We start from the raw sequence: 58,496 nt of genomic DNA, 5'->3' as shown, positions 1-58,496 counted from the left end.
GATGTGCCCACAACCAAGGTACATGCCCTTGACCGGAATTGAACCTGGGACCCTTGAGTCCAAAGGCCGACGCTCTATCCACTGAGCCAAACCGGTTAGGGCTCAAATCATTTTTTTTTTTAATTAAGGGGAGGGGGAAAAAGAGAAAGGAGAGGGGGGGGGGAGAGGGAAGGAGGGAGGGAGAGAGAAAGAGGGGAAGGAAGGAGGGAAGGAAGGAAGGAAGGAAGGAAGGAAGGAAGGAAGGAAGGAAGGAAGGAAGGAAGGAGAGGGTGGGAGGAAGGAAAGAAGATGGTTTGGTGGAAACACTTGCATACACCACTATGATTGCTCTGAAGAAATTAGCTGGTTTCCAGCTATACCTACTGTCTTAGCCCCTCCTTAGGACATCCTTTGGGGGTAAGAACAGGCAATGGCTGGGATAACTCTGCATATTTTGAGTTAAACTTATCTTTATCTCCAGGATAAATTATACTTTGCTTTTATCTGAAACATAATCTAAAAGACAGAGTGTCTCAAGGTATGTAATTGTCACTCAGAAATACTAAAGCTGATGAGGTAGTGAACTAACGAAGGCCAATTACTTCATGAAGAAATGGGACTATCACTGTCCCCAGCAGATGGCGCAAGCTGCCCTCTGCTGTGATGAGACCTCAAATTGTGACCAGTACAGTATCCAAAAGGTTTTCTCTTCATATGGTGACTGGCCAGGTCAGGCGCTAGGTTAGGAAAGAAATTGTTCAGTGGGATTCCAGGAGATGCCAAGTAGGAAAGACAAAATCTGGAGGCTTTTTAATTTATTACTCATGTTAAACTGTTTAAAAACGTACATTGACCTCAACAATAATATTTCATTCACATTATGTGGGGTTTTGAAAAAATTAAGAATTCTTCTAGGACAGAGTTTTAGGTTAAGTCCTAAAGGACAACAAAGTACCAAGAATTCGAATATCTGAAAACATTTTTATTATCTGATAGGATAATTGGTGATGGGCTCATAATGGACAAAGCTTTCCTATAACAAAGAATAAACCAGCTGAAACCGGTTTGGCTCAGTGGCTAGAGCGTCGGCCTGTGGACTGGGGGGTCCCGGGTTCGATTCCGGTCAAGGGCATGTACCTTGGTTGCGGGCACGTCCCCAGTGGGAGGTGTGCAGGAGGCAGCTGATCGATGTTTCTCTCTCATCGATGTTTCTACCTCTCTATCCCTCTCCCTTGCTCTCTGTAAAATATCAATAAAATGTATTTAAAAAAAAAAAAAGAATAAACCAATTCTGGCCCTCGCTGGTTTGGCTCAGTGGATGGAGTGTTGGCCCACAGACTGAAGGGTCCTGAGTTCGATTCTGGTCAAGGGCACATACCTGGGTTGCAGGCTGGATCCCCCGTGCAGTCGAGCACGTGCGGAAGGCAAGCAATCAATGTCTCTCTCACATCCATGTTTCTCTCTGTGTCTCTCCCCCTCCCTTCCACTCTCTCTAAGAATCAATGGAAAATACCCTGGGGTAAGAATTAACAACAACAAAGATACACCAAGTCTGAAAGAAACCACTGAAAAGGGGACATTGATTAGAGATTATTGAGATGTTTCTGCTGATCTCAAATAAATATAGTTACTTACAGATAAATATAGTGCTCCTACTCGCATCTTGAGCTCTAGGCCAGCGGTCGCCAACCTTTCAACCTCACGGACTACCAGTGGTCCATGGACCACCATTTGGTGACGCTGCTCTAAGCTCTGCCTTTTTTATGAGCAAGCAAACAATAGAACTGAAAGTCTTTACATCTCTGGGAAAGAGGTAAGCCTCTTTGGGAAGGGAGGGAACATAACAGGTTATCCTTGGGATCCTCTTCACAATCTGGGACAGAAAATAGAACCTGATTAATTAAGGCTTCTTAAGTTTCCAAAGAAACAAGAGTTTGGAATGTCCAGGTCAGTGACTGATTCCCAGTGACCAGCTGCCTGCTGGCACCTGCTGTCTCCTTCCCTCACACCCATTGATATTTGAACTCTGCAGACCGTTCTCACTGTCCATCTGCCACTAAAACTTATTTTTATTATTTTTTAATATATTTTATTGATTTTTTTTTACAGAGAGGAAGAGAAAGGGACAGAGAGTCAGAAACATCGATGAGAGAGAAACATCAAGCAGCTGCCTCCTGCACACCTCCTACTGGGGATGTGCCCGCAACCAAGGTACATGCCCTTGACCGGAATCGAACCTGGGACCTTTCAGTCCACAGGCTGACGCTCTATCCACTGAGCCAAACCAGTTAGGGCTTAAAGATATTTTAAAATATAAAAGTAATATAAGTAAATTGGAAAACATTGAAAGGTATAAAAGAGACATTACCCATGATTGAGTAGATAATGTCAGCACATAGTTCTGACAAAGAGCTTGTGTCCAGAATATCCTAGGAACTTCTGCAAATTAATTTTTAAAAACAATAAAAAGGCCCAGCCGGCATGGCTCAGTGATTGAGCGTCAACCTATGAACCAGGAGGTCATGGTTCGATTCCCCAACAGGGCACATGCCTGGGGTTGCAGGCTTGATCCCCAGTAGGGGATGTGCAGGAGGCAGCTGATCAATGGTTCTCTCTCATCATTGATATTTCTCTTTCTCTCTCTCTCTCTCTTTATCTCTGAAATCAATAAAAAAAAATTTAAAAACAACAAAAAGAAAAATGGTCAAGAGGTTTGGACATTTCACTGGATTATACTCAAATGGAAGGCCTCAGTTTTGTTAGTAATCAGCTATAAATGAAAACCATAATGCATGCAATGGATTTAAGTTAAGTCCACAAATTCCTTGATACGGTATGCCTTCTGATCTGAAAGTTTGCTTTCTGCAGTTTCTGTTACCCACAATCAACTGTGATCCAAAAGTATTAAATGGAAAAGTCCAGAAATCAACTATTTATAAGTTTTAAATTGTGCACCATTTTGAGTAGTGTGACAAAATCTCAGGCCTTCTAGCTCTGTCTTACCTGGGGCAAGACTCATCCTTTTTTCCCGTGTGTCCAGGCTATACACATGCTCCTCACCCATTAGTCACTGGGTAGCCTATTTGGTTATCAGATCGACTCTCTGTATAGCAGTGCTTGTGTTCATGTAACTCTTATTTTAATTAATTGTGGCCCCAAAGCAGAAGAGTAGTGATATGCCAGGAGAAACCGTCAAGTGCTTCCTTTAAATGAAAAGGTGAGTACAGTATATTATTTTAAGAGAGACCACATTCACATAACTTTTATTACAGTATCCTAGCTAATAAAGAGGGAATATGCTAATTGACCATCACGCCCTCACAAAGATGGCAGCACCCACAGCCTATAAGGAGGGAATATGCTAATTAACTGCCACTCCCTCAAAGATGGCAGCGCCCAGTCCTCTCAGCCCCCCTGGGGTGGCAGGCGCGCGGCACGGCCGGGCCCGCCAATAGGCGGGTGCAACTGCTCCGTGCACCTGCCTCCAGAGTCCCCCAATCCCCTCCATCCCTCAGCCTCCCAGGGCCATCCCGAGGCACAGGCAAGCCTTGGATGGCGGCTGTCCAGCTGCTCAGGGCTGCCCAAGGCCCAGGTAACCAGGGCCAGCCAAGACTCAGGTAACCAGGGCCAGCCAAGGCTTGCGCTGCCAGCAGTGGCAGCAGAGGTGTGATGGGGCATCGGCTTCCCAAATCGCTGGGTGGCCTCCCTCCCCTGAGGGCTCCCAGACTATGAGAGGGGGCAGGTCAGGCTGAGGGACCCCCCCCTCCAGTGTATAAATTTCCATGCACCGGGCCTCTAGCATTGTTAAAATTGTTCTATATTATTATTTATTGTTGTTAATTTCTTACTGTGCCAAATTTATAAATTGAACTTTATCGTAGGTATATAGGTATAGGAAAAAACATAGTACAGTATACACAGGGTTTGGTATGATTCGTGGCTTCAGGCATCCACTGGGGTCTTGGAACATGTCCCCCAGGGATAAGGGGGGAACTACTGTAGACTTCTCCCTTCAAAACATGGGGCCTAATTCCACCCGCCCCCCTTCGCGGGTGGTCTAGGAGTAGACACTGGCTACCAACAGCGAGAATAAAGCAGATGGAAGCCCGAGGCTTCTGTGACTCAGCTGGCCAAGGCCCTATAGCTTTCCCTCACTCCCCCTCTGGGATCACTCAGGTAGCGGCCCAGGAGGCAAGGAACTGAGGCCTCCTGCCAAGAGCTGAGTGAGTGAAAGACCCTGAGCAGAACCGCCCTGCTAAATCACTTCCAAAGAACTGGTGGCTCACAGAAACCCGGAGATAAGGACATTTTTAAGCCTCCAAACTTGGGGCTAATTTGTTACACAGAAATAAATGTTATACAATGAGATACTACCACACATACAGCAAAACAGCCAACATTTGAAAGTTTAAATGTCAAGAACTGTTTACAATGTGGGCAATGGAAACACTCATTCCATGGCTGATGGGTGTGTAATTGATACAACTATTCTGTAAAACCATACGGTACGATCTAATAAAGTTGACTATCTACATACCCTATGTTGCAAGCATTCCCCTTCCAAGATACACAGAAATGCATACACGTATGCATCAGAACTCGTGTGCAAGAATATTCACAGCAAATGTAAATATTTGCTAACAGTGGCTGGGTAAATGAATGGTGGCATGTCCCCACAGTGGAGTGCTGAACAGCAGTGAAAATTCATGAACCATAGCTACGTGTAATACTACAGCAGTCTCACTAATGTGATGAGTGAACGAAGCCAGACACAGAAGAATTAACCCTGAATAATTCTACAGTCAGGGTCCAATAAACAGCGCAAAGCCACGCCAGTTATTCCTGTAGAGAGAATGTAACATAAAGAATTGCTAACTAGGTATAAAGATTTTAACTAGATGACTACAAGCCACAAAGAGGTCTGGGGAGGTAGCTACTACCCCTCGGGTGGGGAACAAAGGAATAATGTTAGAATTCCTGAAATTTAGAAGCTTAGAGGTGGGTGAGGTCTCTTCTTGGAACGCTACCCTCATTCCTGGGCCCAGCTCTCTGCTGTCGGGCCTGGCAGCTTGGGATGCGCTGAGGCTGGCTCCACAAGTCTTAAGAAGTTACAAACTCACTCAAGTACAGCTGCGGAAAGGCATGGCCACTGGTTGAGGGTGGGGGGTAAGGTAGGGGGGGAGATGGGGAAGAAGCATTGCTAGAGAGAAAAGGGAGCCAACAGGAAGCTAGCAGGAAGAAGCAAGTCCCTTCCTTCTCCTTCAAAAGGCAGATTCTCTCTAGATTCTCCTGGCGAGGTTAGGGGAGCAGATGGCCCGAAAACGGGGCTGGTGGACTCACTCCTGCCTTCACCCCGAGGCAGAGACTAGACGAGTGGGTGTGAGCTGAGAAGCTATAGCCTGATGGCTGGCACAAAGAGCAAATATGTAACGTTCAAAAGCCAAGTAAGTGAATATATGGTGTTACTATTGGGATAGTAGTTACCTGAGGGGGAGGGGCACAAGGGGAGCTTCCGGTGTACGTGACATTGTGTGTGTTAACCTGGGTAATGGTTATACTGACGCGTGGACTTAGCCTGCGGTCAACACCCAGCCTTCAGGTTACAGATGGCAACAAAGATTCCTGGAGCTTTGATTCAGCGTAACCCAGCCAGTACTTACTGAAATCTTATCTAAACTTGAAAACAGGCCTCTTCTTGGACCATTTCCCGGATTCCTTTTCCCTCAGTGATCTCTTTCTTTCTCTGAAGTCCTAGACACATTGTCATCTGATTTCACAGTGAACACTGAGCTAGTTAGAATCTTTCCGTGGCATGTCTGACATCACACGTGCTAGTGCTCCTTTTGTGTTTCCAACTAGATGATAAACCTGAGGACCAAAAACCCAATTTTATTATTTTGTACCCCCAAAATGACATAGCTAAGGGTGATCTAGGAGTCCATAGATATATTACCTGATGATCAGCTTCAAAATAAACTGTAAAACTCATGCATTAAAATAGCTCCTCTTTTGACACCAGATAACAGATGAACATATGAAACAGATCATTTGGTTGAATTTCTTTATTAACAAAGGGAAGGCCAAAAGATGACCCAAGTAAAAGTGTACACTCTTCAAGGGAAAAAAAAATAATCCTTTTATTAAAAATTCTGTTTTCTTACCCAAAAAAAAAATCTGTTTTCTCCTTTATCTTTAAAATGAAATGCCTCCGCTGATCTTCAGACTCAGGAACAAACACCAGGCTGGGCAGGGCGCAGGCCCTGGTTTGCACTGACGACCTTTGCCCCACTTCAGACCGCGCCTGGACAGGTCAACAAAGGAGTCCACTGACCCTCTGTATCCACTCCACTCCGTCGCCAGGCTCACACTTGAACAGGCCATCATCGCCTTTTATAAAAAGCAGCATTGTATATGACTCTCCACTCGTCAGCTGGGCTATTTTTATTAATCTACACCCTCGCGAGGATATTTTTTCCATTGATTTTTAGAGACAGTGAAAGGGAGGAAGGGAGGGGGAAAGAGAAACATCCATGTGGTTCTCACATCGATTGGTTGCCTCCTGCAGGTTCCCCAGTCAGGGCAGGGATCAAACCTGCAACCCAAGGCGTGCTCTAGACCAGAATGGAACCTGAGACCCTTGTGGGGAGTGGGAGCTGGGGAGGTTCTAACCACTGAGCAACAGGGGCCAGGTGTCAGCCAGGCTATTTTTAAATCTCCCCTCCTGAAGAACCCCAAATAAAAGTACCAGGCGTGGGCCATAGCCCTGCTCTTGTCTGCCCCTTGCTATTCTGTGGCAGGGAGAGGACCGTCCCCATACACCCCAGGCTGAGGGTGAGGGGGTGCGGGTACCACCCCAGATCTCGGGGAGACAATGCCCCCAGACTTCCTTGGGAGAGGACCGCCCTGGAGAATTGCAGGAGCATTTTCTCAATTCCTGGAGATTTTGCTTCCTGGCAATTATCCTCCACCAGGCCCAGCTCTCTTCCTCCCAGACCTGGCCCATGCTGCCTGCCTAGCAGGCTCTCCCAGGGAAAGGCTGCCCCTCTTCCCTCTTGGGACCCTTGCTGTCCCCTTTCCCAGGACTGACAATGGCCTGGTGCCCTCCTTTGGGCCAAACTGCCTAGAGGCTTACTCCTTAGTGGCCAAGGGCCCAGAAGCCTTCCCCCAATCTGCTACCCATGGGGGTGGGGGTGGGGTGGGGGTGGTGTCAGCTGCTGGCTTGGACTGTGGTGGCCCCGGGCCCTTCTCCTCTGCAGCTGTCTTAAACAGCCCACCCCTGGGACAAGCTCTGGTTCTCAGGAAGAACCTTGCAGCCGTTCCCTCCCTCCATCCCCCGCCACGTCCTCCCTCCCCCCACCCCCTCCCCTCCCCCCCCCCCCCCCACACACACACATACTCCACCATCACCACCAAGCCAAGATCTTACAGATGTCAGAAAGTCTGTTTGGTTTAAAACCATTGGTTAAGAAACAACTAACAATGCTTTTTCCTTAGGAAGGAGAACTGGGTGACTGGAAAAAGGGGTGGGAGGAAGGCATTTCGTGCATCCCCTTTTTGACCTTTTGGATTTCATGCCATGCAAAATTACTCACATTACTGTGGGTGAGAAAGGGGCCACATGCTAAACCTGACGAGCTCAAGGGAGGCCTACATGTCGGGCCCTTACAAACTCAGAGACCAGAAGTAACCACACGGGATGGTCTGAACATTAAAATTCCTAAGTAAAAGCTGGTTGTGGTGGGTAGTCACATCCCAAGCCTGTAGCTTCCTTGACAAAGGTCACTCTTTGCCTTAAGTGAGCCTGTCTGTGGTCTTTTTGCATCTGAGTTAACATACCTTTGAAATGTCAGAGGAGTCCCCTTTTAAACAGACCCTTCAGGGCACAACCCCTGCACCAGAGCAGGAGACCACACAAACCCTCATGGTTGTCTTGTTCCCCACACACATCTCTGTGTGCTGTACACGTTAATTATTAACTGTCCTGTACCTGCCAGTTAACAGAAGTAAGTGTCCTCACATGTTACGTTTTCATCCAGGCCCCGAGATTTCCCCGGTTTGCTTCCTCCCACCCCTTTCATCTACCAGCCATGGGTTTCCTGTGGTGCTCCTTACGCCTTCTCCTTTGAGTCTAGTTTATAAAATAAGCTGCAAAACTGCCATTCTCGGGAGCATTTTCTCAATTCCCGGAGATTTTTGCTTCCTGGGAATTATCAACAGTTTGGCCCAAATAAACTCACAAAAATTCACTACAGGTTTGGACATTTCTTACAATCAAAAAAGCAGAGCCCTAGCCAATTTGGCTCAGTGGATAGAGCGTCAGCCTGTGAACTGAAAGGTCCGGGGTTCGATTCCGTCAAGGGCACATGCCTGAGTTGCAGGCTCGGTCCCCAGTAGGGGGCCTGCAGGAGGCAGCTGACCAATGATTCTCTGTCATCATTGACGTTTCTATCTCTCTCTCCCTCTCCCTCTCTGAAATCAGTAAAAATACATTTTAAAAAAGAAAGAGAGCAGAAAGATACACTTCATCTATCCTGTGCCCTTTACCGCAGTTCCCAAACTTCTCCTTTCCATACCCCGGCATGTCTCACTGGCCATGCCTCCCCCACAGAAGGAGGCCTGGGGATGGAGGAGCCCAGGCCAGGCCTGCAGTTACACCTAAGAGCATAGCTGGGGTGGGGGAGGGGGTGGCGTCTGAGGCCTTGACTGCAGAAAGCTGAGTGCACTGGCTATGTAGCAAGTCTCCCCTGGGGAGAGCAGACCCCACCCCCGGGAAGCCTGCCAGTAAAACTGCCATTGTCCATGGTCAGGTCTGAAAAATTGCACAGGGTTTTGTCCTCAGACTAGGGGTAAAGTAAAACATGATTTCCCCAAGTCAGCATTAGTAACATTTTGGCTGAATACCTCTTTGTTTGGAGGGGGACATCCTGTGCATTGTGGGATGTTTAGCAGCAGTATCCTTGGCTGCCTTCCAATAGATGTGAGGAACACTTCCCGAAAAGATCCGCTGACATTGCCACATGTCCCCTGAGGGGCACAACCACCTGCTTGAGAACGCTGAAATAAAGGAACGGACCAGCCCGCCCGGCAGCTGGAGTGCTGAGTTCCACTTGGGGAATCTATTCCTGCCTACCTGTTCGGCATTGCCCTGGATGTTTCCTCTGCTCTCCTTCCTCTTCTCTTTGTGGACACCTACTCTCCCCTCCTTCTGAAGCCTTCCCTGACCGTGCTCCACCCCTCCCGAGGGGCGATTCTGTCTTTGCTCTGAACTGAAGAAAGACTTCCATTATTATTGTCTCATTCTCTCTCTAGATAGTCATATTCTGGCTTAACGTTAACAATACTGAGTCAAAATGCAGCTCCTTGTTTCTTTCTCCTGAGATTTAGGGAGCAATGGATGGTGGCCCCTTTCTCTTTTTGCACTGTTTCCAGAAGTCTTCACCTTTCATTATGAAAGTATTCGGAACCCAGTGTTACAGAACACAGAGTTAATAAAACTGAATACTGATGTGAACTGTAGACTGTGTTAGGAATGTTAGAAAGCATTGCAGATAGCCAAGCCAAAGGCAAATTAAGTTCTGGAATGCAGATGACACAGAACAGTGCTGATGATATAAACATGAAGTGGGGTTGACTTTGTAGAATATAACTTTATTAACAACCTTGATAGAGCTGGCTCTAGGGAAATAAAAGAGTCATCTCTATATACTTTGTGTTCTGTCTCAGGTCTCAGTGATGCCCTCCTCCCTGCCCACCCCACCGCCATCACCCCAAGAGAAATGTGCTTGGAAGGGAAAGTTGGATGCATCAACGAATTGTTTAGGACATTTTTGTGCAGAGGAAAAATTATTCAAAGCTGACTTTGGTCCTAAAAATTAATATTTGATGATGCAGTTTTCAGTTCATTCAAAACAGCCAATTTTAACGATCACTGTTAAAAGTGAATCGTATTAGGATTATTTGAGAGTTTGTTAATTAAGTGAATTTAATCCTACTGGGGAAGGAACAGCAGCCAAGTAGAAAATGTCCAAGAGGACAGGACCAGGCTGGGAGTCCCCCATGGCGAGCCTCCCAAAGCCACGGGGCTGCTGAAAGGGCTCATCCCTGAACTGAAGTGACCTTGAGGGTTGAGGAAGAAGCTAGCATGCTGCTCAGTGAATATCCCAACGAGGATGGCCCGGGCTACTCAGGTGACTGAAAGAGCTGGCCCCGGCAGGTCTCATCTCAGCATCTGCCAGTGCCGAACAGAGCAGGGTCCCAGGGGCAATGGCCCCTTCTAAGGCCCAGTCCCTTTTGTATGGCCCCACCTGGGGGGAGGGGGACAGCTCAAACCTGAACTGATTGCATTTTAAACTTGAAATGTCTGAAAAATCATTGATATGTCTGAGTTGCCTTGGAAATAAGTTGATTCCGTTTTCTGCTCTCATGCTGGAGGGGAAGCTAGAAAGAGAATTCAGTTATGGGGAAATACCAGTAAAGGGAGTTGCATGTTGTATACCCCTGAGTCTATAGATTATGAAATATCGTCTGCTCTGTATCATTCATTTAATAAACGTCATCATGGAGAATTTCAGATGCATGGAATTGGAAATATTGAAAGTACTCAATATTTTAGGAAGCCTGGGTCCCTTCCTGGTGGTGTTATCGGTGGGGAGATTTCCTCGTCCCTCACCTGTTGCTGGGGGAAGTGGGTTTCTTGGGGTGCTGCTGGGATAAGAATTTCCGGAGGCCCCCACAGGAGGTTGGGGTATTGTGGAAAGCTTTATTTCTGTGGACTTACACCCCTGAGTTTCCAAGGTTCCATTTCCCTCTGTCCTGCCACAGAAGTGTATCTGTGACTTCAACAGGGCAAGAATCAACACTGCTGTCCAGTGTTTTCCCACCATGTGAGGGCACAGTCCAATTCAGCATCAGGCGAGCTTAGGGTGTGTTTCCCACTGCGGTTCGTTGGTCCATTGTGTGTGGGGTCCTCATGGCTGTGGGCCACACGGGCGAAAGCAAGGGAGCCAGAAGAAAGCCAAAAGCCAAGAGCTCCTTTGTTTGGGGGATTATGTATCCCTACATTTTCACAGGCTTGCAGTGGCCCTGTCCCTCCAGGCCAATGTTATCTGTTCCCACGTTTGACTGACAGGCACCTTCCTTATGTCACCCTGACTCACTGTGCATGTCCATCTCCCTAATGTCCAGTCCCTTCCCCCAGGAGTCTGCAAGGAATGGACCAGGGGTTTCCTGGGGAGTGCCCAGCAAATGGCCATGCTTACCATGTCTGGCTCCCCCCTTTTGCTCCTTTTCTATTATTAATAATCAATTCATCACAATGGTATCAGTAGGATCTATTTATTATAATTTTTATAGGACTGAGACCTTGCAGGTTAGAGTTTGACAGAATGAAGGTGGCACCAATTATTGAAGTACAATTTCGTCGTCTCCAGGACCTATCTATGACTGTGGGGTCATGGTTGGAGTGAGTGGAGGGCATAGAAGAGAAGAAATAGGAGTTCCAGAAAAGCTTTGCAATGTTCTGAAAGCCAATACACTATGTGAATTCTCAGGGTGTTTCTGGTACAGTCACACTCAGCAGGCAGTGTGTCCCACGTCCCGCATGGTTCAGGGTTAGGGTTCTGGAAGAGGGGCCGCACGCAAATGAAAGAGATGAAACAAGAAATAATAATTTGGAAATATTGGGGGACCAGGTGGGAGCCCAACTCAAGAGGAAGGACTCCGCTTGGGCTCCGGCCTTGCCATCCTTTTTATTCAATTTGGGATACACCCATAGCCCTTAGGCAGGCAATTTCCAGTAACAGGCAGACTATCTTATCAGTAAGGATTTACATGACTGTCTGGTGGGGAAGTTGCTTCAGCTACCAAAGTCTCAACTAAACAGTGGGTGCATAGCTCTGACCTTTGCCAGCGCTCAAGGGTCACCAGCATTCCAGGATCCTTGTCCACACCTCTCTGCTAGTGAAGACAATAGGCGGTTTCCCACAAGGCAGGGTAACGACCACCACATTAATCCTTTCCTCAATGAGAAATAGTGACGTGGGAGATTTTTCCAGAGTAGGAAAAAGCATGATCCGTTTTACAATGGAAATAAATGAGAAGGAGAAATAACTCTTCAGAGACTGTTTTTTTAAAGACAATTCTGCTGGGACAGAGTCTCTTGCAAGGACTCCTAGAATTGTTCTTTGTTGCAGGGCTGTGCACAGAGTGTTGGGTGACACTGAAATACGGAGCCCTCGCTGGTAATTACCTGTCTGACTTAATTTTGTGAGAAGTTGTGGTGCTGCCTGACTCTGTGGCATAAGTAACCCTGAGTAACTGCCAGGTTGTGGGCAGAAGGTTCCCTCTGCTGTTCTGTCCTGGAGAGCTATAGTCCCTGATGCCCTTGACGCGGCCTCTTGTCTGAGAAGAGCTCCTCATAACCCTAAACACAGTAATGCAGGAGGCAAACGTCCCAACGATATCCGTTTGTTAGAGCCGCCGGGACAAAGTACTACAGACTGGGGGCTTAAGTGACAGAAATGTATTTTCTCACAGTTCTGGAGGCTAGAAGTCCAAGATCAAGGTGTCCTCCCGTTTGGCTTCTCCTGAGGCCTCTCACCTTGTCTTCCAGATGACCCCTCCTTTCTGTGACTGTGTCCAGTTCTGTCTTCTTATAAGGACACCACCATTCATATAGAACTGGGTTCATCCATTATCCCTTTTTAAAAATTTATCTTTATTGTTGAAAGTATTACAGATATCCCCTCCCCCCCCATTCACCCCCTCCACCCTACTCCTGCCTCTCCCCAGGCCTTCACTGAAATACTGTCTGTGTCCATGGGTTATGTATTTACGTATATAAGTTCTTTGGTTAATCTCTCTCCCCACCCCCTTCCCTCGGAGATTCGTCAGCCTGTTGTCTCTTTAAAAGGCCTATCTCCAGATAATGGTCACATAATGAGATACCTGGGGGTTTGGGCTCAACATATGAATTTTGGGGGTGACATAAATCAGCCCATGACACCAACTTTCCACATATGAGGTTAAGAATGGTCCTGGGCTCACTTCTAGGGATTTAGATGAGATGGAGACAAAAAAAAAAAAAAAAAAAGCTCAGCAAATGTCCAAATCAGCACATCTTGGCCCTGGACACTGATTTCAAAGTAACTGGGAAGCCAGAGAAGTAGGTAGAAAAAAGGAAAAACTTTATTTAGACTTTGCTTTGTTCCAGAAAGGACATGAAGAGAGGGACTCCCAGATTAAAAAGGACATAAAGGGCAAGACACAGGAGACAAGGACCTGCGTGCCCACCAAGGCTTCACCCTTGGAGGAGGGTGTGCAGGCACAGTTAGGAAGTCTTTCCAGGCAGAGCACAGTACTCTGGGGCTTCCCAAAGTTAACGTGGTTTCCTGCATTAAAGAGGCAATGTACAGACTGGTGGTGAAGAATATTTTATGTTGCCATGGAGAATCATCACTGGAGCATGAGAAACCTGGATAATCCGTTAGAAAAAGCTGATTTCAATATTCAATGATTCACAGACATTTATTAAGCACCTGTTATGTGCCAGGCTGTATGCTGATCACTGGAGGCAACATTGGTGGTGAGCAAGTTTTTAGTAACATTAGTAAACACACAAGTACAAAGCACATGTGTATTAACCCATATAACACTTACCAAAAACGTTTTGTTACAGTTGAGGAAACTGAGGCAAAGAGGATATTTGTAACTTGCTCGAATCCACACAAGGAAGAAATGAAGCCAATGTTTTAACTTAAGGAAATCTGGATGGCTCCAAACTTCATACTGATAAAAACCACAAGATTCTGCCTTAAGATATTTGGGAGTTAGACCTGACTGGTTTGGCTCAGTGGATAGAGCGTTGGCCTGCGGGCTGAAAGGTCCCAGGTTTGATTCCAGTCAAGGGCATGTATCTTGGTTGCCGCGGGCACATCATCCCCAGTAGGAGGTGTGCAGGAGGCAGCTGATTGATATTTCTCTCTCATCGATGTTTCTAACTCTCCCTCTCCCTTCTTCTCTGTAAAAAAAATCAATAAAATATATATTTTTAAAAAAGATATTTGGGAGTTAGACAAAGAAGTTATGGAGGCTTTCTCTCTAGATTTTTAGTTAGGCTGATATCTGGAACAAGAGTTTATCTAAAGATACAACTGAGCTTTCAGATTGATCCAGATGGAAAGTAGGGGTGAGGGGAGAGCTGACCAGAAAGGGGAGCTGAAAAGAGGCCAAAGAGGAATTTCATGACTTCTAATTTTGCTTGGTAATCTCTAATGAAAAACTGCCATGAAAATCAACAACTGGATGTATTTAATTTTAAAATGCAGCATTCAGAGCACAGTCTTAAATATTTTCAGAAGTCCAGCTTCCAATCTTGAAAATAATAAAAAAGGTGAACAAAAATGATGGTAGACTAGCATGCCCCTAGCTGCCCCAAACTGGCCTATAGGTGAAGCTGAGGCAATTCTGGAGCTGTGGGACTAGAATACTGGGCCAGGCGAAGGTAGAGACTAAAGCCCTACCCAGCTCTGGATTCCTAATTCCTCCTTGTTCTTTTTGCCTCATACCATACACCTAGTTTCTCTACAATAAGTATTGTGAAACTTTATTTAACATACAGTGCTCATGGACAAAAGCTAAAAACATTTAATCCCGTCATTAGGTTAATTGGGTAAAAGATATCTCATCAAGTTTCCTGTACAAACTCCCATTGTTCTCTAGGCTCTCAGACATGGCACTGCAGAATAATTTTATGTGGGTCAGCATCTTTTAGAAAGCAGTAGTAGGCACAGCAGCTTATGAAATTGAACTCCCGGACACCGCGGAGTCCCTCTCTTGGGAAATGCTTTTTGTTTATTTATGTTTAGGTGGTACCGGGGTTCAGCAGCGTTCAAGGATCCAAGGTGGAAAAGGTCATTCCTCATTACCGAGCGGGGCCAGTCACACAGTTAGGGCTCTACATCGGAGTTTTGAGTTCAGACAGTTATAAAATCCAGACACTGTCATCGTGGTGTTTGGTTTTGAGCTGGGGTGAAAGCTTCTCGTTTGCATCCAAGCATTCGGGAACACAGGAGCTTTGTGCTCTCTGCTGCGAGCAAGGAGGACTAGCGCCGCGGCAGACCGAGCAGGCGGAGAACATCATCCGGCACCCAGTGGTCTTCCACTCGGAGCGACCCGCTCGCAGTTGAAGAAAGTTCTTTTAGGATGTGACCGCCCCTCGGCCACGCGTGCGCGGGCCGCGGGGCTGGGCGAGAAGGTCGGAGGCGCCCCGCGTTGGGACGGATAGCACCTCCGTGCTGGGCTGAGTCGTAGCCTCAGCCGCGCATGCCCACCCAGATGGCAGCCTGCCCCGGACCCGGCCGCGGACAGGCTCAAAGGCTCCTACCCCAGGCCCACCGTCCCCAGCACCCTCCCCTCTCCCGCCCTACCAGTGATGACCAGAGTGCCAGTCCAGGATCCATCTAGAGGGGGCGGGGCTTGGCGGAGAGAGGCGGGACCGGGGGGAGGAACGGAAAGCAGGATGCGCGGCGAGGAGAGGCGGGGCTCGGGGTTGAGGGGCGGGGCTAGGCGAAGGTGGGCGGAGCTCTGGTGAAATGTGAAGCGGCACTCAGCCCTGGGTAGGGCGGGGCTCGACGAAGGGAGGCGTGGCTCGGTGCTGAGGGGCGCGGCTAGAAGAGGAGGGGCGGGGCTCTGGTGAAATGTGAAGCGGCACTCAGCCCTGGGCAGGGCGGGGCTCGGCGGAGGTGGGCGGGCTCGAAGCAGGGTCTCGGGGCGGGGCTGGGGAGGGCTAAGCGCGAAGCAAGGCTGAGAGCCGTGAGGGGCTGGGCTCGGCGGGGGGCAGGGCTAGGGGCGGGGCTTGGGACGCGCGGCGCGGCTTCCCCCCGCCCCGGTCCGCTCCTCGCCCTTCCCGCGGCACCGTAGTGGGGCTCGCGAAGGCCGAGGCGCGAGTGGCGGGAGTAAGCAGAGGGAGTGCGGAGCCTGGTTTTGGAGCGGTGGGAGCCGGTGGGGGACCGGCGTGGAGGGCTGGAGGTGGCGGGGCCCCGCGAGGACGCGATGAAGCCAGACCTCGAGGACCAGGCGGCGTCCGCCGAGGGCCCCTGGGAAGAGTGCTTCGAATTGGCCGTGCAGCTGGCGCTGCGGGCGGGACAGGTGAGCGCTGCGGCCCTCCTCCTGCACCCTGGTGGAGTCCGAGTGAGCGCAGCCGGGTGGCACGCTTCCCGCATCACACCCACTCGGCACTTATGAAAGTCCGATCAGAAGTAAAGTCAGACCAACGGGGCTCTTCTGGGGCTTGCGGGAGCTGGGCCTAGGACCACGTGCGGCCGCGGGGCTGGGCTGGGCTGGGGAAGGTCCCGCGCAGCGGGGCCGTGTGCGGTGGGTGTCTGGTGACGGCTGACCGAGGCATGATAAGTGAAAGAAGTCTTTGTGCTCGTTTCCTGCATAGACCTTCCCTTTACCTTCTCCACCCCAGGAGCCGGGAGGTGAGCACCTCTTTTTCCCGTGGTGGTGGCAAGCACCCCTTAAAGCCTGCCCCACAGGGCCCCTCTCCTTTGGCAGTTGATGGCTAACTGTAGGTGACTTGACCTTTGCGTAGGAGACAGCAAGTTACAATATACTGACTATGCAAATCAGCCCAGGGCTTTAAATGTTTCTCCCAGGCCTGAATGTCACAGCTGTTGGTGCTTAAAGACCTTTGAATTGATCCGGAGGCCAGGACATGGGTGTGGTTTCCCCCAGGTTTAAACCCCTGCTACGTGGAGACCTGGGAGGCTTGCTGTTTGTCTTTCCTCAAGTATCCTAAATGCAAACTTACTCTGGCCCACAGCCTCAAAGTGGTTCCACTCAGTGATTGGAGAAACATTAATAACCGACCCGCAGGATGAAAACCAAGCAGCAGAGCGTATACCTGAGACTAGAGTTTGAAAATGCAGCCCCTTTCTTTTTTTTTTTTTTTAAATATATTTTATTGATATTTTTACAGAGAAGAAGGGAGAGGGATAGAGAGCTAGAAACATCGATGAGAGAGAAACATCGATCAGCTGCCTCCTGCACACCTCCCACTGGAGATGTGCCCGCAACCAAGGTACATGCCCCCGACCGGAATCGAACCCGGGACCCTCCAGTCCGCAGGCCGACGCTCTATCCACTGAGCCAAACCGGTTTCGGCATGCAGCCCCTTTCTTTTCTCACTTTCATTTGTGTGTGTTTTGTTCCCCACATTTCCCTCAGTATCTTCGGTGCCTGATAGGGGCCCGGTTCCTATTGCAGGGTGAATCAGTGGGTATTGGTTCTCCCAGGACTGTCAGGCAGGGGTTAGATTGAGTGGGAAGATGGCTTACTGCTATTTTGCGTGTTAAGGTAGGTACTTGTGTTCTGGTGATCTGGAGGATGGAGATGGACAGGAGAGGAGCTGTGAGAGGAGAGGGACTTGGTATCCAGACAGCATTTTCTTTTTCAGGTCTACCAGTCTGAAAAAGTTTTCCCACAGTGTTAAAATGCTCTGAGTTTTCCCACAGGGTTCAAATCAGGCTGTTTTCAGTCCTGAGTCGTCATGTGTACAGTGGATAGTGCTTTACCTTGATCTGAATCCTCTGATCCCCTTTAAAAGTTAATCTTCACATTTGGTCTTGGAGGGCCCTCCCTCTGTGGTTTTAAAGACCCAAGACTCCGTCGGGAAGGAATGCATGACTTAAAGGAGTGTTGTGAGGCTATCCTTTGGCTCCATCACCTTCCCCTCCTGCACAAAAAGGAGATCCCAAACCTTATGAGCTAGAATGATGAAGCTCCTGGGAACATTCTTCCTGGAAAGCACATCCACTGTATTTGGAGGGGAGGGGGAGATTGCTCTCCTGCCCCTCCCCCCTCCCTCCAAGCCCCCTCCCTTCCTTTTCAGAGTACTGTCACCAGGACATTTAGTAACTTTGACATTCCACCATAAAACTTTCCTTCCTTGAGGCTTTGAGGAAAAACCAGCTTAGGAGTCAGGCACTACTGTGTAAATCCTGGTGAGTTGTTATGGGTTTCTGTGGTTTTTCAAACTTAGATCCTTGAAGATACAGAGGGGTTTAAAACAATTTAACAAATGGTTATATAGAACTTGCAATACAGTAGGCACAATTCTAAGAGCCTTACAAATTTTAACTTATTTAGAAGTTATCTATGTGTTTGCAACTGGCCAACAGCAAAAAAAAAAAAAAAAAAAAATTTAAGAGGGGGAAGGGTGAAATAAAGATTCTGCCATTAGGAGTCTTGTCAGGGAGCCCAGGACTCCGGGCTCCCTCTTGAGCATTATGCTGATGCTTCCTGCCTGCCTGGCCGTGAGGAGGATGGCCGAATGGTCTGTGGCTGGGACAAACAAGCCACACAAGGTCGTTGCAACCTGTGCAAAGAGGGACAAATTGTCTAATAGTGTTCTTAGTAATAGGGTGCGGATTGGGAAAATCTGGCCTTTAGCCAGACAGGCCAGAGAGGAATGAAAAGGTAGTTAGTGGTGATCCTTTTGGAGTCCTTAACTAATGAAGTGTTTGGCACATTTTCTGTGGCCTTGTGGCCCACAATGCCCACCCCGTCACCGGTACCCAATGTTCTGCTATTATATTGAGTTTGCTACCCTCAGCTGCTCCTGAGACAGTTATGTGTTCTGAATTCCCGAGTCTGGTTTCTGTTTGCTAAAAGGTAGAACAAGAGGGAGGGGGCCTCCCAAGAGATAAATATCACTGCCCTTGATCTTTCAGACATTGGTTCGGGTCAGGGCAGCACTAGACACTTTGCTCCCCATTTCTGAGAGTCTCCACAAAAGCAGCCTGTGTGGCCTCCCTGGCCCAGAGTGCCACCTCTGCACGAAGGCCTCCCCATTCTCCCCCCTTCCTCCTTGACTCTCCACCACCCAATCCTGCAGTACCTCTAAAACTCATCCCTTCCCTTGCAGGCCCAGCCACCCACACCACTCAGGAGCCCCTCCCTAGCTGTTGGGCTTGGGACACCCCATCACCACCACAAATACATATAGCAGTATGCACGGGAATGGATGTCTGTCATATTTTTTGTGACAGGTGAACAAAAGTATCATAGGAAACTATGCTTTTTTAAAAATATGTTTTTATTGATTTCAGAGAGAAAGGAAGAGGGAGAGATAAACACATCAATGATGAGAGAGAATCACTGATCGGCTGCCTCCAGCAAGCCCCCCACTGGGGATCGAGCCCACAACCCGGGCATGTGCCCTTGACCAGAATCGAACCTGGGACCTTTAAGTTCGCAGGTCAACGCTCTATCCACTGAGCCAAACCAGCTAGGGCAAAACAATGCTTTTTAAATTGTCCTGCAAGGGTAGATGCAGGTTTTATTGGGCATATTGAGCTTAAACAAATTAGGGGCCCTCTTAACAAAAAATACAAAAATTAGATATAAAAATTACTTAGAATAAGAAAAATCAACAGTATACATTTTAAGATGCTAGCAATATAACAAAATACATAAAAATAAATCTTTAACTACTTCTCAATCTTCTTTAATACTTTTTTTCACTTTTTTTTTGGCCTTATTCTCTGCATCTTCGAATGACAATGATTTGGGGATATTTTCTCTGGAGAGAATAGAAAGATAAATTTAGGCTTTCTTAGAGCATGGATGATTGAAATTTATTTAGGCTTCAAACTTGTTACTGGTGAGGTCATATAAATTTTTAGGATTGCCATCAAATTTGAGAATCCTGTCACTGATGTGAGAGAATTTTCCACAGACCAGCATCTGGCTCCACAGAGTTGAAGCCTTGTTTCTTTCCATGATCCCTGGTGCCAGCTGCCACTGTCCATGCTCACACACTCCTCTGGTCCTGCTCTTCATGTCACCATGCCCGGTCAGCTGGTGTGGTAGGCAGTGGAAGCATTTCTGGAAGCCATTTCTACACAGGATGACTAACAATAACTTAGAGACAGATGTGACTACAGATATATCCCATCAAACCCAAAGTGAATCCATCTCTACTCAACTTCCATTTAGCCAAAAAAAGCTAATGCCCAGTGCCACCTGGTAGGAGATATGATGGAGGGGAGGTCATAGTGGAAGAAGCAGTTAGATCTGCAATTAGAGGAGCTGAGTGTTGCAAACTTAAAAGAGGTACATATGTGCGGCCCTGTCAGCACACTTCGCTATGGTCCCTAGCAAAGCCTCGAGCCTGTAAAGGGCCTTGAAGCCTCCCTGCCATTAGCTTCCCAGTGAATTCATCTCTGAGCACTGGTAAGAACAACTCAGGAAAAGGCAGAAAGCGAAAATCCAGCCCTCTACCCTCAGAACTTCAGACCGCACCCCTCTAGTGACCTTACATACCCATGCAGGTTACCCTCCCCAGGGCCCAGGCTTGAGAAGTGAGGCCTATTGTCCCAACAGCCCCTGGGTGGACCAGGCCTTTGTTCGGCCAGATCCAACTAGTCTGCCTTTTCTAAACACATTGCATTTTCCTGCCCTTCTTCATACTGTCCCTCCAGGGCTGGGTTACTGTGCCCCTTCCTTCCTGGACCTTCCGGGGTGACTTCCTTCTCTGTCCTGTGCCTCTCCCCATCCTGCTGACCCTTGGTCCCTGGTCCGGTTGGTGTGCTCTTCCCACCTGGGCTCTGAATGTGCAGCTCCCCAGAGCAGAGAGCGCACGTTGTGGACTCTGACCCAATATCATCTCTTTGTCTGGCTTGCTTTTGACAACAAAGTATTGTCTTGACTGGTGATTTTAATTGTTATCAGTTATTCACACAGGGAGTTTTATAAGTGAAATACTACTAAAAGGATTGTCATGAAAAACAGCAATGTCCTGGCGCATGTCATCCGTTATACTTTTCCCCAGAGATCACTATGTTCAGTTTTCTGAGTTACACCCATTTTGTAAATAATAGGATTCTACCGCTCATTTGACGCTAGATTACGCTGTGTAGCTGAGTTATCTGTGTGGTTCCATTGGTATCCATATCACATTCTTTTTTTTAATCCTCACCCAAGGATATTTTTCCCATTGACTTTTAGAGAAAGTGGGAGGGAGAGGAAGAGACAGAGAGAAACATCGATGTGAGAGTGACACATTGATTGGTTGCCTCCCGCATGCCCCCGACCAGGGCCCATGCCCCTGACCAGGGCCAGGAGCCTGCAACCGAGGTATGTGCCCTTGAACGGAATTGAACCCGGGACCCATCAGTCCGCAGGCCGACGCTCTGTCCACTGAGCCAAACCGCCTGGGGCTCCATATCACATTCTGATGACCATGCAATAGTAATGCAAGGTTGAATCAGGCAGTATAGCTATATTACATATTCTTTTTTTCTTATACAATCTGTATTTGCTTTTTTTTCAGTCCTCACCTGAGGATATGTTTTTATTGGATTTATTTATTTATTTATTTTGAGAGAGAGAGAGAGAGAGAGAGAGAGAAACATTAACGTGAGAGAGAAACCTGAAACCTGGATAGTGCCCTGACTGAGAATTGAACCCAAGACCTTTTGGTGCATGGGACGATGATCCAACCAATTGAGCAACCCAGCCTGGCACAGCCTGCATTTTTCTTAAAGTAAAAAATGAAGTGGGGGTTTTTGTTGTTCTGTTTTGTTTTGTTTTTTGCTTAGTTTTCTGTGTACCCATTGATAGTCATCTTCCGACTTCCTAATTATCTGTGTCAAAGTCATCAGGTCAGTGGCTGCAGAGAAGTGGTCCTCACACTTTCCTTTGTATGTGAAGCGCCTGGAAGGCTTTTCCAGGCAAGCTGAGTCCCACCCCTGGTTTCTGATTCCTAAAGTCTGGAGTAAATTAGCATTTCCACCGAATTCCCAGCTGATACTGATACTGCCGATCTAGAAACCAGTTCTTTGTCTAGCCAATCAGACTACTCTATGTTTTCCAGACACTTTGATAGCTCAGTTGGAGCGTTGTCACATGCACCAAAAGGTCACAGGTTCAATTCCCTGTCAGGGTACATACCCAGGTTGCAGGTACGTGAGGCAACCGATCCATGTTTCTCCCCACATTGATGTTTCTTTCTTCCTTCTCTCTCTGTCTCCCCCCCGCCCCCCGCAAATAAAAACATATCCTTGGATGAGGATTAAAAAACACACACTTAGATAACCACTGCTGTATAGTATTTTGTTATGTGAATATATGATAATTTACTCTTTTAAAATATATTTTTATTGATTTCACAGATGAAGGGAGAAGGAGAGAGAGATATAGAAACATCAATGATGAGAGAGAATCATCCATTGGCTGCCTCCTGCACACCCCCTACAGGGATGGAGCCTGCAACCTGGGCATGTGCCCTGACAGGGTATCAAACTGGTGACCATTCAATGCACAGGAGGATGCTCAACCAACTGAGCCACTCTGGCCAGGGCTTATTGTGATTTTAATTTGCATGTCCCATATGACTAATGAACTTAAGTATCTTTTGTGTGTTTATTGGCCTCCTGGATATTCTCTGTTTTTAACATGGTGATATGAAATGATGGTTAGAGATTTATTTGCTCAACAAATATTTAAAGGGTAACTCTGGAAAGAACTTTAGCCTTTACTCTGAGTATGATGAGAGGTTTTGGTCAGAGTCCTGTGTGGGGCCCACCCTAGGCTGCATGGGGCCCCACGACATGGATATCTGAAAGGAAGCTGTTAAAATAATAGGTGAGAAATGAGGGTGGATTTGACTGGGATGCAGTGAAGAAGGTGGTAAAAACAGATGTATTCCGCATGCTGAGGTTCAAGTTTGCTGTTGGATTCAAGTTAGGGTGTGAGAGAGAGAGGAGGCAGGATGCTTTCAAGGTTCAGGCCTGAAAACTGGTTGAATGGATTTGCTGCTTCCTGAGATGGCGAAACTGCAGGAGGAACAGGATTGGAGGTGGAAGTCGGGTGTTGCGTTTCCAGCATGCTCCACTTGAACTGGCCATGGGTTATTCTAAGTGGTGTTGAGTTAGGAACCAGAGTTCAGGGGAGAAGTTCAGGGTGGAGACTCCAGTTTGAGAGCCATTGGCCTGGGATGATATGAAGGCCAGACCCAGGACAGGGAGAGAGCGGGCTTGTCCACCCCTGGGCTCTGTGCCCTGGGATGGTCCCCAAGTCAAGCTCCTGGTTTTTCCTCTAGGAGCTTCTCAAATGTCAGTATGTGGAGGGCTTGGGTTGCCCATTGCTTCAGAAGCGCCTGCCCACTTGAGGAAGGCAGTTGAGGGGTGATGATTTCACCATTTCCCTGCCTTTAGTCCTCTGTCTCACTGTGTCCCCACACTGTGCTCCGTGCCCCAAGTCCAAGCCTCCAGTTTCCGCTTAGCTCCCAAGGGTGGGGGTCAGCCTGCACTGACAGTTGTAAAACTTTCGCCAACATTTAAAACCTCAGCCGAGACAGAGTCCCCGTGGGATAGCAACTGGCAGGCGCAGAGTAGCAGCTGCTCCTTTTGGGGTCCAAGTGTCCAAGGCCCACTGGTCCCTGACCCTTGTGCAAGGCCAACTGCCATTTTCCTGATACACGATTGTAAGGAAAGGGGCATGTTTCTTATGCCCATTTTGCTAATAAAAGTTGTTTGCGCCCTAGCCAGTGTGGCTCAGTGGATAGAGCATCAGCCCGCAGACAGAAGGGTCCCAGGTTCAACTCCGGTCAAGCGCACATGCCCGGACTGCGGGCTCATTCCCCAGTGTGGGGCGTGCAGGAGGTAGTTGATTAATGATTCTCTCTCATCATTGATGCGTCTATCTCTTTTTCCCTCTCCCTTCCTCTCTGAAATAAAAAATATTATTTTTTAAAAAAAAGTTGTTCAAGAAAAATGAGGAGCACTTTTTTTCCAGAGGCATTTGTACCTGCAGCCCTTCCATCAGCCCAGCCCTTGGTGCAGGAGTGAGTCAGTGAAATCCCCACTGCGTCTCACTAAAGGCTAGAAGAAAAGGCTGGTGTCACCCTCACATGGAAGTGAGTGGGCCTGTGTGGATACTCAATGGCTAGCCCAAATAAGGCACACTAGTAGAATGTTCTGTCTTAGGGGTTGTGGGGAAAGTAGCCAGAGAATGGAAACCCCCCTAGTGGGTTCCAGGCCCCACCTACCCCCAGCCCTAGGAGTAGGGTCTGGGTAGGGGAGCTCAGGTCCCAAGAAGCTGAGGTTTGGAGAGAGAAAAGTAAGTTTTGAGTTCAGGCTCCTCCTTGTCTCTTGGCTTCATGGGGCCAGAACCTAAGGCTGGCCTGGCTTACATCTTTCTCCCATGGAGATAAGGGAAGAATTCAGCCCAGGGGCAATGTCATGTCCACTGCAGCTAAGCCAGTCTCAGAACCATGCGTCTACTGTCCCAGCTCCTGACTCCAGAGGCCAGGGCAGTGCCTTGGCCACATGGGTGGTGTATTCAGCACCCCAGTCCTCCTCTGAACTAGCCTTGCTGGGCACCCAGCCACCACCCATGCCAAATCCAGGGGACCCTCTTCACCCACATGAAATTCAGGCTTTAGTGACTGAAGGACATATTTTACATATTAAACATTAACAGAATGTTATTTGGACGGAGAGACCCAGGGCAGGAGGTCTGTGAAGTGCATGCATAGTTAGTGAGTAGCTGAAAAACATTAATGAAAAACAGCATACACTAACTTATTGCTGGCAGAATGAGAATGTTTAAACTCTCGAAGACTGAGAGAAAACAGGCATGGGAAAGGGCTTTCAGCAGGTAACTCACCTGGCACCCTTACAGGCCAGTCCCCTGTGGATGCAACTGTGGCTAAAGGACAGGGCTGCTTGAGTCTACCACTTAATTTGAAAAACACAGCATTCTATCACTGCCTTTCTCTCATGTAGAAACATTTATGAATTAAAATTTTCTTAACCTAGTATTTTAGCATCTCATTTGAGATTTGCACATCGTGTATATGGTAGGATTTGTTGTTTTTTTGGTCACAAGTCATTAAATTTTGTCAAGCTCTAGCCCGTTTGGCTCAGTGGTTAGAGTGTCGGCCTGTGGACTGAAGGGTCCCAGGTTCGATTCTGGTCAAGGGCACATGCCCAGGTTGTGGGCTTGATCCCCTGTGGGGGTTGTGCAGGGGGCAGCGATCAATGATTCTCTCTCATCGTTGATGTTTCTAGCTCTCCCTTCCTCTCTGAAATCAATACAAATATATTTTTAAAAAATTTTTGTCAAACACATGTTCTCACAAATAACTAGAGTGGTGACAGTCCAAGTTTATATAAAAAATTATTTTGTGTACCAAGACGATTATATGCACTTCCTCATTTAATTCTTATAACAATCCAATTTCTTAGATGCTACTGTTATTACAGATGTGGAAACTAAGGCTCTGAGAAGCTCGATGATTCCCCCAATGTCTCCCAAGTGGAGTTTATATTCAGATCTGTCTGATGCTAAAGTGAATCGGTGGAAATAAGAATTACATTCAGACGGAAATTTTTCATGTGCATTTTCTTCATGAAGAACTGCAGAGTTTCCAAGTTTTAAAATGTTTATTTTTATTATTTTTAAACTTAACAGTCCAACTCTAGAGCCTTAGCCATTCTGCCATTTCTTTTTTAAAGTTTTTATTCAATTTTCTTAAACTTATAAAAAAACAAACAGTTCACCCATTTCTCCCACCCCCTTTAATCCTCTGCCTCTTAGAACCACCAATCTGTTCTCTGTATCTGTAAGCTTGGGAATATATATATTACAGTTTCTTTGCTCATTCATCCATCAATGAACACAGGTTGCTTCGATATCTTGGCTATTGTATATAATGCTACAGTGAAAATGGGGGCAGAGATCTTTTCGATTAGAGTTTTTGTTTTCTTCAAAAGTGGAATTGCTGGATCTTATGATAATTCTATTTTTAATTTTTTGAGGAGCCTCTGTACTGTTTTCCATAGTGTTTTCACCAAATTTACATTCTCACCAACAGTACACAAGAGTTTCTTTTCTCTCCACACCCTCGCCAACATTGATTTCTTTTCTTTTTCTTTTTATTTTTATGATAGCCATTCTAACAGGTTTGAGGTAATATCTCATAGTAGTTTTGATTTGCATTTCCTTGATAATTAGTGATGTTGAGCACGTTTTCATATACCTGTTTGCAATCTGTATGTCTTTGGAAAATGTCTATTCATATCTTCTCCCATTTATTAATTGGGTTTTTTGTTTCTTTGTTATTGAGTTGTATGAGTTATTATATGTTTGAATATTAATCTCTTATCAGATATATGACTTGCAATTATTTTCTCCCATTTAATAGGTTGCCTTTTCATTTTGTTGATGGTTTCCTTTGGTGTGCAGAAGCTTTCTTAGTTTAAGGAAGTCCCACTTATTGATTTTTTGCTTTTGTTGCTTTTGCTTTTGGTGGCAGATTTTAAAAATCATCACCAAGACCTTTGTCAAGGAGCTTATCACCTGTTTTCTTATTGGAGTTTTGTGGTTTCAGGTCTTAAGTTCAAGTCTTTCATCCATTTTGAGTTACTTTATGTGTATGATGTAAGACAGTGATCTAGTTTCCTTCTTTTGCATGTAGCTGTCCAGTTTTCCCAGCACCCTTTATTGAAGAGACTATCCTTTCCCCTTTGTATATTCTTGACTCCTTTGTTGCAAATTAATTGAGCATATATATGTAGGTTTATTTCTGGGCTCTCTATTCTGTTCCATTGATCTGTGTCTGGTTTGCAGCCAATGCCATACTATTTTAATTACTATAGCTTTGTTATATAGTTTGAAATCAGGGCATGTGGTGCCTCCATCTTTGCCTCCTTCTTTGCTCTTGCTTTGGCCATTCAGGGTTTTTCATGATTCTATACAAATTTCAGGATTGTTTTTTCTATTTCTGTGAAAAGTTCCATTGGAATTTTGATAGGGTTTACATTGAACCTGTATATTTTTTTAGATTAGCTTACTGCCATTAACTCGTGGTGACTGAAAGGAATCTAGTTTTTATAGCGATCTCATATATGAAAATCCGTCAGGTAAGTTTGGCAAATTTCCATTACAATGCATATTGCCCTAGTGGGCCTGGAGCCAAGAGGAGGAGAACAGACCTACTTAGTGTTGTAGGGAAGGGTGGTCTGAAGCTACGAAGATGAAAAGCAGAGCTTCTGCCCTCGGGAAGCTCACAGTCTAGTGGAAGACACAGGCCCATGCCTGACAGTGATGAAACACCAAGGTCCGTGCAGTCACTGAGACGTGCGTTCATGATAGGGAACCACTGACCAGGAGAAGGTGCCTCACCCAAGTGGGCGGGTGAGGGCTACCCAGACAGCTTTCTGAGAAAACGGACTTTAGTGGAGTCCTCAAGGACAAATGGGCAGGAGGCATCCAGGGCGGCCATTGCAGGCACGAAGAACATCATGTTCGAAGACATCAGGGTGTGGAGGGAGAACACCAGAGAGTTCTTGGGCACGGCAAGGGGACACGGCCCGGCTGCTGCGGGGCCAAGTGTTGCCAGGGCAGCTTGTGGAGGACCTCACACCAGACACGGGCCCGCCATCCTCTTGGTGAGCCCAACAAGCCACAGAGAGTGCCAGCAGGTAGGTCTGCTTTCCAGAGAGGCCACTCTGCACAGGGTGGACAGCACTTCAGAGGAGCGAGACCAAAGGATGAGGAGGCTGTTGTAGCGATGCAGCAAGTGATGGCAGGCAGTATGAGAAGGGCAGCGTACTTTAGGGAGGTAATTCAGAAGTGCAATCTAAATATCTGGTGTCTAACTGAATGAGTGGTGGTGAGCCAGGGCCTGAAGGAGCAGCAGCAGATGTGAGAGGATTGGCCACCGCACTCCGGGCAGCCTGCCCCGCTGCCACAGGACACGGGAACATTCAGGCCCGTGGCCTTCCTTGTGATGCACGCCACACGTAATGAACATAGCACACCAATAATGCTAATAAAATCAGGAAAGAAATTCTTTTAAAAAAGAACATGATACAACATGCTCCGTCTAAATCCATAAATCTTCCCTACATTTGTATGATTTATAGCTAGGGGCCTGGTTCCTCTGGAAAGTTTGTCCAGATGACATCAGACATTCCCCAAACTGCCCACACACGCCCCTGGGCATGCATCTCCTCAACACAGTACAGTTGTGTATATTTTGGACCTGGAAGACCAAGTGCATAAATACCAGTGAGGCTAGATGCGACTTCACAAGAGCACTTGCTAAAAAGTCTTCCAGACTTTAGTGGCCTCTGAACTCCGTGTGCAGTAGTCAAGAAATCTTTATTCATTCATTCAGCATATGTTCCCTGAGGCCCGACTGTGTGGCAGCCCCTGTATCAGCTGCAAAACAGGCCTGTGGGAGGTGGAGACAGAGACAAACAGACGGAGGCCCTTAAGGTGGAGTGGACTGCGTGAAATCCCAAGGGGCCAGTTATATGTGGCTGGAGCATGACAGTAATGCAGCGAGGCAGAGGGTAGAGGAGATGAGAATGTAAAGGCTAGGGAAGGCCTGTTTATCTTAGATTGATGGTCTGGCTTCCCTCACAGAGATCAATGACAGAAGCAAGGCAGGTTCCTTTCTCTTTCCTATAAAAGTCCAGTTTGAGGCTGGGGAGCAGGGCCTCTACTTCACGAAGCCACTCCGGGACCAGGTTTCTTTCTGCTTGTTCTAGGGAGATGTTGTTCGTCCATGTGACCAAAACTGACCTCTCACCACCACACCCACGTCACACCGGGTGGCAAAGGGGGAAAGAACAAGCGGAATCGGCCTTTTAAGGGTGTGACTCAGAAGTTGCACATAGAACTTCCATTCACATCCTCTTGGGTAGAACTTAGACACAGGCCACACCTACCTGCATGAGAGGCACAGAGGGGCAGACTGCAGAGGTGGCTCCACCCCTTGCTACACTCGGGGCTTCTGTTGCTAAACGCAAGAAGGGGAGACTGGCTCTTTGGGGTCAGATTGTCTGCTAGAAGGCCAATTCTCAAAAGCCATTGCATGCCACCTTCACTGAGGTGTTGACTTTTATCTTGGAGTAATAGGGAGCCATTAAGAACTTTATGCTGGGAGGAGCCATGGTTAAGATCAGAGTTTTAACAAACTCTTCTGGCTGTGGGTGGAGAATGGACTTGAGTGCCATAAAGCAGACTGAGGCCAGCTCCAAGAGATAGGGCTAGTGGGTGGAGGCTCGAGTTTGTCAGACTTCAAGCACAGTAAAACTGTTTAACAGGACAACCGAAAAAAACAACAACAATACCACAATGAAATGAAACAAAAAGACCAAGGTGGTGAGTATTCACACAAACACAAGAGGTTCACTTAGATAAAATGGTGCAGAAGCTATTCAAGCAGTCTGATGTGTATTTTATTCACGATTCAAAGAATTTTGGAGACCTACTCTGCCAGGTACAATTCTAGATGCCAACAGTGTGGCAGGGAACAAAAGGGAGTGAACTCTGCTCTCCCGGAGCTCACGTGCCACTGGGGAGAGACATTTCGTCAACCATGAAGCAAACAGGATGATTTCAGATGCGAGAAGGTCCAGACAGAAGAACCAGAAAATATAAAGTCACTGGGACAGAAACAAATTTGGTTGGGACGGGCCAGAAAACCAGGTGGCCTTTGGGAGGCGAGATTGGCGGGCGGTGAGGGTCTCCTCATCTGGGATCTGGGGCTTTGTTCTACGAGCGATGGGAAGCCATTGGGTAGTTCGAGCATTAAAATGACACAAGCTGATGATGTTTAAAAATCATCAACCTAGCTTCTACATAAAGACTACAGGGATCATGATCTTGAATTGCATGCATGCCTACCACAGGTGAGTGTAAATGAAGCTGTGTCCTCTCAGCGTGGAGACCCCAGGACTCACATGGGGTCCCAGAACACCCCAGCCTCCTGAGAACCCTTCCTCACTCAGACCCGCTCCAGTCCCTGCTACTCAAGTGTGGCCCCAGCATCAGTGTCGCCACAGAACTTGTCAGAAATGCAAATCTCAGACCCCAAAACCCACACCTATTCAATTACAGTCTTCACTGCAACAAGACCCCAGGTGATTCGTGTACATTAATATTTGAGAAGCTTTAATGGTATGTCCCCTGTTTAGGGTGTGTTTCTCTCTCCCTATATGTATACATACCTACACACACAGATCACACACACACACACACACACACACACACACACACACAAGCCATATACAACACCCTCACAAGAACATACAAACCATATACACATACCACATGTACACACACCACATATTTCCCTACACACTACATAAACCCCCACATATACACATATACCCTCCTACATATACAACATAAACCACATACACTCTTACACACACACACACACCACACTGGATTGCCATACTAGACACAAGCTCACTGTCAAATTACCTGTGGACAGGAGGTCTGGACTAGCTACGAATGTAGGGATTCCTGGAGGACAGGGCAAGTTCTATCGGAACTAGATTTGAGGCGTTTGATATTCATAAACAGGAACCCATGGAGATTTATTCGGTGGGAGCTGGCTTTGTGCACGTTGGTGTTTTTAGGCGATGAACCTGACAGTGATGAGGGGGATGCTGCAGATAGAAGGAACAGGAAGGCCGGGTGGCAGCCTGCGGGCTCACACAGAAATAGGAAAGGGACAGTCTTTGGCTAATGCCTTAGGCATGACTGCTTTGTGCTTTGTCTTTTGTATTACTTACAAAATACATTACACTCCAAATTTTCTATAGTTTGTGTTGATTACCTTTGCAACTAAGCTGAAAAAAACAAACACACATACAAAACCCGTCCAGGCTCAGTATTGTTTGGGCCAGTACTAGGATGGGGGACTTCTGTGAAAAACATAAAAAGGAGGGACTGCTCCATGTCCAGAAGGTCCTGCTGCTTATTCTTTAAAATTCCACGTGAGCATCTCCTGCCTGCAGACTTCCAGGTGAATCTCTTCCTGCCTCCTCTTCAGCCTCATTAGTATGTAGCACAGGCTGGACGTGGAAAAGGTATCGGGAAGTATGTATCTATGGTTGGACAATAAGGGTCATGATGGCAAAAGCCGTAAAGTCTGGGCAGCTGAGCAATCGAGGTGCTTTGGAAAGAAATGCAAGATTTTGCGGTGGTGTCCAGTTTTGTAGGAAAGGTCTGAAGTCCTTTTTAGGTGTTCCAACTTTGTCATCATGGTAAGAAACGACAGAAATTTCAAGAAAGGCCTGAGCTGGAGTAGGGGTGGTTTTGATTTTACAAACTAGAACTGGCCTCTCCCACACATCCTATGACTGAGTGACCACATGCCCTCCTGTTTGGGTCTCCCAGCGCTTCCTGGAACCAGATTGGGCCGGGGGGCGGGTACTAGAGGTGGGGTGCCCTCTATTCCTGGCCCTGTATTTAGCCGTAGTGGGTTTAGACAGGATGTGCTGGCAGCCCACACATCTGTAGAGCTTGCCTGCGTGCTCAGCCCTGAGGGCTCCAGCGCTTGGCACCAAAGCTGGTTCAGGTGCAGGTGCCCTGGGACGTCAGGAATGCCCTGACCCAGAGCAGCAGGCAGAGTGCGCCTCCGTGCTCTCGAAGCACGTTGTAGCTTTCCCAGGCTTCTCAGTCTGAGCATTTGTAATCTGCGTGCAAGAGCATATTCCATTTCATGTGCTGCACCAAGTGAGTTAGGGAAAAGAAGTTTTTACAAGAAACCTCATAAATTCAAATTCAGGGGACCCAATGCATCAAAAGGTGGCTTACATCACCTTACACTGGATGAGGTTTCACCGTCTTCAAAACCATTGCTTTCCTTTTTCTTCCAAGAAAATGTGTTTCACAAGTAGAACCAAACTTCAACAAGTGAGTCTGTCATTCTTATGGAAAGAATAGCGGGTAATGAACGCTCACTAGAACCCCCAACAGAAAGTCTTGGGTGTGAGATTAAGCTGGGAAGGCCTGTCAGGAACTGGTCCACAGGCCCACACACCACCTCCCCCCAGTGCCGGCCCCACAGGTGGGGGAGCTCCTTCGTCTGGGGCAAGGGGGTGCTTCAGTTTAACCTGCCCTCCTGGACTTTTATTGCAGATCATCAGAAAAGCCCTTTCTGAGGAAAAGCAGGTCTCAACAAAAACATCCGCTGCGGATCTGGTGACAGAAACGGACCATCTTGTGGAAGACTTAATTATTTCTGAGATGCAGAAGCGGTTTCCTTCACACAGGTAGGCGTGTCCCTGGGGGAAACACCTGGGCACTCGTGGCCATGTTCATGGGGAAGGCCAGGGCCCACCTCGGGGAGACTGCGCGCTGGTCGACGGGGCAGACCTCAGACAGGAAGCCCCCGGTATTTTGATTGCATGGTGAACAAACTGGCCCTTGTTTCCTTTTTACTCCCATCTTGAGAACCCTCAGGTCACTGTATTACCTTATAAGCGCGGACGAGGCTTCACTTAGACAGCGCATGCCCCGGTGAAGAGCTCGGCTCCCCTCCGCCAAGCCCGGTAGCGTGTTTCGAGGGGACTTGGAGCAGTAATGTTCCCTGGCAGCCCTGGCTGCTCGGCACCACGCGGCTTTTCTAAGGATGTGACCCTGAGTGGCGCCGCCAGCTGGTGGACCCAGGCCCCGCCCACTGCGGTACCCCTGCTGGCAGGCAGTCCCGGCCTCCTTGCCAGGCCACCTCCCCAGGCCACCGCACCCGGCTACCTCCCCAGGCCACCTCCCCAGGCCACCTCCCCAGGCCACCTCCCCAGGCCACCGCACCCGGCCACCTCCCCAGGCCACCTCCCCAGGCCACCACGCCAGGCCACCGCACCCGGCTACCTCCCCAAGCCACCTCCCCAGGCCACCACGCCAGGCCACCACGCCAGGCCACCTCCCCAGGCCACCTCCCCAGGCCACCACGCCAGGCCACCTCCCCAGGCCACCTCCCCAGGCCTCCTCCCCAGGCCTCCTCCCCAGGCCACCTCCCCAGGCCTCCTCCCCAGGCCACCTCCCCAGGCCACCTCCCCAGGCCTCCTCCCCAGGCCACCTCCCCAGGCCACCACACCAGACCACCTCCCCAGGCCACCTCCCCAGGCCACCTCCCCAGGCCACCTCCCAGGCCTCCTCCCCAGGCCTCCTCCCCAGGCCACCACGCCAGGCCACCACGCCAGGCCACCTCCCCAGGCCTCCTCCCCAGGCCACCTCCCCAGGCCACCTCCCCAGGCCACCTCCCCAGGCCACCACGCCAGGCCACCTCCCCAGGCCACCTCCCCAGGCCTCCTCCCCAGGCCACCTCCCAGGCCTCCTCCCCAGGCCACCTCCCCAGGCCACCACGGTCCCGGGAAGGCTGCTCTCCTGCCCCAGGTCTTTAGGAGGACCCCACCCTCTTCTCTAGAGAAGCTCTTAACCTTTTTGGATTCACCATCATTCTTAACCATTGTGGGGAATCCAGTGCCAACTATAAATCTTTTCCTCCAAAAAATCCAAATGTGTCCACAGCATTTTGCATCTAGTTCCAAGGGAGCCACAGACCCCAGAGGAAGGCGGTCCCTGAGCTCCAGGGTCCACAGGCCCCTCCCTCCCCCGGGGTTCTGAAAACCACTGTCCCGGGGGCGGCGGGGGGCGGAGGGGCGTCTCTTTCCTTTCTGACGGAGAATCGCTAAAACTGGGAGCCAGGGCTTGGTTTCTGGATGTAGATCACTGTGACGTCAGATTCCACATTGCTCCGTGCTTAGGCGCCGAGGTATGGAAGGCCATCTCCCCAGCGTCCATCCTGCCGAGGGAGGCGCAGTAGACCTTCCCTGTGCGTGGTCAATTGAAGGAAAGGACAAGCTGGTGTTCAGACTTCCCTCCTTTTCTCCTGTTGTTTCCTTCTGACTGGTTGGGTTATCTCAGGGTCACCAGCTCCCTTCAAAATTCTCTGCCAAGGAGTTGTGTTTATTTCCTTTTGTTGACAACTATTGTGTGTGAGTGTTTGTTATTTCAAATTTCCGTATTCTCTGTGAGGTCAAGATCCCTGACATCTGTTAAAATTTTTACAAGCTCTAAAATGTTTATGTTTTTTAACTTTTAAAAATCTAAATTAAATGGCAATGTCAAAAGGATTATACAGTTCGCCTTTATTCTTTGAGAAGAAAAACACCAGCCAGCTGGTTCTGGATGAGGAACTATTTTGTTTCTTGAGATTGCCGTGGGATTGGCAGTTGGCTCCGACGGAAATGAGGGTGGGGTGGGCTCTGCGGGGTCCTGGTAAAGACCCTGAGGTCACTGCAGACTCGGCATAATGGCGTTATCGGGGCTCTGGCTGTTTTCGATCAGATTACCGTACTCCGACAAACCAAGTTCTGAAATTGCATGCCCTATTGTATGTGTTGGCAGCAGTTGCTAGTGGTTTGGATCCACTGTTGTGTCAGCATGGGGTGTGGATCCCATTTTCACAAGGTAAGTTTAAATATTGCTGTGTCACAGAATAAAGGTCAGCGTATTCTATGGGTGAATGCAGCTTCTCCCACCTCCGCTCCAGGGCCTAACGGTCACCAGGGGACCACCAGGCTCCAAAGCCCCTTGGGAAGCATCTCCCAGAACAGTGTACCCCACTATCTACCCCGAGCAGTGTACCCCACTATCTCCCCAGACAGAGTACCTCACCATCTACCCGAGCCGTGTACCTCACCTAGAGTGTGCCTTGGGGCCATCTGGGAGCGTCTCCCGCTGACTAATGCCAAGCCTGTTGTTTCCTTCTAACTGGTTAGGCAATGACCCTGATGCGCCCTAGGTGAGGTACACGGGTAGAAGCCTCCACTCCTGACAAAAGCCCTGGGAGGTGCAGATGCACACACCTGAGCAGGAGTTAGTGATTTAGAGCAGTGGTTCCCAAACTGCGGTCCCCAAGCTCATACCACCGGGCCTGAGGACAGAGCCGTGGCTGGCCTGTGCGCAGCCCCTGGGTCTTTGCCACCCTCTCCTCTCTGCTCTGAGGGTGTGGGGCATGGCTGGAGGCTGGGTGCCACTGCTCCTGTTCCTGCTCTGAGTGCCTGGACAGTTCAATGAGATGAAATCACTTTCAACATCTATGGGCAAGTTTGGTTCTGCCAAGGACTAAGAATGTCTGGCACTTCATTATGTCTTAGATCCTAGACAAATTTATGATGGGGAAAATTGCGTTCATGTCATAAAATAAAGCAGTGTGTTGTAATTTTTCTGCATTCGCAGTATTTCACTATATCCCTTAAACATGTTAGCAGAAGGTTGCCCATCGTCCTTTTTTAGGAAGGACTTTCTTTCTGAGCGTATGTCCTTCCTCCTTTTAATCTTCATGAAACAATATTAAAGAAAGATAGCAACTGTTTTGTGTTAACAACCTGCTGTAGGCTCCCTGGTTTATTATTTCATTTTACTCATTCATGAAATCCAAAGTCTGGGTCCCTGACCTGAACGTCAGGCGTCGACTGAATCAGAGATGAGTAAGGTTTAAACTTGCTTCTGCCTCCAGCTTTGGAAGTCACCCGGGACTCCTCACCTCGGAGTGAAGGACCCACCAAGGTCAGCGCTGCGGCCCCTGCACTAATGCTGCCATGCGGGGGTAATGACAGAAGCAACCCAGCGCCGAGGCTGAGATCCACAGTCCCCATCCAGGCCTGCCCCTGCGGCGTGCTTAAACCTTGCGTTAGAGCCAAGGTGTGCAACTTGGAAAATATTCAGTAGCATCACTGAACCACATGTGTGTGCACCTATCTTTGTCCCTTTTGTCAGGGTTGACACAGGCAAAGGGAGGAGGATAGCAGCTTGGGCTGCTCGGTATCGGCAGCCGCCTGCCCTGCCCTGTTCTGGTCTGGACTCCCCTTGGTGGGCTGCGGGTCTGTCCATCGTGGTGACCCCTGTGCCCTGCAGTGTGCCCAGCACAGTCCTGAACTTGGAAAAAAGATGTTCCCAGCCACCGCCAGCTGGACACTTGCTTTTCTCCGTGTTCCCACTGTGTTTTGCGCTGGGTGCACGTGTCCGGGGAACAGAGCCACTGTGGTGCTGGGGGTGGGGAGGGCTGCAGCCTGAGAAGATGGGCTGAGGGACATTAAGTGGCTCCCCAGTGGCCTGGCCTGTCACAGAGAAAATACTAGCTAGGAAGAAGAGCCCCAGATATTCTTGGCCATCAGTTAGGACCATGAGAAAGAAAGGAAAGGAGTTAAATCTGCAGCAGAAAGTATCATTCCGATTTGCCACCTAACTTTGAACCTTGCTATTTGCTATTTTTTCCTTGTACCTTAGATAGACTCATGAGATGGCCCTTGAGCTCCTCACAGTTAGTCCCGTGCATTGTTCTTTCCTATTTGTGTCCCTGATTTCATGTAGATGTCCCGTGCTCTTATGAAGGTCCCACGTCTTCTTTTCTCACTTCCCGGTGTCCAAGTTGATGTCCCCACTCCCTCTGGAGAGCTGAAGAATGCCCTCTCCCATCCGTGGTATGCACTTCCCACACAAGGACAATCAGGTTTAAGGAAATGAAACCTCGACCTCCCTCCCCACATACCTGGGAGGTATTTTTAGTGTCTCAAGGATGGACACAGTCTCCTGTTAGCTTCCAGGAGGCCCTGCCCAGACCTCAGGCACCGAGCAGGTAAGGCGGTGACCGGGGCACCTTTCCTCTCCTTTCACTCAGGCATCTGGGGGAGGAGGAGGAGAACTCTTGGGCATGAATAACCAACTACTAAACAAGTTCAGAGCTTAGTCAGGGCGGTTTGAGTTATCCCTGTCAAATGCTGTGCAGAGCAAAAGCTGTGCTAACAGGCCCTAACCGGTTTGGCTCAGTGGATAGAGCGTCGGCCTGCAGACTAAAAGGTCCCAGGTTCGATTCTGGCCAAGGGCACGTATCTTGGTTGCGGGCACATCCCCAGAAGGGGTTGTGCAGGAGACAGCTGATCGATGTTTCTAACTCTCTATCCCTCTCCCTTCCTCTCTGTAAAAAATCAATAAAATATATTTGGGGGAAAAAAAAAAAAAAAGCTGTGCTAACAGGAACATTGTGGGTGCTGCTGTAACCAGGCTGCTGGGTGACCCTAGAGCCATGTCCCAACACGTCCTTCTAATGAGCTGACAGACCTCAGCAGCCTCGTGGGTGTGCTGCATGAACGGCCTTTGTGCTGCAGGCCATGCTCTCTGACACGCGCTTCAGGTGTCAGTCCTGCAAGGCCCTTTCTTCCCCCAGCAATTCCTCCTCCAACTTTCTTTTTTTTTTTTTTTTAATATATTTTATTGATTTTTTACAGAGAGGAAGGGAGAGGGATAGAGAGTTAGAAACATCGATGAGAGAGAAACATCGATCAGCTGCCTCCTGCACACCTCCCACTGGGGATGTGCCCGCAACCAAGGCACATGCCCTTGACCGGACTCGAACCCGGGACCCTTCAGTCCGCAGGCCGACGCTCTATCCACTGAGCCAAACCGGTTTCGGCCCTCCTCCAACTTTCATAGGTACCAGCTTTTCACTGAAATCACGTTTAATTTCAAAAGAGAAAAAAAATGTCACATTCCTCCTCAGTTCCCTGGGAATTGACCTTTGCATGTGAGTCATTTCCACCCCCAACTTGACCTTAGTAATGTCTGCTTACTGCTTTATCGACTTATGCCCAACTTAAGCTTTGGCACTTGGTCCTCGTGTGTTTTTAGGGTGTGGAACCTTTTCTTAAATATGTTTTGTTTGTTTTTGTAATTGATTTCAGAGAGAGGAATAGAGAGATAGAAACATCAGTAATGAAGGAGAATCATCAATCAGCTGCCTCCTGCACGCCCCTCACCGGGGACCGAGTCCACAACCTGGGCATGTGCCCTGATTGGGAATTGGACCGTGGCCTCCTGGTTCATAGGTCAACGCAGAGCCACACTGGCCGGGCACAGACCCTTTTCTTTAAGAACATATTCATAAGCCATTCCGGGGGAAATCATGTAGCTGCAGAAGAAGACATTGAAAACAGATAGAATCTCTTAGGCTTCGGCCACAGGAACCAGCAGAGCTAATTCCATGTCTAATCATCAGCTAAGGGGAGTGATTCTCTGTGCGCATCACCTGGGTTTCTGTTGCGGCCGCGAGTTCGGGTTTCACTGTGTGGCTGTGCCTGCCCGGCATGGCTCCTCTGACTTCCTCGTGACTTTCACCACCCATTTCTCCCACCTGGACTTGCCTGCCTGGATGGTGTGATCCAAAGGACCCATGGAGGGAGGGAGGGAGGGGCGGAAGGCAGCTCCCAGCAGCAGGAGGGACGCGAAGCAGACAGTGTCCACTCCCTCTGGTCGCATTCTGGATGGACAGCTGCTGGGGCAGGTGGTGCTCGCCAGCTTTCCCGCACAGCTGCCGCTCTTCAGGGCATGGGTTTGTCGGTGTCTCTTGGTGCTCCCAGCCTCAATGCTTTCCCTGCTCCTGCGCAGCTTTCTCTAGGAGACCGCTGGGTGGAGAAGGTGGAAACACCAACCTGAAAATGACATATGTACACTCATCATATACCCTGATGCATTTCCACATAATTTATCTGTAAGATGGAGGGGCTGGAGGACTGTGTGTGCATATAGAGCATGAGTTTCATAATCTGTGAAATGGGAACCGTCGGGGAGCAGATGAACTACAGTGCATGCAGCAGCGCTATAATCGACTGAGAAGCGATGTTAGAACACGAGGTGCTTGTTCTTATTTCACAGCACCACCGACAGGACAAGCTGCCCACAGAACTTCTTCGAAGACAGACTTGTTCTGTCTGCACTGTCCACTGGGATAGCCTCTAGTCCATGTGACTTGCGAGCACTTGAAATGTGACTAGTGAGGCTAAGGAACTGACTTTTTAATTTTTAAAAATTTAATTTAAGCCGAAACCGGTTTGGCTCAGTGGATAGAGCATCGGCCAGTGGTAGGTGTGCAGGAGGCAGCTGATCGATGTTTCTCACTCATTGATGTTTCTAGCTCTCTATCCCCCTCCCTTCCTCTCTGTAAAATATCAATAAAATATATTTTTTGAAAAATTTTAATTTAAATGTGAACAGTCACAGGTAGCTGGTGGCTATTGGGTTGCACAGAGGAGTTACAGAGCTTTCCATTTCTTTTTATTAACGATATGATGTCAATCTCATCTGCAAGTTCATTGCTGACAGGTCTTAGGACAGATCTGGGAAGAGTGACTTCTAGGAGCTCCTTGCAGCTGAGGGGCAGTGTCCTGCCAGCTCCCTGACCTCTTAGCCTCTGACATCAGGGGCTAGGCAGCTGTCCGGCGACCATGACTGACAGCACACCAAATGCCAGCAGAAGGAATGAAGCATTTCTTGTTTGTCACTCGTGTTTCCTTCTTCGTAAAAATGTGTTGTCTGCAGGGCTCCCCTTTCTCTAGTACAGACACGGACATGACACGAGATGCTAATGGAAAACCTCTCAGCACATAAAACAAATGTTTGCTTGGTGCCTGCCACGGGCCAGGCCCTGGTGACATGGCAGTGAGGGCCAGAGCCCTCCCCCGTCCCCTCCCCACCCCCACCCCCCCGTGAACCCGGCTCTGTGACAGTTAGGAACACATACCGAGCACTCCTGTGTGCCGAGCACCGTCTTATCTGTTCTGGGTAGAGTATGCTCTTCACTCCCGAGAAAGCTCCAGGAGGCAGAAGCAAGGGTCAGCTTTGCGGGGACACCAGCTCCATGGCCCTCGCCGTGCTGTGCCGAGCCTGTGCGGGTGGTTGGAGGAGGGAGATCAGGGGGGAAAAACTGAGGCTGCCTTCCCTCGTTTCCAGCCTGAGCAACTGGGTCCTTGGTGGTGCCTTTTGCTAAGATAAACGTGAATAAAGATGACCAGGAGCTCCCTGTGGTGCAGGCTGATGTTGAGATGTTGGTTGTTTTGTTCAGGTTCCGATATAGATGGCCCACTCAAGTGAATAGGTTTCAGGAGGGTGTGGACTACAGAGGACTAATTACAAAGGAGGGGGCCAGGGCCAGGGGCCCCTACAGCTGGTACAGGGTGGTGCATGGGCCTGAGGCTGGGGTGCTCCTGTGGGGGCTGCCAGGGATGGCGGGTGGGGGACGCTCCAAAGGACGGCGAAGGCAGTAATCCTGTCCTCACTCTCCTGCTTTTCCTTTCCCTTGGGTTCCCAGGGGGCAGCCCACCCCGGGCTCTTGGGCCAGAGGCCAGAGTGGAGAGGGCCTCTGTGGAGAAGTGTCAGCTCCCATTGCGCCCATACAGTGGAGACCCGTGGGTACGGAAGCAGTTGTCACCTCGTCTGCATTCGGAGAGGCCAGGCTGGGTAGGACCTGGGCGGTATCAGCTGTAGGTGAGCATTTAACCTCAGGTCCAGCCAGGCTGTCTTCCCTGGCTGCAGCACCAGTAGCGGAGAACCCAAGCGGGGCCCTGCTCTGAGGCCAGCGTTCCGCATGCGCTTCCTTCTCGTTGTGTTCGGCCTTCTCTCCTCCAGACTGAAGTGAAGACAGAGTTGCTTTATAAGATCTGCAGCCCAGGGTTCTTCATTCCTGTATTTCTTGTCTTGCCTGGCCCACTCATACTCCCTGATGCTTTTCCAAAACTCCTACATCAAGGTGTCATTTTGGGTTTTCTAAATCCTGCTGAGTCAGAAGACTGGCAGACAGATGGACGCACAGATGGTCTGTCATAGACTCTGCCTCTGTCTGACCTGGAGAAATTAGAATGCAGTCTCTTTGTTGTGTCTGCTTGTCTTTGACGGGATGGAAGCAGTTTGAAGTGCTTTGTCTTGCGTTCTTGGTGCATTTTCTCAGGCTGAGCTCCTGCCCACCACAGGTTCATTGCTGAAGAGGCCGCGGCTGCAGGGGCCAAGTGCGTGCTCACCCCCAGCCCCACCTGGATTATCGACCCCATTGACGGCACCTGCAACTTTGTGCACAGGTGAGCATAAGCATGGGTCATCCCATTCTCCTGCCTAAACTGCCCTCTTCTCTAAGACTGTCTTTCCCAAAGCTGCAGTTTTGGGGGCAGGAGTATATGAGCAAACCTCTAATAGGCTCATAGTCTTATTTAAAAGGTCATCAAGTCTTGATTGTTTTGCTTTGTTTTGTTAATCCTCACTCGAAGATATTTTTCTATTGATTTATTTTTTTTTTGATTTATTTTTTTTAGAGAGTGGAAGGAAGGGATGGAGCAGGGAAGAGAGAAAGAGAGAGAGAGGGGTGAGAGAGACAAATCAAGTGTTTGCCTCCCGAATGCACCCCTATCAGGGCCAGGGATCGAACCTGCAACCCAGGTACATTCCCTTGACCAGGAATTGAATCCATAACCCTTCAATGCGCAGGCCAACACTGCTATGTTTACAATATTGGGTTAAATTAAAAAGGCCCCCTGGAGAAGCAAACAGGGTTAGAAAGCAAGTGTATACAACCCAGCAGCTGCCAAGGCATGAGGGTGGCCTTCCGCAGCTGCTGTTGGAGTGGGAGCAAACCTCATGTCGCCATGCGATGGGATGAGGAACCCATTAGAAGCTGGCTGGCACTAATCTGACTGGACCAACAGCAGCCAGAGAGCAGTAGGTTGTAGGGAGGTCAGAGAGGCTGTTGGAGGTGGGGGCGGGGAAGTGAGCCACAGAGCCCCGGGAGGTGACAGGGACGTGGTCCCATGTTGGAGCTGTGCCCACTTGTCCAGGACCGAGGGCATCGAAAGTGATGTGGTTTCCACAGAGGGTGGTTCTCCCATGGGAGCACGCATAGAGCCCCAGACTGCTGGTTGGCACAGGTTCCTGGCCTGTGCCCAGGTCCCCACTCAGTAGGTTGGGGCATCCCATGGATCTGCATTCCTGGACCGTACTTGGAGAGCCCCTGTCATGGATGACACAGAGACGCTCGATTTCCTCATGTAAAGTGATCAAGTGTGAGCTCAGCCAGATGATGGATGGGGTCCTGGTTCTTGTCACTGTCCTCTTATGTGTTGCCACAGTATGTTTATATGTAAGTAGGTAAGCTACTTCCGATGTAGCGTGTTACTCACCACCCTTTTCTAAGTGTGGTTCCTCTTCAGAATTCATTCATTTGTGCCCACACAGCTGACCCTTTTGAGGCAACTGAATAGTGCCATCTGGTGATAGCAACAGTGTCACTAGACCAGTAGTCGGCAAACCATGGCTCGTGAGCCACATGCAGCTCTTTGGCCCCTTGAGTGTGGCTTTTCCACAAAATACCACGGCCTGGGTGAGTCTATTTGGAAGAAGTGGCGTTAGAAGAAGTTTAAGTTTAAAAAATTTGGCTCTCAAAAGAAATTTCGATCGTTGTACTGTTGATATTTGGCTCTGTTGAATAATGAGTTTGCCGACCACTGCACTAGACTATCATTTTAACTAAAGCCTGACACCCCCTGGGGAGTTGCTGTGGCATCACAGGGCTCCCCTCTTAGGTGTGTTTGCTGAGGGGAGCACCGGTTCCTCCTGTCTTGCTCGCCATTCTATGTGCGGTAGTGGGGACAGGGTGGCTGAGCCCCAAGGTGTGGTAAAGGCCACACGTCCACAGGGCCAAGGGGAACTGGGGCTAGAGAGACGACTTGGAGAACATCATCTGAGGATAAGCTGTGGTGCTGACCCTACGGTTCCAGAGCTCCGAGGGCCATGGCCACGCGCCTCCGGCCTGAAGACACCCGAAGCCTCTATCTAGCCTCTGCAGATCCTACAGGACCTGTTTGCCCTTATGTCCGGCGGTGGCAGTGTCGCGACTAAAGCGCCCAGGAGAGAGCTCCTCTGAGAGTGGGAACTGAGGCCGCGTCTGGCTGAGGTTGCCCAGGGAGCCAGCCACCAATGACACTGTGGCTAGGCCACCGCCCCGGCAGGCAGAGCCCAGATTCGTGTATGACTGGTTTCGTGTGGATTAGCTGTACCCAGCCTTTCCTTGTTCCTACTTGTTGTTAAGCTCTGATGATCTTCACATAAAGGAGAGATTATTTTAAAGACACGGAACAGCAACAACAAAATCACAAAATAAAACCACAGGCAAACTTCATCGTCAGAGCCAGCCTTCCACCACTGTGACCCCCGCCTGCTCGAGGGCTCACATGAGAGACGGGGTGACGAAAGCTGTTGTCACCCAGACCCAACCTCTGGGTGGAGGCTGTGGCCTGGGCCTGTGGTGTTGCCTCCTGGGACCCTCATCACGCCGCCTGGGGCAGGAGTCTGGGCTTTTTGGAGGTCTCAGCTGTCCCTTTAGGTCTCTGAGAACCAAAAAGGTGGTGATTACAATCCCTCTCCATTGGGTCCCTGGTCCTTGTTGAATTCCATCAGTTTGACATGTCTCAGAAGACTGCTTCCCCTCAAGGTCAGCTATCTTACCACAAGGGCGGCTAAGCCTGTTTGTCTTGGAAGCCGTTAGTGAAATGGTGGGAAGCAGCTTTTAAAAAAACAGACCCGCCCGCGCCCCAGAAAGGCCCTTCTGTGCCTGGACGTGGCAACGCTGCGCAGCCACACGGAGGCTCCTAAGTGCTGCATGCTGGTTCGCAAGAGGCCAGCGCGTCTCAGAGGGTAAGCCATTCTGTTTCCTTCGCAGATTTCCCACCGTGGCCGTCAGCATCGGATTTGCTGTGAACCAAGAGGTGCGTGACCCAAGAAGGCCCGGCCCCTGCCCCTCGGGCCCCGGGGCTCCAGTTCAGGTTTCATTCAGTCACCTTCCTTTTTGGTTTCAACCTCCGCACTCCTGTTTTTCTCTCTTTGTCCTGCGCCTTAGTCATGACTAGTAAATCCAAGCATGTGTTTTCCAAATCTGAGAAAACAAGCGAACGCAAACCAGTTTGAGGTGTGCAGCTTGGGCTCTGTGGCCGGCCCTGTTTTCACTGTGGTCTTTTTTCCGATGTGACCGTGGAAGGGGAAGCGCTGAGCAAATTGTCCAAGTTGGTCTCCCGGTGACCCCTGGGGCGTGTGATTTAGACACACACAAAAAGAACTCCTATTTTGGGAGGACATTTTTAATCCCAATATTCCATTAATTCTTCTTTATCTTCCTCTAGCTGTCAGTGTGAGAACGTGGCTGTTTCAGGGTTCCCAGAGACCCTGGGGGCCAAGCAACATCAGAGGCGTGGGATCAAGGCTTCAACTGTATCAATGAGTTTAAGCAATGACACTCAGAAAAGCCTTACCTTCTTTGTAGTCACTACAGTCACATTTAAATAAGACCAGGGCTTGGTGTTTTTCAAAAGCAGCCCTCCTTTGGAGCACCGTTTTTTTATCTTAATCCTCTGTGTTAGCATGGCTTCCCTCGCATGGAAACGGGGAGAACTTGACACCGTGTAAAAGTACTTAAGTTGAAGCTAAGCAGGATTTTCAATATTGACATTTGGGTAAGGAGTTAATTACTCATTTGTCTCTGTTGAATGTGGCCACTGAACCGAGTAGGGCGTTGAGCAGTCACCTCAGGGTGGTGCTCTTGGCCGCGGGTCCATATCTGAGGGAGGGCAAGGTGCTTCGTGCTGGCAAGGTTGCCACTAGTGAGGCCCACACCTCATGATGGGTCTGGCGTGTGTGACTGCACACAGGTGGTCTGGGCTTGTAGTGGAGGGCCCTGGGCAAGGGGAGCGTCCCCCCGCTTCCTCTCCGTTCCCTGTTTGCCCCAGGGGTGCAGGGCCCCCACGACAGGCTCCCCAAGTCCAGCCCAATTCTAGGACTGACCTGAATTTGGGGAGCTTTTTAAAGGCAGGATAGTGGAGCGGGGAGCATGGTAAGGATTGCTGGAAGGCTGGAGCCCTCGGTAAGCGCTGACTGAACCATCCTCCCAGCAACAAACCCGATCCCTGCAGGTCGGGGAGCCCCTTCCACTGCAGTCCTGCTCAGCCCAGGCGGCCAGACGGCCCTGGGGCCTTTGCCTGCGTCTCTTCATTTGCCAAAGAGGAATGCGTGGCTAACCCCAGGGCGAGCACACTTGCACTGTTAACCCTGACTGGTGAGAAGTCAGTAGAGGAAAGGCACAGAGCACTTGGTGTCAGGTAGCATCTGTTCATGCCTCTTCTTTTTACCACCCCTGAGTGGAAGGCCGTGGCCGCGTGGACTGCTCACTGATTGACAACAGTGCGGCCGCTGGCTGGCGCTCGCCGCTCAGGGACTAGCCCCCTGGTGAGGCACGTCTGTCTTCCTGGGACCACCCTTGGGTTCTTTGATGCTGTTGGCATTACAGATGCATTCTTCATTCTTTATTCTTCACACATCAGCAGTTTTGAGGGTTATTTGTGGTTTGATTAGAGTCACAAGTAACCTCCCACCATCCCCGGGGGGGGGGGGGGGGGGGAAAGCCTTTCTAAAGAATTCAGCTTTCTCAATAACTTTCCGGTACTAATGCTTCATTATGGTGTTAAGGTTTAATATAGTTTTTTCAGTTTTAGTTTATTTATTTATTTATTTATTTATTTATTTATTTATTTATCTTAGAGAGGAAGGAAGAGGGAGAGAGAGATAGAAACATCAATGAGGAGAGAGAATCATTGATTGTCTGCCTCCTGCATGTCCCCTACTGGGGATCAAGCTCACAACCTGGGCATGTGCCCTTGACCAGAATTGAACCTGGGACCCTTCAGTCCACAGGCCGACGCTTTATCCACTGAGCCAAACCGGCTAGGTCAGTACATTTTTAAATGTAGTAATTTTTACAAAGAAAGCTTGCTTCTATGCAGGTCTAGTTTTGAATCTAGGTGCTGCTTTTTTTTTTTTTAAATATATTTTATTGATATTTTACAGAGAGGAAGGGAGAGGGATAGAGAGCTAGAAACATCGATGAGAGAGAAACATCGATCAGCTGCCTCCCGCACATCCCCCACTGGGGATGTGCCCGCAACCAAGGTACATGCCCTTGACCGGAATCAAACCCGGGACCCCTCAGTCCGCAGGCCGACGCTCTATCCACTGAGCCAAACCGGTTTCGGCTCTAGGTGCTGCTTTTTAATTCCCTTTTGGAAAGGAGTTTCTAGCACATCATCTAGCATTCGTCAGAACACGGAGAACGCCTTCGCCTTTGAGTTGCTGTGCTGTTTTCTGTCTGCATTAAAGTGAACTGTTTTCTGTCCTGCCCTGCCCGCAGCTTGAGTTTGGAGTGATTTACCACTGCACAGAGGAGCGGCTGTACACGGGCCGGCGGGGCCGGGGCGCCTTCTGCAATGGCCAGCGGCTGCAGGTCTCCGGGGAGACAGGTGGGCCTCACGTGGGGGGTCTCAGTTCACTTCGGGCTGAGACATGTCCATGGAAAATGCCTGGGACGGTGGTGGACATCTCCTGCCGAGAGGTCAAGCTCTGCTTAGGGACACCGTGTCCCTGATGAACTGGAAGCTGAGCCAGTTCTGTATCTTAATGTTTTTGTGAATGTGGCCAGGAGCTTTAAATAGTCTCATTCTATTTTGTACTCGCATCTTTCATCTTGAATGCTTAGAGACACCGTCATTAGTTGAGTGGGTCTCCAGCAGTCCAATGCCATGGGCAGAGCCGGAAGCATGCTCAGGTACATGTCAGCCATCATGATGCCCCTGCTGTGGCTGAGTGGAGCCGGCTTCAGTTTCCGATGGAAGTCGTGTCCATAAGTGATGTTTCACTCACCACAGATGTCCCACTGTCATTGTTACTCCTCAAGCAAAACCCCGAGGGCACCCAGCAGCTCTCATACGGGGTCTGCGTTATACTTAATCTGCATATTGTCACGTATCGAGCACAGTGTGCTGCTTTAGATGCTTTGCTGACTCTTTTTGGCCTTTCTCTCTGATTAAACTGGTGATATTTTAGCATTGTGTAGGACAGATACTGTCGGGGAGAAAATTGCAAGACAAGGAAAGAGCTGAGCCTGAGGCTTAGAGAAGGTAGATTAGGAGCAGACTCTTTTTTTTTTTAATTTAATAAATCTTTATTGTTCAGATTATTACAATTGTTCCTCTTTCCCCCCCCCAATAGCTCCCCTCCACCCGGTTCCCACCCCACCCTCTGCCCTTACCTCCCCCGCACTGTCCTCATCCATAGGTGTACGCTTTTTGTCCAGTTTCTTCCCACACCTCCCATACCCCTTTCCCCCCGAGAATTATCAGTCCACTCCCATTCTATGCCCCTGATTCTATTATATTCACCAGTTTATTCTGTTCATCAGATTTTTAATTTACTTGATTTTTAGATTCACTTGTTGATAGACATGTATTAGTTATTCATAATTTTTATCTTTACCTTTTTCTTCTTCTTCCTCTTCTTAAAGAATACCTTTCAGCATTTCATATAATACTGGTTTGGTGGTGATGAACTCCTTTAGCTTTTTCTTATCTGTGAAGCTCTTTATCTGACCTTCAATTCTGAATGATAGCTTTGCTGGATAGAGTAATCTTGGTTGTAGGTTCTTGCTATTCATCACTTTGAATATTTCTTGCCACTCCCATCTGGCCTGCATAGTTTCTGTTGAGAAATCAGCTAACAGTCGTATGGGTGCTCCCTTGTAGGTAACTAACTGTTTTTCTCTTGCTGCTTTTAATATTCTCTCTTTGTCTTTTGCTCTTGGCATTTTAATTATGATGTGTCTTAGTGTGGTCCTCTTTGGATTCCTTTTGTTTGGGGTTCTGTGCGCTTCCTGGACTTGTAAGTCTATTTCTTTCACCAGGTGGGGGAAGTTTTCTGTCATTATTTCTTCCAATAGGTTTTCAGTATCTTGCTCTCTCTCTTCTTCTGGCACCCCCACAATTCGGATGTTGGTATGCTTGAAGTTGTCCCAGAGGCTCCTTACACTATCTTCAAGTTTTTGTATTCTTTTTGCTTTTTGCTTTTCCTGCTGAGTGTTTTTTGCTTCTTTGTATTTCAACTCTTTGACTTGATTCTTGCAGTCCTCTAGTCTGCTGTTAGGTCTCTGTATAATATTTTTTATTTCAATCAGTATATGTTTAATTTCTAGTTGGTCCTTTTTCATATCCTCGAGGGTCTCGCTAAATTTATCGGCCTTTTCTAGGAAATTCTTGAAAAACCTTATAACCGTGGTTTTTTTTTTTTTTTTTAATATATTTTATTGATTTTTTACAGAGAGGAAAGGAGAGGGATAGAGAGCTAGAAACATCGATGAGAGAGAAACATCGATCAGCTGCCTCCTGCACACCCCCCACTGGGGACGTGCCCGCAACCAAGGTACATGCCCTTGACCGGAATCGAACCTGGGACCTTTCAGTCCGCAGGCCGACGCTCTACCCACTGAGCCAAACCGGTTTCGGCATAACCGTGGTTTTGAACTCTATATCCAGTCGTTTGTTTTCCTCCATTTCTATCATTTGTGATCTGTTTCTTTGTCTCCACATTTTGGTTGCTTCCCTGAGTTGGTAGAGTAGCTTTGTGTGGTAGGTGTCCTCTAGGGCACAGTGGCTCAGCCTCCCCAGTTACCTGAGATGGACACTCTTGGTGCACCCCTTTGTGGGCTGTGTGCTCAGCCCTGTTGTAGTTAAGTCTTGACTGTTGTTGGTATCACTGGGAGGAATTACCTCCAGGCAAATTGGCTGTGAGGATCAGCTGTGTCTACGCTGGGAGAACTTCTGTGCTGGAGACACTCTTATGAGACAAGACTTGCAAAATTGCAAAAGCCTCTGTGCTCAGCTTGGATGGGGTGGAGTTTCAGGGCAGAGCAGACAGCCTTGGCTTCCCGTCAGCCCTGCCCTATGAGGCCCCCGGGTCTCAGTGTCCCTTGGTAATCGCTGCAGGCACCTCTGAGAGAAAGCCGCCCTGGAGTTTCGCCAGCTGCCAGACAGTCCAGTTTCTCCCCGAATGAGTCAGGGTTCCCAGAAACTTGCCTGGAACTGGAGTTCAATGCAGTCGGGGGCTTCTGTCTCCCTCCCACTTTAGAAAGCCAGCCGCGCACTCAGCCACCCATCCTCTCTGCGTGCAAGCCTCCGTACCTCAGCCTTTTGCCGCTCCTCTGATTCTCAATGTGCTTTCCTCTTTTCTTCTAGTTGTAGAATTTCCACTCAGCCAGCTTTCAGTGGTTCTGGATGGTATCTGTTTTGTCTTTTCGTTGTAGTTTTGATATTGTTGTGCGAGGCAGCAGTTTAGGTGTTTACCTATGCCGCCATCTTGGTTTCTCCCAGGAGCAGACTCTAAAGTCTCCATAACGTAGAGAGCATTGTCCCTGCTGACTTCTCACTCACGTGTTCTGCAGCAGGACATCATAAGGCGCCCCCACCCCCTACCCTCTGTTATTCCACTTGCCTGTCACGGCTTCAGTTTGTGGTGCCAACACTGCTCCTCTGAGCTCCCTCTGCTTCCTTTCTGCCTCCCTTCTCTACCCTTTTCCAGCTTCTCTTAAAAATGTCTTTCCTTGTGCCCTTTCTCCATTGTCTCTATTTTCTGCCGTTTTTCCTTCTTGGATGACACCTGTGTGCCCAGAGAGCCTCAGAGGCACTGAGAGGACCAAGAGGTGCCCTGCTCTCCTCTGGTCAGGACGTGAGGCTCTCCAGCCATGACCCATGATGGTCCGGTGAGAGCAGCGTCCCCTGCGTTGTTAATTTCTTACATTTGGGTTTCTACAGCCAAAGGTGTTGACCCAGGTGCCAGGAGGTGTTTGCTTTGGTGCCATGGCCCCATGAGCAGCTGGTCTGTTAGGGAGGTGACCTGTCATTGTGTGAAGGACAGGCTGGGGCAGGACTGCCTCAGGGAGTCTGAGGAGGCTCCTGGGGCGGGGGGGGTGGGGCATGGGAGTCACAAGTGTGCCCAGGGTGAGGGGCCGGGGAGCCGGTCACAAGAGGCTCAGAGGCGGGAGCAGCGGATGTACTAACCAGTTAGCGCAGAGTGCCAGCCCCGCCCCGTGTCTCCCTCTCCCAGAAATGTTTTGTTTGGCTGAGTAAAAAGTGGCGTTAATTACAGCCACACATGCCAAGAGGCAACCACTCAAGCTGAATTGTGTAACTCAGTAGTGAGAAAGCATGTTATTAAACACGCTTATGTGACCTTTGCTCGACATTTTATTTGATTATCTAACACTCAGCTCCATTCACACACACCCGGGCCTCCTGGTTGCCTGCCTGCGTCGCTCAAGAGTGCAGCGCCCTCAGTGGGGCTCTCAGACCATGGCCCAGCCCTGCTCATCCCTCCCATGGCTGGGGGCTTAGGGTCACCACTCTATTTGGCCCATCATAGGCCCTTTTGTCCCAGACTGCCCATCACTCACTGTCATTAGCCCTCCTTGGCTGCACACATGTTCCAAAGCTCTTTGGTGATTTTTTTTTTAATTCTGATTTATAAAGTCTAGTGTGTGTTTCAACTTGGTCGTTTCCTGTTTGATGAGCGATGAGGTTCCTTTGAGAGGGGATGGAGTGTACGCTTTAGCAGCACTGTCTTTAGGTGTTATGCAGGCCTGGTTTCAAATCCTGAATCTGCCACCTTCTAATGCTGTGACCTGAAACCTTGTCTTCATGTATAAAGTGGGGTGATGATGATGAAACTTGGAAGGTTAAATAAAATTATATAGAAAGCACTCAGCAAAGTCCCTGGCACATAACACCCAAAAATGAAAGTCATTATCAAAGGAGAAACTTGAGTCTTCACACAAGATCAGTTACAGCCCATTGCTGAAATTAAGATGAGTTTCTGAAGGAAACAGCCATTAAAACGACCACCGCTTAACTTTCCCCCTGTGCTTTCTTTGCCTTCTCTTTTTCAATTCCTATTTAACCTTTCTGGAATGTCTTCAGTTCACAAAAACAAAAAAAGCTACACTGGTTAGGGGTAAAGGATTAGAGGCCAGAATTTTATTAGTAGCGTTTTTCTTCAAATTGTACCAGGCAAGCCGAAACCGGTTTGGCTCAGTGGATAGAGCGTCGGCCTGCGGACTGAAGGGTCCCGGGTTCGATTCCGGTCAAGGGCACGTGCCTTGGTTGCGGGCACATCCCCAGTAGGAGGTGTGCAGGAGGCAGCTGATTGATGTTTCTCTCTCATCGATGTTTCTAGCTCTCTATCCCTCTCCTCTCTCTTCCTCTCTGTAAAAAATTAATAAAATATATTTTTTAAAAAAAATTGTACCAGGCAAAATTTCAAACATGTGCAAAGCAGACAGAAAAAGTACAATGAGCCCTAACTGGTTTGGCTCAGTGGATAGAGCGTCGGCCTGTGGACTGAAGGGTTCCAGGTTCGATTCCGGTCAAGGACATGTACCTTGGTTGCGGGCACATCCCCAGTAGGGGGTGTGCAGGAGGCAGCTGATCGATGTCTCTCTCTCTCATCGATGTTTCTAACTCTCTATCCCTCTCTCTTCCTCTCTGTAAAAAATCAATAAAATATATTTAAAAAAAAAAAGAAAAGAAAAAGTACAATGAACCCACATGACCTACCACACAACTCCAATATTGCCAACTCACGGCCAATTCTGCTTGATCCACACCCCCACCCAACTCACAGCACCCCAACATCTCCCTGATTCAAATCCCAGACATGACAGCACTTTATAGCCAGTATTTCAGTATGACTCTCTAAAACATACAGTTTTTTGAAAAACATAATCACAATACCAGTCTCACCCCCTCCTAAAATCATTAGCTATCCAGTCAGGGTTCAAATTTCCACTTTTCTCATCTATGGAAAGGGCCTTTCGGAGCCACAATCTGGAGTCTAGAGGTCATTGTAGATCCTGGATCTGTCTTTTCAGTGGACAGAGCTAGGGAATGAGTTGTTTTGTAATATGAAATTCATCATGAGTCCATACTGATGTGCCCCATTCAAATTCATGGCTACAGGGTTCTCTACTTAATTCTTCTATGTATGTCTACTCGGCCCCATGCTGAAAACCCTAGTGCACAGTGATACCAGGAATTTAATAATATCATGCAATCCTTGCTCACTTTATCCCACAACACACACATGCCAGTTTCAGAAAAATAATACTAGCTCTTCTATTATCAAATGATTACCCAGCCTGGTCAATGTGGCTCAAAGAAGTTTAGCTTCTATCCTTCCTTGTCCTTTTTACCCTATAGATAACCATTAAAAATGTTTAAGTTTATTGTTCCATTGTTTATTTTGATATGTCATTAAAAACAAGCAACTGTTTTATAATTTCTGGTATTTAGAAAGGTTTATATATTCTAATAATTCTCTTTTTATTAAAAATTTTATATAATATTCCTAGCCCTCTCTTTTTGGGATGGTTGTCTATTACTTCCCTATTATCAATAAGGCAAATAATCTCTTAGTATTATTATGAAATTTGTTTTAACTTCACAGATTTCTAAAAGAAACACAGGGACCACACTTTGAGAACTACTCCAATTGATTTCTCAGGAAGGACTCATGGGAACAATATTCCAGGAGTTCTTACATGTTCCTAAGTGTATCAGAGGCCATTATACTTGAAAATCCATTTTCTGGTAGTAAAACACATGGCTCATTTTCTTGTGTTGAATGCCTTAAATTGTCTCCATCATCTTCTAGCATAAGTACATTGCCGAAAAGTCTGAAGACTGTTTTTCTTTCCCTTATAAGGACTTTAGTTTTTTACTTGAATGCCCAACATAAGATATTTGTCTTTATAATACAGTAATTTTAATAAAGTGTTGTTCCTTCTGAGTCCGTTTTCCTAAGTACATGGAATGCCCTTTCAATATATAATTTCAAGTCCTTTTAAAAAAAAATCATCAAAGTTATCTTGAATTATAGTTTTTAGCATTTTTTTATTTCCCAATTCAGTTGCTTTTCTTCCTTTCTTTCTTTCTTTTTTTTTTTTTTTCTTTGTCTTCTGGGTCTCTTATTATATGTATGTTGGGTCTTCTCTGCTTATCTTGTCTTTATGTCATTTTCTTTTGAATCCTTTTTACCTTTTTTCACCAATTCTTTTTTTTTTTTAATATATTTTATTGACATTTCACAGAGAGGAAGGGAGAGGGATAGAGAGCTAGAAACATCGATGAGAGAGAAACATCGATCAGCCGCCTCCCGCACACCTCCCACTGAGGATGTGCCCGCAACCAAGGTACATGCCCTTGACCGGAATTGAACCCGGGACCTTTCAGTCCGCAGGCTGACGCTCTATCCACTGAGCCAAACCGGTTTCGGCTTTTCACCAATTCTTAAAATCTCTTTTTCATTCTTTATTTTTTGTAAAGCATGATACATTGGGTTTATTCATTCTGTATTTCTTTAGTTTTATCTTCTCATCTGAAATGTTTTCTGTTTCTTTCCTAAGTTATATCCCCTCTACTTTTGAGTTATGCTGTTCTTTCATATATTCTTTATTTCTTTTTTAAATTTTTATTTTTCAATTACAGTTGATAATATTAAATTCTTTTTTTTCTTTTTTACATAAAGCTATTTCTGTGTGTGGGCAAATCTTTCTGGCATCCTTTGATTGACTGGAGAGATGTCTTTCTGCCCTCATTCTTTTTCCTTATGAAAATGACAGTTGTGTGTGGGATTCAACCATGATTTGCTTACTTTTACTTTGTTCTACTGGAAATCTGTATTCCTGCACTTGGGGACAGGGAGGGTGTCAAGATAGTTTTTGTATTTTCACAGCTCTAGAGCTCCCTCTTCTGTTTTTGTGACCTGTTAAAAAACATTGGCCTTATTCTTAGATTTCTTTTCGTTTTCCTTAGCTAGGACCAAATAAAACAGTAGAGAGCATTTTGGCATTTTGCCTGTAGGTGGCAGCACTCAGACTTCCTTTTTACTCGTCGTGATTTCATTTGGGAAAAAATATATTAGCAAGAGTGAGAAAAATAGATACATTGCAGCTAGAAGAGGATACAGAAATATCTTTTTACAAATTTAAAACTATGGAAAGAAACCCCTTCTTTCACTTACTACCAGGCAAGCTTGAGTTTAGTCTGGGCCTTACCACTGAGGGGCTACCTGACCTCAGGCAGGTCCCTTCTCTAAGCTCGGTCTCCCAGCCTTGAAACAAGAACAGTGAGATAGCGAATGTGATGGAGGACTGAGCACATCCGTGGACGTGTCTGGAAGAGAGTAAGATGTGAGCGATTGCTGTTTCCACACTGTGCGTAATTTCCCTTGTAAAATAGCCCGATGGCACTTAGTTTGAAAATCCCTGCTTTTCCTCACCAGCCCTGCATGCAGGGGTATCTGCTTGTCTAGGCTGACACTCGAGGACTCTCCTCTCCATTCACCCTACAGCCAGGCCCTCCTTCTGATAAGGACATATTGGGCGAGGCCGTGGCCTAAATGAGTAGTCACATCTTATGAACCTGAGTAAAAGTGGGTACTTATCTCCCTATGGAAGTTGATTATCTGGCTTTCTAGTTCCTGGGGGAAAATCTTCAGTGTCTTTATTAATTATCAAAATCTAAAATATGCACACTCTTTCATTCAGAAATACCATTTTTTTATTTTTTCAGAAATTCCACTTCTATTAATCTATCCTTAAAAACAGCCCGGTTGGTGTGGCTCAGTGGTTGAGGGTCAACCTATGAACCAGGAGGTCATGGTTCAATTTCTGGTCAGGGCACATGCCCAGGTTGTGGGCTCAATCCCCAGTAGGGGACATGCAGGAGGCAGCCGATTGATGATTATCTCTCATCATTGATGTTTCTGTCTCTATCTTCCTTTCCCTTTCTCCTCTGAAATCAATATTTTTTAAAAAGGTTTAAAGATAGTTAATTGATAAAGCTTTTTTTCCCCTTCAAACATTGGGTGGTCCCAGTTTGGAGTCATTTTGTTTTATTTATGATTGAATGATGATGATTTTCCTAAGACACCAAACTCTTCAAGTTTTCACACTAACCATTTTTGAAAAGAGAGAACTAAAAAATCTCCTCCTGAAATCTGAATCAGAAAGCAGCTTTAAAGGAATGATGATGAAATAGAGTGTGAATTTTGTTTATCTCTTTACTATGTCCTTACTTTTCAACATAGCTATTAGAAAAATTTTATAGCATAAACCACCCAAAAGAGACTTATTCTAGAAGGAATAGGAGTCTGATATTTGAATTTCACCTCAGGAAAAACCCCGACTATTCAGTTAGAACCAAGACTTGATTTTTCTGATGATGGGACATTCTTTCTATTGCAGATCTCTCCAAGGCCTTGGTGCTAACAGAAATCGGTCCCAAACGTGACCCCGCTACTCTGAAACTGTTCCTGAGCAACATGGAGAGGTTACTCCACGCCAAGGCTCATGGGTATGGCTTCAGATCCCGCAACACCCGGGGCCAAGGAGGAAGGTGCCAAACACACAGTCTTGCTACCGACTCTCCGGGGACTGAAAGGAAAAAAGATCCCGTGACGGGAACACACACGGCGGTGCCGAGGCCCAGGGCAGCCGCTGGTGCTGCCCGTCCAGTGTGGGGGCTCACGCAGCAGCTGTTAGGGGACGTTCATTCCTTTCTGAGCAACTTGGAGAAGCCCAGGAACTGATCTCAGCCACAGCTACCCAACCAGCCTGTGTGTGCTTAGACCCCTGCCTAACTGCTGTTCCTCCAGTAAACACTTGGGAAAATAAATCCAAGTCCAATTGAATCCTCTTCATCTCCCATCCTCCATCTGGGTCTGTGCGGTAGCTATGGCCACATGAGGTGCTTTAAACGTGTATAGAGTTAACAGTTGAGCTGTTTAGTTGTGCCAGCCACATTTCCAGTACATGACAGCCACAGGTGGCTCAAGCTACCAGAGTGCAGAAGGTTTCCGCGCCGCCGAAAGCTCTGCTGGACAGCACTGCACTGCACTCTAGACTTTGAACCTAGAGCTTGTGGGAGAAGCCCTGTGGCTCCTTCTTAATGCCTAGGAATGCTCACAGCGGGAGTGACCGGATGAAGTAGGCATGAACACCGTTTAAGAGCAGCCTGATTTGTGCCCGGTGCCCTCACATGTGTATGACTACTCTCTTCCCTCTCCCCCAGGGTCCGAGTGATCGGGAGCTCCACCCTGGCGCTCTGCCTCCTGGCCTCGGGGGCTGCGGACGCCTATTACCAGTTTGGCCTGCACTGCTGGGACCTGGCCGCTGCCACCGTCATCATCAGAGAAGCAGGAGGCATCGTGATGGACACGTCAGGTGGGCCCACCTGACCCTGGGCTTGCCTCAGTCCCCAGGGGTGTGACCGTGGAGACTAGACTGGGTGACCCCTCCAGTCCGAGGGTCCCTCACTTCCTCTGAGTCTCTGCTGATGAGAGGGCATTGGGAAAGCAGCGGTCCCACCCTCCCACCCTTCCTGCCTTCCCACTCTGTGCCATGAGGCATGAAAATAGGCAGAGCCGAGGGTCAGACTATGGCCCATAGGAGCAGCACCACCACTTCCCATTTCCATGCCATTTGACAGTCTTCTAAGCACACAATCCGATGAGACTGGTAGAACGGGCATCACGCTCCCCAGCTGGCCAGGAGGAGGCTGGGACCCCGCGGCCCTGTGGCTCAGCAGTGTGCTGCGCGGGTGCCTGTGAGGTTTTAGAATGGATCCGAAAGGTGTCTGTTCCTTCCACTTCAAGGTTATCACATCCCAGGACTGACCCCACCGGGCACATCTGACTCCACTTAGCATCCCTGCCCCTGTTACGTGCACTTACCTTCAGGCAAACCGCTCGTCTAACGTTTAGGGGTAACCAGTCAGGGGCTGGGTGAGTCCTATTGGATCCCATTCTCTCCTAGCTTTTTAGTCCTGAGCTTGTTGGCACAAACACTGGGGCTCCCTTTTAACTAGTGGGTAAGGACAGGGGTCTTTTGTCATTTTATTTCTACTTCTTTCTTCTTTCCCCTTTAAAGGCTTAAATTGAGTTACCCGAAAAGTATAAAAGTGAAGAGGTATCAGCCTTAGATGGCAAGGCCAGGCAGACCAGTTTCAGATTAAAAAGGAGTCCAACACTGGATTTAACCATGTGAGCACTAGTCCTGTTCATGCCCCCCAGAAGGACACAGGGCTTCACCATCCTCCCCCAGCTGCCTGGTCCTCACAGCAGCCACGTCGGGTTGCCAGTCAGAAAGACCAACTCATGGGCCTGCCGTGCAGCATAGAGACAGAGGGCTGCTCTCTCCTGTCCTGGTCTCACCAGTCATTGGACTCCTGGTCCTCAGTGTTGGGCCTCAAACTGCATTCTCCCAGCACAGCCTCCAGGACGACATTGGTCTGTGACCCCTCCACTGCGCTCATTGGGGTGGTGCTGATGCTGAAAGGCGTCCCCCTCTCTCTCTCTGACTAGACCACCTGTTCGGTCCAGCCTCGAGCACAGGCAGGGAGCTTTGTTTTTCTCAGAATGTGACGTGCTGCGTTGTTATCCAGGACTGTTCTGCCCTCTCCGTAACCCACGTGGTCTCTCTCTGTCCTCAGGTGGACCTCTCGACCTCATGTCCTGCAGAGTGGTTGCTGCGGGCACCCGAGAAATGGCTACGCTCATAGCTCAGGCCTTACAGACAATTAACTATGGACGGGACGATGAGAAGTGAAAGGGAGCAGAGACGGGAAATGCGACCCCAGGACTGGCTCTTCCTGGGATGCTGCAGCCCGCAGCCGATCCCTGGGGGGCACCGCCTTGAGCAGCCCGCACTCGCATCAAGTTCCTGCGTTCCCAACCACCCGAAGAGGGGTGTTCTGCTAACGTGTGTGGCTCTCTGGTTAAATCCACGTCTTTCACTGGGATTTGGTGTTTAGCTGGTTTCTTTCTTTAATCTCATGTAAGCTTTTTCAGGTTAGTACAGGTTCTTCTGTCAGGGCCAAAACCCAAATCTCTTGACGTATATATTGATAATTCAGTCTTGATTTACCCTCCCCCCCCCCACCCCAAGAATGCAAATCTCAGGTAATATGGCTTTAGAACTGCTGATAAAGCGGACTTGTTCTCAGGCCCCCCACCCCATGGTACTTCAGAATGCAATAAATCAAAATAATGGCACTCTACTTATCTGCTTCCCTTCATAAGTGTCACCTATTCCCAATCAACACACAAAATCCACAGCTGTAGATGCATTTAAGACTCTACTGATGACTATTGGGAGAATAATCCCAAGAGTCAGAAGTATTCTCCTTAGCCAGGGTCCCCATGAATGAATCAAATGAGGTATCAACCTGTTTTAGCCAAGTAACTTGCTTGTTAATATCTTATAATTGAGTTTCTGCGGTACCAGGGGTGTTGATCCAGGTTGACTCCTTGTTCAGCCAACAAGTAATCTGGTGCCACTCTATTATCTAAAACCACCTTCACAAGAGAGCCTGGGGACTTCTGTTGTGCAGCTGTGGCTTTAGCAGTGAACTCAGAAGTGATTGCCAGAGTTGAGGATAAGTTTCTGATCACATACGTGTTTGTTCTAACTCCAAGCCAAGGAAGAAGGGACCATCCAAATGTCACCCATCTGCTGGTAAACTTTTAAAAGTCTGCTGGCTGTGTAAATTCAGGGAGTGGACTGCTGTCGAGCCTGAGGGGTTGTGAGGGACAGCGGAGTAGTAAATACAGCGGGAGCACGTTGTTCTTTCATCCTCCGCTGTCAAGACAATGAGTTGCCCAAGCAGAGGCCATTGACAAAACCTCCACGTGTAAAGGAGTAGCCTGAGTGTTCATAGGGCTCCCTCATAAACGTTACCATTATGGACCCATTGGTTGGTGCAGAGGTGTTAGCATCATTCAACAAACACTCAGACACTGTGTTATTACACATTGAAAGACCACCTAAATACGTGGGGCTGACACCAAGCCTATAAATGCTCTGCAGTGTCACATATATTTACACTGGCTGCTCTGGATATATATGGATCTCGTTTTCCCACCCCAGGGTTGGGTTAAATTGAGGCAAGGAAGGGGGGGTG

General features: G+C 48.3%; 1 protein-coding gene across 3 annotated transcripts; it reads left to right on the top strand.

Annotated features, from left to right (window-relative positions):
* The first annotated feature begins 15,760 nt into the window (after nt 1-15,760).
* On the top strand, nt 15,761-57,588 carry IMPA2 (inositol monophosphatase 2). 3 transcript variants are annotated; one of them, XM_080685269.1, is made up of 8 exons: nt 15,761-16,125; nt 31,933-32,066; nt 40,599-40,703; nt 43,334-43,379; nt 45,848-45,956; nt 54,782-54,890; nt 55,608-55,759; nt 57,027-57,588. In XM_080685269.1, exons 1-8 carry the CDS (start codon nt 16,030-16,032, stop codon nt 57,140-57,142), a joined length of 867 nt encoding a protein of 288 aa, XP_080541395.1. In that variant the 5' UTR covers nt 15,761-16,029; the 3' UTR covers nt 57,143-57,588. The 3 variants fall into 3 exon arrangements, with proteins under 3 accessions (XP_080541395.1, XP_080541394.1, XP_080541396.1); XM_080685268.1 differs by having other exon boundaries at nt 43,334-43,436; XM_080685270.1 differs by lacking the exon at nt 15,761-16,125 and adding an exon at nt 16,156-16,457.
* Nucleotides 57,589-58,496: the final 908 nt, after the last annotated feature.

Source organism: Plecotus auritus (assembly GCF_963455305.1).
Source record: "Plecotus auritus genome assembly, chromosome: 8".
In the NCBI taxonomy this organism is placed as follows: Eukaryota; Metazoa; Chordata; class Mammalia; order Chiroptera; family Vespertilionidae; genus Plecotus; species Plecotus auritus.
The sequence above is the reverse complement of the archived record's forward strand: the minus strand, read 5'-3'. Positions and strand labels throughout refer to the sequence as shown.

Bases quoted from the DNA above. Each gene is read 5' to 3' on its own strand.
- IMPA2 (XM_080685268.1), top strand. From the start codon at position 16,030: ATGAAGCCAGACCTCGAGGACCAGGCGGCGTCCGCCGAGGGCCCCTGG. The intron at 32,067-40,598 runs GTAGGCGTGTCC...TGCCCACCACAG, and splicing joins AAGCGGTTTCCTTCACACAG to GTTCATTGCTGAAGAGGCCG. The intron at 45,957-54,781 runs GTGGGCCTCACG...TTTCTATTGCAG, and splicing joins GCAGGTCTCCGGGGAGACAG to ATCTCTCCAAGGCCTTGGTG.